The sequence below is a fragment of the Helianthus annuus genome, chromosome 7, assembly GCF_002127325.2.
Source record: "Helianthus annuus cultivar XRQ/B chromosome 7, HanXRQr2.0-SUNRISE, whole genome shotgun sequence".
NCBI lineage: Eukaryota > Viridiplantae > Streptophyta > Magnoliopsida > Asterales > Asteraceae > Helianthus > Helianthus annuus.
Genome location: NC_035439.2, coordinates 145,693,306 through 145,765,394, shown reverse-complemented (window position 1 = coordinate 145,765,394; position 72,089 = coordinate 145,693,306). Strand labels below are relative to the sequence as shown.

At 37.5% G+C, this 72,089-nt stretch overlaps 6 protein-coding genes across 6 annotated transcripts; 3 read left to right on the top strand and 3 right to left on the bottom strand.

Moving 5' to 3' along the window:
* The first annotated feature begins 4,914 nt into the window (after positions 1-4,914).
* Positions 4,915-8,103, top strand: LOC110867174 (receptor-like protein EIX2). The gene has a single exon (XM_022116305.1). The coding sequence runs from the start codon at positions 4,915-4,917 to the stop codon at positions 8,101-8,103; it is 3,189 nt and encodes a 1,062-aa protein (XP_021971997.1).
* A 4,303-nt stretch (positions 8,104-12,406) lies between these two features.
* On the bottom strand, positions 12,407-13,999 carry LOC110867173 (uncharacterized protein At1g28695-like). Its single transcript, XM_022116304.2, has 3 exons — positions 13,801-13,999; positions 13,202-13,579; positions 12,407-12,904 (listed from the first exon to the last, which is right to left on the bottom strand). The coding sequence occupies exons 1-3, from the start codon at positions 13,945-13,947 to the stop codon at positions 12,407-12,409; spliced, it is 1,023 nt and encodes a 340-aa protein (XP_021971996.2). The 5' UTR covers positions 13,948-13,999.
* A 25,064-nt stretch (positions 14,000-39,063) lies between these two features.
* On the top strand, positions 39,064-55,210 carry LOC110869142. The gene is made up of 6 exons (XM_022118432.2): positions 39,064-39,434; positions 39,543-39,611; positions 40,885-41,011; positions 41,102-41,168; positions 54,715-54,806; positions 54,881-55,210. The coding sequence occupies exons 1-4, from the start codon at positions 39,343-39,345 to the stop codon at positions 41,129-41,131; spliced, it is 318 nt and encodes a 105-aa protein (XP_021974124.1). The 5' UTR covers positions 39,064-39,342; the 3' UTR covers positions 41,132-41,168; positions 54,715-54,806; positions 54,881-55,210.
* LOC110867172 (protein FAR1-RELATED SEQUENCE 5-like) lies at positions 43,074-45,178 on the top strand. Its single transcript, XM_022116303.1, has 4 exons — positions 43,074-43,369; positions 43,485-43,743; positions 43,856-44,428; positions 44,522-45,178. The coding sequence occupies exons 1-4, from the start codon at positions 43,074-43,076 to the stop codon at positions 45,176-45,178; spliced, it is 1,785 nt and encodes a 594-aa protein (XP_021971995.1).
* LOC118480504 lies at positions 46,853-47,747 on the bottom strand. The gene is made up of 2 exons (XM_035975407.1): positions 47,475-47,747; positions 46,853-47,380 (listed from the first exon to the last, which is right to left on the bottom strand). The coding sequence occupies exons 1-2, from the start codon at positions 47,742-47,744 to the stop codon at positions 47,069-47,071; spliced, it is 582 nt and encodes a 193-aa protein (XP_035831300.1). The 5' UTR covers positions 47,745-47,747; the 3' UTR covers positions 46,853-47,068.
* Positions 55,211-57,188: 1,978 nt separating the features above from the next.
* LOC110867171 (uncharacterized protein At1g28695) lies at positions 57,189-67,590 on the bottom strand. The gene is made up of 4 exons (XM_035975087.1): positions 67,377-67,590; positions 66,151-66,530; positions 58,020-58,388; positions 57,189-57,695 (listed from the first exon to the last, which is right to left on the bottom strand). Exons 1-4 carry the CDS (start codon positions 67,588-67,590, stop codon positions 57,198-57,200), a joined length of 1,461 nt encoding a protein of 486 aa, XP_035830980.1. The 3' UTR covers positions 57,189-57,197.
* Between the last annotated feature and the right edge of the window lie 4,499 nt (positions 67,591-72,089).

Below are 72,089 nucleotides of genomic sequence, written 5' to 3'. Positions count from 1 at the left end.
GGTAACTTTATAGCCACTTTCTTTAAGCCTTCAGTGCTCCATAGCATAGCTGACTTCTGATAGTTTCAAATTAAGTTACCTGAAATGCGTTTTAAAAATATTTTATCAAGAAATATTGGCGAGTACATTCCAATTTATAAAACAGCATCGGTTGTTATAACTTTACAGTATTAAGAGCGATTACAATATTTATATCTACCCAATTACTCGTTCAGTACTTGTCACTTGACAGGTCTGTGACTATGGTCATATCACACATTGGCTACCCATGTCCAATTGTGATGATTATCAAGTATTGTATACAACCCCCATAATACTGACAGCAATTGTAAAATACAAAGACTTAATCACTGTAATTATAACTGACAAACATTTAGAGTTTTGTAAACATTTTAGATAATGGCTCACAAATGGTGGGAAAAAAGAGAATAACTCACATTGTAAACTTATGTTATTCTAGGGGCTTCCTAGTGATATTTATGGATTATTTTCTTGAGTTTCTATTAAAAACACACAATGCACGCGTGTAAGTAAAATAACCCAAATCAAATTAGCCATACAACACGAGACAGAATGTAGGTCCCTTTTCTCGGAGGATCGAGAACAACCTAAACCTTGTTCTACTAACCCACTAGCGAGTGCGGAATCCAAGCTAGTAGGCAAACCGGGATGAAGCAAGAACAAACACAAGAACACACAAAGTTCACCGATTAACACCACTGTATTAATACGTATGAAGGTTACGGTTACAAGCACAATGTTTACAAAACCAAAGATGTAAACTCTCAAGTGTGTGTGTGTGTGTTTCCAGCAGAATGCTCTCAAGCTCTCTATCTCTTGTCTGTGTGCTTCTACTGAACTCAACACATTGCATGGGTATATATACCCATACACAGATTGTCTATCCCGAAGGATTCGATAGATGGTCCGAAGGATCATCTATCGAGGACAAGCCATTCGAAGGATGAGCAGGGACCTCGAAGGATGATCCTTCGAGGTCTAACAGTCGAACCATATCTATCGACCATCTCGAAGGATAAATAGTATCCTTCGAGTCTATCCTTCGAGACTATCCTTCGAGACTGACTAACATATCAAACATATGTTAACTGTTGGCCAAGTCAATCCGGAGGATGGTTGACTTGGTCAACTTACAGACTACCGAGGACATCGTTTATATACAGACCGAATACAGACAAAGTACAGACACAAGTGCACCAACACAGAACCCCAATGGACTTAGTCAGGCAGAGCCTTGACATGCGTTGTTGGGTCCTAGATCAATCGGGTAGGGTAACAAATTAGTGATCGGGGGTCAAAATACTTACAACGGGGCAAAGCTTCGTGTTTTAGGGGTATAATTTTCGATCTATTATAGAGACAGAGGGAGAAAAGAAGTTGAACGAGTTGAGAATGCGGACTAAGGCTCCTTTTATAGTTGAATTCGGAGCTTCTCGCGCCCCGCGACCCGCCTTACATCTCTCTCTCGCGGCGCACGAGAGTACCCCTAGCTACGGCTAGGGTGGCCGGGTGGCCCCTAGGTCTGCCACATGGCACGACACGTGGCACTTAGACGTCTTCGGCATATAATACTCCGTCACGCCCGGGAGACACATGGGAGTGTCCGTCGCGACCCGCGACCGAGTGAAAATGATGATTTTGTTTGTTTTTTATAAATTAAGGTTAAACGTGTTTGATTTCTCGTGTTTACGGAGCATTTTAGGGTGTTTTCGAGGGTTTGGCAACCCATCTATCCAACCAAATTCTGGCCAAACCCTATAACTATTCTAGTGATTAATCATGTCTACTTAAAATGATATAGTAGAGTTTAAAACATATCTACTTAATAAAATTACATAAAGAATGTGTGTGTGTGTATATATATATACATACTCTAAGGGTGCCTCCGCGATGCGACGAAAAACACATATACTTCAAGGGTGTGCATTCTTCGGTTGGTTTAGTTATTATCTTCAACCGAAACCGAAATTATCCGTTAGTCTGTATCGTTAACCAATAGGTTTTCGGTTAATCGGTTCGGTTTACTCAGTTAAATTGACGGTTTTGGGCTTGATTCATTTAATTTTAGTTAATAGTCGAAACCAAACTCGTGCTAAAACTTTTGCTTAGAAATATTTGAAGTTGAGGTATAATACATGAAATTGAAGTATAAATACATAAAACGGAGGTATAAAATATGAAATATATGAACTGAAGATATAAACGCTAGATATATATGAAAAATAAATGGCTCTGTTCGGTTCGGTTAATTTTGGTTAAACGAGGGTACAAAAAAATCAATAACCGAATTTGGTTAATTTGGGTTTCTTGCAATCGGTTTTTAGTTAATTCAGTTTTTTGTTGATTCCGGTTGGGTTTCGTTTGTTTTCTTTTCAGTTTTGGTTAACGATTCAGTTATTTCTCACCATTAGACATTGTTAATCACGTAACATATCAATGTTTCTAATTAAAAAAATATAGCAATACCATACTTAAATTAATGACCGTTACCCGTTTGAAGATAGGAAAAAATAATAATAAAATATTTGAGATTATTAACCCGTTTAATCAATTTACTACAGGTGTCTACAACCCATCAAGCCATTTAATGAGTTTACAACTTGATTACAACCAACATCCCTTTAATAACTGTTTGACTCGCTTAGATAAATGGATTAAATGAGTAGTCTTGAGCGGTAGATGATTTAGAGTGTATACGGGCTAGGTATGATGTTTGACACGTATAAATATCGGTCGTGTTCGGGTCATTGATTCAACCAACCAACCCAATACGATTGACCGCCATGATTTAACAAATACAAGTTTTACTAAGGTATGAAATATACAAAAAAAAAAAAAAAAAAAAATCAATGTTGTTTTACAAAGAAGTAAATGACAGAAACCTCACATAACATCTAGAAATAAGATCTTTCCATTCGTTTGTATATCAAGTTATGGGCTGCATTAAGTTTTATTCTTTTTACTGTCAAAAATCTTTAAAAACCAATATGAGAGATAAAGATAACATAATACCATACAAGATCTTGTTTTTACCAAACACAACAAATATGGCTTCTCTTTGCATCAATGTTGCGATGTACAGAGCTTGCACTTCTCCTCACTTAATGTTGGATTAATCGGTTGTTTACGGTTCACGGGTCACACGGTTAGCACATTATCGGTTCACGGGTCTAATGTTAAGCACGTTATCGGTTCACAAAGTTGTTAGAAAATTCACATTCACAGTTGTGAGTTTGTGCTTCCTTTCTCTGAATTATGGTCTCACTAAAAGTCAAAGTTTGACTCTTTTCGGTTTGGGAGAAGCCAGGAGGAGAAAGTTTCTTGAATTATTTCTAGAGGCAGTATGAGTCGCTAAAGGATCTTTTCGGTTTGTTCATGGCAGTAATCGGTGTAGTTGTTTTTAGGCAAACTGAGTCACTAAAGGATCTCAGGAATCTAGCCGACGAGGCTACGTTTTATGATAAACAATGGCAAGCATCATGTGGAGATCAATGAAACAAATGTATAAACTAGTGAAACTTCTTGATCCGCAACTAGAATAACAACAACCATACCCAGTATAATCCCACCTATAGCGCAGCTATTGATAGGGTCTGGGGAGGGTAGGATGTAGGCAAGCCTTACCTCTATCCCAGGGGATAGAGAGGCTACTTCCAGTGAGACCCCCGGCTCCAAAAAACCCATAACCCAGACATAAGGATCCACAGCTAGAATCCTTGATTTTAAAGTAAAATCAACTTTCAGACTCTTTAAATCAAAATTCCTAACTCAAAATTCTTAATCTAGCAACAATTAGAAGTCAAATGTGAATTTTCTAACAACTTTGTGACAGAGAAAGGAAGCAAAAACTCACAACTGAAATGCACCAAGCCCTCGCGGTCGCGGATCAAAATTTGGCACATAAGTCTGCAAGATCTTAAGAATAGAAAATTAAAACAAATTTACTAGAATAGTAATCAATGAGATCGATGATTCACACGAAATCAAATAAAATAGGGAAAATCAAGGAAAATCTTCGATGTCAATTTTGGAGAAGTGTGGAATTTACTAAAGTATACAACTCACTAATGCTTAAATTTATTGATAAAAACTCTCAATTCATAGATAGGCCTTTTCTCCTCGCCAAGACAACAGGGAATACAACAAAAATAAAAACACCAGCAGTTGACTGTCACTTTCACAACCTTTTCACTTTCACTGTTAATATTTTTTCGAATAAAACAAATATTTATACCAGCTGGATCTAAAATCGACTTTTGGCAACAATTGTCTAATATAGATTAAGTTCAAAAAATGGTCCCACCTATCTCCATATAAATTTATATTCAACTTGTTGTACAGGTTGAGATGGGGCCTTTTTAATTTTCATATGCTAACTGGCTATTTCCTTGATGCGTTAGTTTTTTTTAACATAATACTGAAAGCCCTCAAAATTAGAAATCATTATGATATGTTTTTAAGTCTAATATAGATTAAATTCAAAATGGTCCCACCTATCTCCAAATAAAAAAATTTTCAACTAGTTGTGCAGTTTGAGATGGAGACTTTTCATCTGCTAACTGGCTACTTCCTTGATGACTTAGTTTTTTTTTTCCAAAATAATTATAATAAAAGCCCTCAAAATTAGAAATCATTATGATATGTTTTTAAATTAAACTCAGCATCTCCTCTCAAACTTAGCCTCATTGATGAGGACTATAATTTAATCTCATTTCCAATCATATTCTGGAGAGATGTGAAACATATGACTTTTTGATCCATGATAGACTTTGACTTGTATGATGTTTTGATTAATTCGCTTAGAAAATGCATGATCATTGCTTTCATATTCACAAATTTATATTTAAACTCCGAGCACAAGTGGCTGTAATTTACAACATCATCAAAATCAATATGAGGGATGGTTATACCTTTTCATGTTCCTCGTCTTGCTACTTTCGCTTACTTCTGGTTGTGGCTTTACTTTGTTTATGCTTAAGTGATAATAGCAAAGGCGATGTACTATGCAAGGATGATGAGAGAGAAGCACTTCTTGAGTTCAAGCATGGGCTCATAGATAAAGCAGATCGACTTGCTTCTTGGGTTGGTGAGAAGAACGACTGTTGCAATTGGAATGGGATCGTTTGTGATAACTTTACCGGTCATGTTCACAAGATTCATCTTCCAGGTAATTGTAGTATGAATGATTACAACAAAATCGAAGAATACGAAGAATTCTTGAATCAAAAATTAAGAGGGGACATAAGTCCATCGCTTCTGAATCTAACGCAACTCAAGCATTTAGACTTGAGCTGCAATAACTTTGGTGAAATGGAAGTTCCTAGCTTTATAGGATCTCTTGGAAACTTGAGGTATCTTAATCTCTCGCGTTCCGTATTTGGTGGAACAATCCCTCCTCAACTAGGGAATCTGACAGAATTGCGCGTCCTATGTCTTGGAAATTTTTATGATATTGAAGATAGTGATGAATATGAATATACTACAATCACCAACATGAAGTGGCTGTCAAGTCTCCGTTTGTTACATCACCTGGATTTGAGTGGCATGGACCTTAGTAAGGCAACAGATTGGCTTGAGGCTATTAACACCCTTCCTTCTTTGGTTGAACTACATTTGTCCCATAGTCAACTTTTGTGTATACATCCTCATGTTGCTAATCTTACTGTCACATCTCTTTCCTTTCTTGATCTTTCTGGAAATGATTTTTATGACAACTGTGTGCTAGAGTGGATTTTCAGTAAAACTAGTCTAGGTTCACTAGATATACGTGGGTGTGGTCTTCATGGCCCTATTCCTAGAAGCATTGATAGCTTTCGCAACTTGACTTCTCACAAGTCGCTTCACGTTCACGGGAATGATTTCATGAGTTCTTCATTAGTGTTAAAAGGGTTGTCTAGTGTAGGTGGTAATCTCATTTCATTAGATATTAGTTCTTGCGGTATTTCAAGTTCACTTCTTGGTTCCCTTCACAACCTGACTTCCATACTTAGCCTTGACCTGTCATATAATGTACTCAACAAGACAATACCTACATCATTGGGGAATCTTTGCAATTTAAGACATATTGGTCTAGATGGTAACTCGTTTCCTGATATTAGCTTTACAAGCCTTTTTGAAAGCTTTTTTGAGTGCAAATCACCAAAATTGGAGTCCTTATCTCTTCGGTCTACAGGACTTTCAAGCCATCTTCCAAATCAACTTGGACAACTTGTATATCTGGAGAATCTCCAACTTGAAAATAACCATATTGATGGTACTATTCCTGAATCAATAGGAAGATTAACTCTTTTGAGGTCGCTATATCTTGCAAAGAATCTTATCTCGGGTCCAATACCATATTCAGTCGGAGAATTGTCCTCGGTTGAGGTGTTAGATCTTTCAAATAATCGACTCAATGGAAGCCTTCCTGATAGCCTCGGTCAACTTTCAAAGATAATTTATTTAGATTTTTCATACAACTTTTTAACCGGTCTTGTGACAGAAGCTCATTTTGACAAACTAGCTAAACTAAAGTACCTAAATGGAGTAGGCAACTACCTATCCCTAAGACCGCACCTTGTGAACTGGGTTCCCTCTTTCCGGTTGCAGTTCTTGTATTTAAGTTCGTGGAACTTAGGGCCTCAATTTCCATTGTGGCTGCAGTTGCAGAGTGATTTAGTAGAATTGGAAATTAGCAATACAAGGATTACATCAATGATTCACGAGGCATTTTGGAAATCATGGCCTAATCTACAATATCTAAATATGTCACGAAATCAAATTCAAGGAAGGTTGTTTCGTATCCCTGCATCGCTTCAAGTACTTGCCTTGAATTCTAACGAACTTAGCGGGCAACTCCCTGAACTCTCTAAAATTAATTCACAGACAAAGATTCTGGATTTGTCAAATAATTCCTTTGGGGGATCTTTGCGTCTTTTGGTGTGTCCTTACGGTGAGAAAAATCTAGAAATTCTTAATTTGGCTAACAATAATCTATCAGGTGACATTCCTGAGTGTTGGAAGAAGTGGCCGTATTTAGTATTTCTAAACTTGGAAAACAACAACTTGTTTGGTGGTATACCAAGAACTTGCGGATCATTATCTTCTCTGCAGTTATTAAATATCTACAACAACAAGCTCTCTGGAGGAGTACCTACTTCTCTAAAGAACTTAACAAATTTAATAATGCTTCAACTTGGAAGAAATGAACTTGTTGGACCAATTCCGGCCTGGTTTGGAACAAAACTCTTGAGTTTGAAAATTCTTAACCTCCGATCAAACAAATTTAATGGAAATCTGACTCATGAGCTTTGCTTTCTGACCGGTATTCAGATCTTGGATCTTTCTCATAATAATCTATCAGGACATATACCAAGATGTTTCAACAATTTCACTTTACTCTCTGGGAAAGAAACTACCTCAAGTGATAGATTTATCTTCTCTTATACTAGACAGATCATTGGCAGTGCTTCGTTGTTTATAAAGGGACGAGAGGATACATATAGCACTATTCTCGGACTTGTGTTGATGTTGGACCTTTCAAGTAACATTTTTTCTGGGAGCATCCCAAGGGAGCTAATGGACCTCCCAGCATTACAATCTTTGAATTTGTCAAGAAATCAGTTGATAGGGAGAATCCCTGAAAACATTGGAGATCTGAAATCACTTTTTTCATTTGATGTATCTCTTAATCGGCTTTCTGGGGAGCTTCCTAAGACCTTGTCAAGCTTGAATTTTTTGAGTAGCTTCAATGTGTCCTATAACAATTTCACAGGAAAAATCCCACTGGGCACCCAGCTTCATAGCTTCAACGAGTCATGCTTCTCAGGCAACAAGCTTTGTGGAGATCCACTCACTGAAAGTTGTTCAATTGATCAGGCACCTAACAGATACGAAGAAGAAGAAGACGATGCATCACATGGAGCAGATCGGGACTTGATTATTAGCATAATGTGTGGATTCCTTGCTGGTTTCTGGCTGGTGTTAGTTCCGTTGATAGTTAGCACCACATGGAGAACTGCACATTTCCGTTTCTTGAGTCATCTGAGATGTATATTTTGTAATGCTATTCAGAAGTACTGTGGTAATCTTCTTTCTAGGTGATTAAGAATACTGTAATATGTTCACTTATACTTTGAAAAACAGCTACTACTTTTTAATAAAGTTACATGTTAATGTTGGCCCTAGTCTATGAACATGATATGAAAATAACGATGAAATAAGAAACGAATTCAACAGAACTTACAAAACTTCAATTGTATTGCATAATTGTGATTTTACAGGTATTTACAAGTGAAATAAACAATCCTGTTTGAGGTGCGAATGAATGGATGTGACTCCTCTTGAATCGACATGATGCTTGAAGACCTGTGGTGTTGCCGCCTTGTGAAATGTCGTGTCTACAGGAGAGGTGTCGCTTCCCTTTAGATGTAGGTTGTAATCTTTCCTTTAGTCGCTTCCGGTCCTTGCACTTATTAACTAATCCAATTACAACATAAACTTACTATCTTCAAATTACATAAACAACCTACTACTTTTGACCCGCATGGATTAAGGAATTACACATCAATAGTTTAGACCTTCTTTTGCCATCCAGTTGTATTACTTTTTGTGCCTTCTAATTCAACAAATCTCCACCATGGCGAATACCAATGCTACCAATCTGACAGTTAACCATCATAGTGTCCTCAAACCAACGTTCAAGCTGTTTCAATCATGATCAGGTCCAAACAAGAATTGAACGTGATCACAACCAATACTGTTGGATGTTAACTCAGATATAGAGATACCAAACACTAAAGTGCTTCTTCCTTATGTGATAAACTTGGTTTTCCGCTAAGATTATTACACTTTGACTAACATTATCTGTTTTTGTAATCAACACAACGACATCTGACAAACATGGTAGACTTCCAACTTTTCGAAGCTTTTGTATGCGTAAAAGCATAACATGTGGTTGACCTTTTCTTGTCTAAAACCTGCACCGTCATAACAAACCATCGACTGTATTCAGTGGCGGAGCTTGACCAAAAGTTTCGAGGGGGCGTAAAGTGATGGGACCCAAAAAATATTTTCCTATCGTTATGTTTCGGGTCAGGTCGGGTTGGCTATTCGATTCAAGTCGGCTCAAATAATAATAGTTTCAAATAAAACAAAGTGTATATTTACCAAACTACCCATCATTTATATACAAAGTTTATAAATATTTAGGATATACAATTTAGGAAAAATAATCAGGGGGACGATCCTATATAATTTTAAAATTTTCGGACAAAAAATCAGAACTTATACACTTCTAACCGAAACATTGGGGTGGGCGGGTGCACCCCCGAGCACCCACTATACTTCGCCTCTGACTGTATTTACTGTTCGAATACCAATCCAACATACGTTGTACTACGGATGTACCGTATAGAATCCATTTAGCAGCTTGCCAATGTTTTTCTCTTGGATCATGCATATACCCACTCACCTCTATTGCTCACTAAATATCAGGTATTGTATACACCAGAGCATACATTAAGATACTGACAACAATTGCATATGATACATCCACATCATTCTTCAGTGGCATAGCCACACTCAAGGGCGTAGCTTTGTGGGGGCGGGAGAGGGCGGCCGGCCCCCGAACTTTTCGCTCAGTAGTGGAGAGTAGGTAGTTTTCGTGTAAAATTTTTGAGTATATACGTTTTTGACCCCCCGGTTTTATAGAAATTTTTGGTATATACATTTTCGACCCCCGGTCGGAAATCTCAAGCTTCACTTACAGTTAAAATTTTCCAAATCAAAGAAAACCAAAAACAGAAAACCCTAAAGGTAAAAATAAGCTAGTGAAATGCAAATTAGGGCTGAAATGCTGAATAGTAGTGAAAGCGGGAATGGGGATTCTCATTCAAATGAAACGGATTTGGGTATTCGACCAGTTAACATTGCAAACAAAAGGATGGGCCTTTTATTTTCCTTCAAATCAGTGGTGAAGCTTGAAACTTTTCACCGGGGTGTCGGAAGTCACCGAAACTAAAAATTCTATATAAGTAATTTTTTTTATAAAACCCGGGGGTCAAAAACGTATATACCTAAAAAATTCTATACGAAACGTACATACATAACACTACTAGCGAAAAGTTCGAGGGGTTGGGCGCCCCTCCCGGCCCCTTGAAAGCTACGCCCTTGCTTCAAATGGGCCAGTTATTTGTTAAACTATATGGGCCTAAACAGTTTATTTATATAATGTTGAAAACCTATTTCAACATTTAATAAGGTGTGAAAAAGAGAGGTTTAAAAACCCAGCCAACCCAGAACGAGATTCAATGGCCCATTCAAGTTTGGGCTGGGTCAATAAAAATTCACCCTTAACCAAAAAAAAAAAAAATTAAAAGAGTTTCACTTTAAACTTTAATAATCATAATACCGAACGGAAGCATAAAAGACTAACAGACTAAAAGACGTCCTTTTTTGTCAAGTGGTGTCAAATCTTGACAAATTTACAACCTAAATACGATATTAAATGAATAGATAGGGGAATGAGTTAATGACATTCACTATTTACGTAGTTTTCCAGTTAAAACTAAATAAATCAAATCTAATCATACTTATATGCATGTAACTTCTTGTGGCTGAAAAGTTATGTTCATTCTAAGTTGTACATTTTTTTCTAGCTCACTTGCTTCTCTTCACTTGTTTCAAATAGGAGTCCGCTAAATTTTGGACGAGCTCTTTATCAACAACCATCAAGATGAACTAAAAAACCTAGATGAACTCACGAATTTCTTCTTTTTTGTGAGAAAACTTGGTTGCAGCACAAATTTTGGTTACGGGTACCCGGATACAAAAATAACCGGTTTCAAGTTTTTTTTTCTCGGGTCTACTTCCGGATCGAATTTTTTATGCACTTGTCCTCATGACTTTCGTTTTGGGTTGCTTTTAGTATAATATTAAGGGTTTATAGTTTAAAGTGTTTGGGCTTTTAAACATCTCTTTTACATACCTTATTAAATGTTAAAACAAGTTTCCAAATTAAATGGATAATCTTTTAGGCCCATCCATATAGTTTAACATATAACTGGCCCATTTGAAGGACAATAGGTAACAGATTTAGACCAAAAGTCAAGGATTATCATCATCATCGGTAGTAAGATTTGTTCAATTAAGTTTTATCATCTATTGCTTTTGCTTGAAGGTATTACTATGTCATGTCATGTGTGTGTTTCCTTGTAGAGATGGGCATAATCGGGTATTATTAATACCCGGAACCGGGTACTACCCGTACCCGGGTACTAATACTAGTTAGGAGAACCGGGTTCTCTGAAGAATCGGGTCTGGGTTGAACCCGAGTAGTCGTCAATAAAACTAGAACCGAGGTAACCGGTTACGGGTACTGTGGACCCGGGTCCGGGTACTGTTTGGAACCGGGTTTGTCGAGTTTTTCAAATCAAAAAGCTGCCAGTTTACTGTTTGTAACCGGTTCCAACGGTCACATTTTGCATTTAATGCTTTTTGCAACCTCCAAGATTCGATCCTAATGGCTAGTAACCGGTTCTAACGGTTACTTATTACCGGGTACAGTGGGACCAGGTACTGGAAGAACCGGGTACGGGTTAGGAACCGGGTACGACCCGTTTATTATCAAGAAATATGGAACCGGGTAAGAACCGCTGGTATTTTGAACCTGGACCCAGTTCGTCTATACATCGGGTTGGAACTGGAACCGGGTACGGATCGGTTTTACGGGTTCGGGTTTGTGACCGATTATTATGTCCATCTCTAGTTTCCTGCCTCGATAAACAGAGTTTTATTTACAATTTTTTAAAAATCTTAATATGTCTATTCCAAGCACAATATAAAATATGTGTGACTTTGTAATTTTCATGGATTTTATGTTGAAAAAATTACAAGGGGGTTATGTGTTAATATAATTAGGCAAACATCAAGGCTTGGACACTGGTGCAAGGTGTGAAATGTAATTTGATTAGGTGAAAGCCCAGTGTTGTAAGAATCTGCAGCGCTAGTCGGTTGGTGAGGTACCGACTAGCAATTAGTCAGGATTAATAGGGATTAATCGGATTGGTATTTTGTATTTTTTATAGTTTTATATATACACACACCTTTTTACCGGTAAATGGCCAAAATACCAATACTGTACCAAAAAACGGAAAAATGGGTACCAGTGGCAGTACCGAGTATATAACCGGTGCGATACCGATTCGGCACCAATACCCGGTATCAAACGCTAGCGCATCCCAAGATAGGAGATAAGGAAACATAAATCTAAACATAGGAAAGATACATAAGAACTCTAATGTCTCTAAAATAATACAAAGTACCATCATGATCCAAAAAAAAAAAAAAAAGTTGGACCAATTTTCAATCTCACGGATCTACAACGTATTCATGGGGCTATAACTCACTAAGTCCATGAATTTTGGCATGCTAAGTGATTAGACCATATAAAATCCATTGTTTTATTGTCTGATGGATCTCTAAATCTCTTCCAATCATGAACAACGTTGATTAAATCATTGACTTTCGCTCTAATAGTCCGGCAACAATTTGCATGAACAGTTGAAACAACGTTAATATCTCTACTATCTTGACAAAATCCACTGAAATATATGGTGTCCAAAAATCTAACCCCAAGTCCCAACCTTTTAAAAACTCCTTTATGCATTAGCTCAACAAGAACATCTTGTTCTTTCATTCCAACTGAGGTGTTTCTTTGCATATACCACTCATCGAACAATGCAATTGTCTTGTTGTTGGATTTGATCATGTAGAAACCAGTGTTTAACGGATTCGTTTGTGACCATTGATCACCATCAAACCGATCGACACTTATTTGAAGATCAACAGTTTCGTTTAGGGTTAGCCTTGGAAATGGATTCCTGAGCCACATAACATCTGTATCCTGTACATTAATTGATTTCACATATATGTTATTAAGAATTACAAGATATCTTATGTGTTTTAGTAAATTATTTTAGCTACTAAGAAATTATTTAGAGTGTTTACATAACTACAATAATTTATATTTAATGTTCAATTAATGTAATATTTGAATTTTATCGTAACATGCCTAACTTTATAAGTTTATTTAATGTAACAACATATAATAAAATTGGAATGATTATGCAAAAACTAATTTGTTTGTGTATACTTATATAACATAATGAAAATTAAAATTCAAGTGGTACTTATAACTTACTGTGAAAATAAAGTTGTATCCACGCCGGAGAACATCCCCAAGAAAACGAGTTCTTAGCCACATCAACTTTATGAAATCTTCTGACATGTAAACCTTCTCATCCACAAAGTCATCGCCATCGGTTTTCAGCCTGTAACAATGTAATCTAAGAAACATGCAACGTTCAAACGCGGTTTGATCAACTGCCATGATTAAAAGATGGTTAGTCAATTGCCTTGTATCTTCTCCTAGCCAAAACCCATCTAAGAATATATCAAACATAGGTTTGTCCCCCTCGGTGTAAGCTCGGTTCACAACCGCGATGATCACTGTTTTGTTCGCCATGGAAGCTCCCTCCAAGGCTGCTTCCAACTCGTCTCTATACATCGAGGCCTCATGCTACAATCACACAAAACTCAAAGCTTTATCAGATCTTTTGGAAAACTAATAGAATGTAGCTCATTGCCATATATCAGATCTTTTAATACAACACTTATGTTAAGTGAAGTTGAATTATAATTGAATGCAACTCATGTTAAAGAGGTTACGTTGCTTTGCTTCTGAAAGGTCACATTAGCCTCATTATAGTGAGATTATTATCGAAGTATGATGAAGCTTACGATGGCTGATGGCGGTTTGGATCGATACAGCTTGTCGGTTATGGATGCCGATGGGTTTTTTTCTGATAAAAAATAAATAAGAAGTAAGGATATAAGCAGTAAAGTGCAAAGGGCAAGAGTGGCTCCAGGTTTGAGTGAACCATCCATTGTGGTGATGATGTGGTGACGACTAGTTTAAGGGTTCATGAATATATCAGGAGGGATTTGTGTTAAATTTGGAGTGGAATGGTTGGATGGGAGTTCATATATATATAGTGTTGGCGCCGTGATTGGTTTCTTTTATGGCTTTTACTTGACGTGTTAATGTGTTATGCCATGTGTGGTTGTGAATATCACATAATACACCCATCCATGGAATGAGGATCGTTTCCACATGAGTTAATTTGTTTTGGTTTTCCGAAATCTATCAACTTTTTTGGTGTTCGGATTTCCATTAACTCAATGTCTTAAATTTATTTCAAATTTGTTCAAAAGATCACGGCTCGCAGCTCGTTTTAATCGCTGAAAAACGTTCAAGAAAACAATCGGTTTTAAATGAGCCGAACAAGCTCAGCTAGGTTTGTAAATAAGGCGAGCCTAAGCCAAAACAGTTGGTTTTAAATGAGCCGAACAAGCTTGGCTAGGTTTGTAAATAAGGCGAGCCTAAGCCAAGATAGGTTCAGTTTGTGGCTCGCTCGTTTACAACCCCAGCTTAAATAGGCTTTTATTTATTTATTTATTTTTGTTTTATGTAAATCATTATCATAATGTGTAAAATAAATACAAAAATAGAAAACATTATCTAAGAAAATAATAAACGAACCGACTCAATGAGCCATGAGCTAGCTCGAGCTTTTTACAAGCCGAGCCTGAGCCAGGCAATTCAACTCGTTAAGATATACGAGTCAGCTCGACTTGACTTGCTTTTTAAACAAGCTGAGCCTGAGCCCACCCTGGCTTGGATTGGCTTGGCTCAGTTACAACCCTTTTTTTAATGTGGAGGCTTGATTGTTTTGGGCACGATTCTAGGGTACTATAGAGCAGACGATCAGAAGATGATTTTGTTTTAAATATGGTCCATATTAGTTTTCTTGGTGAATAAAGTAGTAAACCCTAATCTTGTATCCATTTATATTTAGTATGCAATTCCTCACGAGTAAAGGAGAATGCAATATGGTAATGTTTTGGTTGCAGCACGTGGCGTAGATTAGTTGACCGAACCACGTAATACTTGTGTGTTTATTAACTCCTAAAATTTAGTTTGGGTTTGTATGTGTTTACAATACCCAAATCCTTAACAAAGGTATCATAGCTTATATTTAGGCTCTACATATTCACACACCCAAGGGCCCATTTCCACACCTTCAAGACGCCTATTCATTTTTAAAATACGAACGTCATAAAATTCAAATAATGCATGCCATCAAACATGAAAATACACATGGATTAAACTTAAATTACGCATGGGTTGTGTTAACCCTAACTAGACATGTTATAATAGATAATTATGCATGTTATTTGCTTACTTTGCACCTACGTATGTTAAAACACATTTGTGTTTAAACTGTCACTAAATATAACACACACACACATACACACACACACATATATATATATATATATATATATATATATATATATATATATATAAGGTTCTAGAGTGAACACTACGTTGAGAATGAACTGTGTGAACTAATCTGGGCCATTGGATGACATCATCTAGAGATTTTTAAACAATGGCAAGATTGTAATTATAATTTTATAACTTCCCTTTAAAATAATTTACAGGAGGGTGTTTTCGTCATTTGTAAATTGCATTAATTAAACAATATAATCAAAATCCCTAAAATTTTGCTAGTTTCCGTTTATACAAGATACACAATTGTTAGTGTATACACATGTGTACAGTCTCGCTAGTATCAGTTTATACAAGTTACACAGATGTTATTTTATACACATGTGTACAAACTTTTATACATATGTGTATTATATTCAGAAATGGCTACATATGTGTATATTAACAACATATAATATATAATACATGCACACGAGTAGATTTTTATAAAAACTATGAAATTAATAAAAACAAAACAAGTCAATTCGTAATATCCATATGTGTATATACAAATCAATATACATATGTGTATATCCATAACAAAGAACATAATAGGTATGCACATATATGTAGATTTGTATGAAATTATAAAAGCAACAAGAACTAAACAAGTTACATGTATATATAAACGTAATATACATATATGTATATACATAATCATATAAGGATAAAGAAATGAGTGCTACGAATATTTGGAAATTAAATAATTTGTAAACAGAATATTTCCAAAAAAAAAACATTTGAAAAAAAATAATAGTTTTGTCTTTATCATCTTCTTGAGTGATAAAAATTTCTGCAACATTCATTAATCAACTTCAACATATGAGCTGAAGATGTAGAATGCTAATTTCGTAATCCATGATTGTCTACCAAAATTTAAAGCCCTTCAATCTCTTATAATTAAAATAATTAAGAAATAATTAAAAATGAGAGACAGAGAGAGTTAAGAGATGAAAAAATTAAGCGATTTTAATTAAAAAACACTTGGCTAATGTCAATCTTACCCTTTAATCTAAAAAATATCAAGGCCAAGATTACTTTACTAAGTTCACTATCCAAAAGTTGTTCAATCTAATCCTATATACATACTCATTTTAGTATATACACACAAAACCTAAGAAAATCACATGGTAATTGAGAAACCATGAGAACTAATGTGTACCACTCATTTTCTCTAAGCAATTTTTATATTTTGTTAAACATGCTATCTCTCGTTTTACTTTTTATTTTATTTTTATTGTACATTGTTAAGTTTTAATTATTTACATTATCAAACATATATGTACGATATGTACAGTATCTCTCAAAACTTGCAAATTTCTAAGGCCAGGGCGGTATGGGGACCGTCTCCGCCCCGTCGCCGCCCTGCACACCAATCCCCCCCCCTCCCCCCGTCGTCTCAATCGTCTAGCCAAAGACGTTGGGGACGCTCGCATAAGACAAAAAAATGTATCCATTTGGGGCATGGACCATTGTAAAAAAAAAAATAAAAAATAATAATAATAATAATAATAATAATAATAATAATAATAAATTCCCTTTTTAAACATCAACCGAGAAAGTTTAAAAACCCCAAAATTCATTAACTTTTTTATAAATACAACCCGAACACCCCATTTGTTACCCACTTTAACCCCATCTCTTTCTCAACTCTTCTTCAACTTTTTTTAAAACTCTTCTACTTTTTATAAACATGCTTCTACTTTTATTATGGATCCAAACAACCCAAACCCAAACCCAAACCCGAAGCAAAACGTTTTTACGGTGCCCGACTACTATCCTTCAATGGAACCGAGTTGGTCATCCTCTCAATTTTCTCACAACTCTTTTGTGGGTTTTCAACAATCACCGAACGCTTTCTCGCAAATGCAACAAGTGCAATCGTTACAACAAACGTTGATGCGAAACCCGTTCAACACACAACTTCAATCTCAACAACCACAACCTGTTGCATCTTCTCAACAACCACAACCCGTTGAAGACGTCATTGAAATTGTTCCGGAGACGCAACCGCAATCATGGAAACGTAAAAAAAAGGAAAGCAAGTGGCGGTTGACAAAGATCAATCTTCGAAAGCGAAGGCAAAAACGTGGACGAGGATCGAGGAGGAGGCTTTAGCGAAGGCGTGGATTAGCACATCCAAACACCCCATTATCGGTATGTAAAATTATATATATTTTACACTAAAAATATAGAAATTTTAAATTTTTAATATATACTTTTGTTACATTCTAAAAAAAATATAGGTACCAACCAAACAAACAATGGGTTTTGGAAAACGACATTAGCAAAGTTCCTTGCGATCATGGAACAAGCCCATTACCGCGATGTCGACTCGATCTCTTCAAAGTGACGAAAGATGCATCCGATCGTGAAGGTTTTTATCGATATATAATAATTTATATACAAGTAATCGTCGTAGTGGAATGAGCGACGAAGATGTTTTGAAAGCAGCATGGATAAATACGAAACTACGCATAAATCCATTTTCCCACACGTACGGGCTTGGGAAGTTTTACGAACCAATAACAAGTTGGCGCCGGTTCCAAATGAGGTTGCGATGGCTAAACAACAAAAAACCGATATAGACAATTATCCCAAAGAACGCGAGGTGGAAGAACGGGTTCGGTTGAAGCAAGAAAAGAACCAACTAAAAGAATGGGAGATAATGATTACCCCGAAGAAAAGCGAGCAGTTTAAAAAAAATGCAAGAAAAGATCATGAAAAAGTGGGGTAGTTCTTAGGATTTTTATTTTTTAGTTTATGTGTTTTCTTAACTTATGTAATGTTTGGTTTTTAATATTATGTAATGTTTGGTTTTTTAATATTAATGATTTTATTTTTATATCTTATTTAATAAATGTTAAAAAATTAGATGATATTAAAAAAATAAATAAATTAAGTTGGTGGGGTAGACTCATCCTCCATTTCTTTGGTTTCATCCTTGGAGGGGCATCCTTCAAGGACTATGATGTGACACTTACGTGACGGGTCATCCTCCAAGGATGAGTCTCAACCATACCGGGTAGCCTAAGACATTCATCTCCCAAAGCCTCTGAAGCACATTTGCAATGATCTTACTTCAATTAATTATTTGTGAAAAGTCCAGGAATTGGAAGGCCGAGCCAAAATTTATGTGGTCCATTCATTGCATAATTTGAAATATTAGATATGGTTATGGTTATTATTGCAGTTAAATGTATGTTTTAAATGAATGTAAAGGTTCGTTTACGTTGCATAATGTCATATATGAATTTAATTGTATTTTTTGAAATACTAGATATCGTTACTGTGGCAAATTAAAAATCAAAGAAAATAGTGCTGCAACCAAGTTAAAGCCGACTATTGATATTTATAATAGCTTTTAATTTCGACTATATTGATTGTTACCATAGCATGATATTAGATATTGGTTAATACACTAATGGGTGGTAGTTAAAGTCTTTAAGCACCTGCGTTTTGAAGGGAGAGATCTTGGGTTCAAGTCCTACAAACGACGTGTATGTATACATGATTACCATGACATGATATTAGATATGAATCTAATTGTTCGATTTGAAATAGTAAGTATGCTTATTAATGCAATTAAAAACATAACGAAAATGGTGTTACAACCAAGTCAAAGCATGTTATTGGTATATGAGTAAAGTGCAATTTGTCTTTCTAGGGTTTGGTTCAAATTGTCCAATATCACCCTCTTTCAGTTTTTGCCCACTGAAGCCCTGACATGGGTATTTTATTACCAATTGTCCTCGACCGTTAATCAACAATTATGTTGATCGTTAGATTTAGGGGCAATCTGGACTTTTCACCTATGAATATTCCTAGCCACTCTTTAAGTAGCCCTTATCTTTTTATTATAACCTTCTGACACCCAGTCTTCACCTACCCTTTTCCCCTTCTTCTTCACCGGCGAAATCAGTGCACCTCCTGCAAACGGCCACCGACTGTCACCTCAATCATTGATAATGGAATTCACTGTCAAGGTGCACAACGAACACGTCCATGGTACATATATCAAGCACATTTATTACACGAGTGTTGATTTCAGTCCACTGTAAGTTAGAGATTACTACCGTCGTTTTGATTGAAAACCCCTTCATCGATAATGTCGTCGTTTGTTTGTGTTTATTCGATTGTAGTTGGAGTAATGTCATGGAGACCAACAACCACCGCACAGTGGTTCTAGTTAGGGTGGTCCTACGGTGCTTGAACAACATTTATATTAACTTTGGAGTGGTGTTCCCTCAATCGCCCCAGCAGTCACGTCCACCGTCCCTATCACCACAAAATGCCATCATCCCAATGTTTGGTCCGACTTCACCACCATCACCAGATCAGAGCATCGTCCATCTTCACCAAGACTAGTGCAATACTAGTCTTGATTATGTTGATTAATGATCTTATTATTTAGTGATATGTAATTATGACATGGATACATATAACTATGGTTAGGATATGTTTATATTTTCTTAACTTAAAATTTTGTTATGTATAATTATGGTTAGGATGATGATGATGATTATCATTTGGATGTTTTAATATGAGAAAAATGCCTGGATAGTCCCTGTGGTTTCGCCTTTTTTCACCAATAGTCCCTAACTTTCTAAAACTACCTTAATAGTCCCCAAGTTTTCGTTTTTTGTTCCCGGATAGTCCCTGGGTCTAACTTCAGTTACTTTTCTCTGTTAAAATGATGTGAAATGACAAAAATACCCTTTCCTTAAAAGGCCAAACCATAGGGACTATCCGGGCATCTTCTTCATTTTTATTTATAAAACCCCACCACCACACTTCATCTTCAACCTCCACCCACCATCACCCTCCTCCACCCTCCACCATCACCGCCACACCTTCATTTTTATCTAATTTAACTGCATCAGACATCAAACATAACACATCAATTTAACTGCATCAGACATCAAATTTACCACAAACCCAATTCTTATTAACCCATAAACAATCAAATAAACACACATAATTCTACAGAAACTTGAAATTTAATATCTAATTTCTTCAATACTTGCACTTAGTGAGAGATCAAGAAGCTTGTAAGTTCACAAAAAGGAAATAATATACTTGCAGAAGATGATAATTGCACGAGACGGTTGGGATAACCGCTGGCAGTATACTTTGAGAGCCATCTTGATTTTTGAGAGACAAATTGGTCAATGTCAGGGTATGATCTTTGACTTTTGCTTCTTAATCATGAACCTTGGAACCATGACAAGTTAGATAACAACATAGGTTCCAGATATAGATCACAGGAAGGAACATGCTTCTGATACTCTGTTTTTTTTTCTGATGCTCTGTTTTCAGAATCATGATTCACAGTTAAATTTAACTAAAAATTAAACTGAAAAACATATGGCCTTTGAAGTCAAACTAACGACTGAACACGCCTTCGTGTGTCCTTATTGCAACAGAGAATTCATCGAATTTGTACATTCTCACATGCATTCTCACCGGAGAAACAGAGAGTCCAGATCTCCGTTCACTCTGTTCATCATTCTTTGCGGTGTACTACGATGACGGAACTGGCTCCGAACTGCAACCGTTAACGCCGACAATGACAGAGTTTCTGATCCGACCACAGTTCGCAGATCAATATGAACAACGGATTAGGTCAAACGGAACATTCACCCTATTACTCGGTGTCTAGTGGCGGCGATGGAAGAGATGGTGGTGTCGTGGTGGCGATGGTGGTCTTGGTGGAGTGTGGTGGCCGGAGGGTGAAGGTGTGGCCCGGATGGTGGAGGGTGGAGGAGGGTGATGGTGGGTGGAGGTTGAAGATGAAGTGTGGTGGTGGGGTTTTATAAATAAAAATGAAGAAGATGCCCGGATAGTCCCTATGGTTTGGCCTTTTAAGGAAAGGGTATTTTTGTCATTTCACATCATTTTAACAGAGAAAAGTAACTGAAGTTAGACCCAGGAACTATCCGGGAACAAAAAACGAAAACTTGGGGACTATTCAAGTAGTTTTAGAAAGTTGGGGACTATAGGTGAAAAAAGGCGAAACCACAGGGACTATCCGAGCATTTTTCTCTTTTAATATATAAATCTAATATGATTAACTGTATAATGATGATGTTTTATGATGAACTGCATGATGATGCTTTATGATGAACTTGATGATGATATATGATTAAGTGTGTGATAATGCTTTATAATGATGATGATATACAATTAAGTGTGTAATGATGGTTTATGATGATGATTTATGATTAAACTATATGATTAAGTTGTATTATGATGATGATGTATGATGTATGATGATCATGATCACACATATGGTCATAATCATGATATTTTAGTACCATCTGATCCATGAACGTCATGATCATGATCATAATCATACATATGTACATCATAATGTGCATAGTATGATGTATGTTGATGATGATCATATGTATGTCTTTCATTGGTCAACTGTATGATGATGATGATGATGATGATGATGATGATGATGATGAACATCATGATCATGATTATACTCATACATATAATCCTCATAATCCTGATAATGTGCATAGTGTGATGTATGATGATGGTGATCATATGTATGACTTCATTGGTCAATTGTATGATGATCATGATCTTGATAATGTGCATAGTGTGAGTCTGTGTGTGTACAATTGTTTTGTTTGTCTGTTAGTGAGTCTGTATGCGTACAATTGTTCTGATGATGTTAATGTTGTTACTTTGATGCTGTGCAGCTTGATGAACTAGATGCACGTTGGTTCACAGATTTATATAAGTTGTATTACAGAGTTTGAGAACTAGATGCAAGTCTTAATTTGCATAAATGCAATCACATTACCCAATTAAGTGCGGGTTGTTGGCCGATTAAGTGGACTAGTGAGAGTGATAAACTAGATACATGTTAGTTGACCAATTAAGTGTAGGTCATAAGTGTATTAGTGCATTTGGCCACTTCAGTGCAGGTCATTAGGTGCAGCTTTGCAACAGTTGACCCACTAAAGTCAGAGCTTGAATGCCATGTCCAAGATGCAGGTTTCGTGCAATTTCCCCAGGTAGATGGGTTTCAAATAAAGTTGAAACGACGAAATGGGTTTCAAAAATTCAGTCCCGAGCTTATAAAATCAAAACAAGTTGGTGATCTTCAATATTTTGACTTGGTAAAGTCAAACCTACGCCTACTGTGAGAATGGATGGAATTTTGAATATAGTATAAAGCGAGGGGCAATAAGGTCTTTTTACATCATCTAGTAAGGGCAAAAGGGTATTTTAACAACATGTACTAACAACCTTTAACGTTCCGGAGGCAAATGGTAATGAAATACCCATGTCAAGGTTTCAGAGGACAAAAACTAAAAAAGAGGGAGGCATTAAGCAATTTAGACCAAACCTCAGGGAAGCAAATTGCACTTTACTCTTGATATTTTTAATAGGGTATAGCTTTTGTCTTAGACGTTCAAACTTATGTTAATCAGTTAAGTGAAAGTGTGTATGTATTACCTTAACATGATATTAGTAATGATTTCACTTGTTTACGATATCAAAAGAAATACTAAGTAAAACCTTAAGTCCTTAACCCTATTTTAGTGTTGCCCCTTAATTGAGAGAAAAAAAACCTACTCATTTGTTGGCGATTTTTAGTATCATCAAACTATTTTGGTTAATTCAAGATTTACTTGAAAAACAGTGATGTTAAAAAAAAGCTTAGAAGTTAAGATTGAAAAGGGCAAAAAAAAAGTCTGTGTTGGATGGATAAATGGGGAAGCTTTAAATATATTAGATTATCTAATATTTATAAACTAGTTAGAAACAAAAAGAGTGGAGTGGCTGATTGCTAGCGTTGGTGAATAACACTTTGGGACTGGGGTTGGTTAAGATTGCCAAGTACTGAAGTTCAATGATTACAACATCAACAAATGGAAGAGGAAGACGATCGTATGGTTCTAGAAAAAAACGATTGTGAAGTAGAGTTATCGGTCAAACAAGTCAAATCAGAACGGGTCAGGCCGAAGAGGCAACACATCAAACATCTCCCTTCCAGCCGAATAATTGGGCAGCACCGAATGTAAACTTGTTTGGTTGGCGATCAATTGCAGGAAAGATACCTACAGTCGATGCATTGACTAGGCAAGGAATAATAATCATTAATGATCTATATCTGAATTGGTGTATTAGTCTCGTGTTTGACGGGGAAATCGGTGTGATGGCAGGTATGTGTGCTGTTATAAATACCGGAATAAAACGGCTTGCTACACATTCAGAAAAAAAAAAATTGTGAATAGTCTAGGAACTGAAAGGCGCCAAAGTTTACACTGATCCAAAATTTGTGCATGGTCCTTTCATTGTATAGTCTCAATTCTCAAATATTAGATATGGGTATTATTGAAATTCAAATTATGTTTATAAGTGTAGTATAAGGTGTGTATACTTGCATAATGTTAGATATGCATTTAGCTATGTGTATAATTTGAAGTCATTATTGTTGCAATTAAAAAATAAAAGAAAATAATGTCACAACTCACAATTCAGACCGTAGGGTATGGTGGGGCGGGGGTTTAGGGTATGGGTTGACACGTGGCTTAGGTGGGCTTCGCTGGGCTGACCCACATTGAAGACAGTATGGTGGGGCGGGGGTTTGAGGCATGGCCAGCCCAATCTGAATATTTATATTTTTAAAACAAATTTACATTTTTTAATAATGTTTTTTAAATAAAGAAAATTACATAAAAAAATTCTTAGTGCTTGTAATATTTTTTTTCTTTATCTATCCTCTCATCTCCAACATTAGTTCCAACTCTTCACCTGATAGGTGATCGATGGGTTGGGCTAGAAATTTCATATCATCTCGTCTTTGTTTCAGGGCATCCCTAGCTTCTTTGTTCTTCCGAATTTCTGCCCTTTGTTGTTGGAATACGTTGAATGTATCTGACTTGCATGCAATGTGTTCCAACTGATTGCTGTATACTCCCATACGCGAGCCCGAACTCCCAACTGAAGGCGATGCTGTACCCGATCTTGTATTCTGGTCGGTTTGGCGAATCATCCACATAGTCTTCCAAGTCTTGATCTCGTGCATCCGAGGGCTTGGGACGAGGGTGTCCTTGACCTTTTGGAAGACGTGTTAGTTTCGCTACCACTGGGGATATTCGCCCACTTGGGATGGAACTTACAAATGTCCCAACAATGCATGAAACGGAAGTCGCTCCCCACATTCGTTTTGTATGTAACCAATGCATTTGTCACAAAGTCGGCTTCGGTTTCACCACTTTTTAGGTTTTGCTTTGCCTTATGTAAATAACCACTAAATTTGGTGAGTTGCCCGCTTATCTCGGTCCACTTCGAAGATAAGCTATCATTTTCACGATAAAGCTCCATTTCCATTTCTTCATGGAATGCTTTACTGATCGCGTCCTAAAAATGGTTTCTATGTTGCGAATTTCCTATTTTAATAAAAACAAAATTTAATATATTATAAAGTTATATAAAAAACATAAATATTAAAATAAGGGCTACAAAATTTTTAAAAATACCTAAAGTTGGATTTAGAGATTTCTGAACCCAAGCCCTCGCCAATGCAAGTTCTTCTTTAAGGACCCATCTTTGTTGTTTTCGTTTGGCGCTTTCAAGTACTTTCTCGGGCTCAATTTTTTTCTTGTGACTTCTCTTCTTGATGGGTTTGGATGCGGAAGGACCATCGATGGGATGTTGAGTTTCTGGGACGGTTTCGGTTTGGGAAAGGTTGATTGACGTTTGTGAAAGGTTGGTGGGCGTTTGTGGAATCGGGTTAGGTACAGAATCGTCAGTGTGAGGGAAGTTAGTATACACACGATTCGAGAGAAACGATGCGTAACCCGCGATATCGGGCATAGAGGAGTATATTAAAAATGGAGCAGTTGGACGGTTGGGTGGTGGGCTAGGATTTTCTTGTAATGCCCACGGGTTGTTCAGGTCAAAACCACGATTATGAGGATTCATTTTTCGTATTGTTGTTGGATAAGAATTTTTTTTTTGTAAAATAAGATAGAGATGATTATAGAAGAGGGGGAGTAGTTGTGGTAAAAAAAATGAATATAAATGAGTTTTTATAGTGAAAAAATCAATTTTTTTTTACACATAGCTATTGGCCAACGGCTAGTTGTCTTGGCCAATCAGATCCCGTCATGTCACCTTGATAGACCCGTCCAACGCCCGGGCCGAATCCCCTACCCAAGGGGCCACGCCGAAACCCAAGCCCACCCAGGGTGATGACTTAAACGTTTATGCCAACCAACGCCCCAACCCCCGCCTCATACATTATTAATACTTATAATGGCTTTTAATTTCGCCTTTATTGATAGTGGATGCTCCAAAATAAAGATTATAATTAAGTAACTCTAAACAAAAGGTGGCGTTTGTTATTTGTATACATTACCATAACGTAAAATTTGCATATAATTTAATTGTGTGATTCGACTATAAAAGCTATTCTTCAAATCACTCATTTCAATGTCATGCCTCCTAGTCAATTCACTAACCTTCTTGTCTCATTCTTCTTCTTTCTCAGCAAATCCAGCTATCTCCTTCTTCATTGCAGCCATTGAAGACTTCATCTTATCTTTCTTCTTAGAAAATTCTTCATATTCTTGCATCCTCTTACGAAAACGAGCAAAACCCTGAGGAAGCATGGCAGCAAGGTTGCAAGTACTTAAAATCATGTGAGATAACATCATGTCATCATCCATCTCAGCAATGGTGTTATGAACTGAAGGAGGGGCAATGTGACTCAGAGCATCTTCATAAATGGCAACATCCTTGAAACTGTCATCAATTTTCACCGACCAACCAGGCACATAAGCTTCGTCCGGATCCAACCCTTCAACATCCCTGCTTGAAGAACCCTGAACAGGGGTAGCAATAACCTTCTTGGCTGAAGCCTTCTTGCCATGAATAACCAGTTTTTTCTCCTTTTCAACAACTGCTTCAACACCCTGATCCTCAGAAGCTTCAATAACATCACTCAACTCCACTGGCTCAGTAGAAGTGAATTGAGGAGCAGCCTTCAACAAATGGCGGGTAGATCGGCGGGTTGAAGCCTTGGGGGCAAGAGGCTTAGAAAAACCCTTCACATTGAAAACACTAACATATCCAGTACCCTCAAATCTTTGCTCAACACCTTTAACTACAACATTCTCATCAGGGATAACGGGAACATCTTCAAATGCAACATCAGAAGTATCGTCACTCTTAATAAAATCCAGGGCAGACATAACTGCAAACAACAAACAGAAAAAACATAAGACATAAATTAAGAAAAACACAAGGAAAGTGAAGAAGAAAAATGCATACCCGTGCCATTCCTCATCAGAACCGGATCCCGATTGGCCTTTTCCCACGATTTACTAACCCCTAACAAGACTAGCAAATGTTCAGGAAAGGGACAAACCCTTGAAGGGCACTCCCGGATGGCTTTCAGAAAAGCGTCATTCAAATCAGATTCAAGGGGTTCCGGTTCATTGAGAACAGCATACGGGTGCCTCTACACCATCTTGAAAGGGACAATAGAGTCAGAAACCCAGAAAAAACGGTCCTTCCAGGTACCAAGGGTGGTAACCATGGAAGAAATAAGACAAGCATCGACCTTGGACGTTTCAAAGGTGAACCAGTCGCCGTTTTTGGCCAGTCGGAAAAATCGACGAAAAAGCAAAAGCGAAGGATCATAACCAAGGGCACGGCACAAAACTTCGAAATGTAAAACCCTAGCCATACCCTTTGGATGAATCTGACCAAAGTAGACTCGGTAATACTCCAATAAATTCAAAACAAACAGGGAAAACGGATGACGAAGGTTCGAAAACTCAAAGTGACGGCAATAAAGAGCAATAAAACCAACAGGATATTTGTCAATCGAAACATCACACGCAGGAGCAGTCGATTTAAACTTAGTCCCAATACCATATTCCATACAAAACAACTCTACTTCTTCCTGGGTTAATCGAGAAAAGGATCTCGAAAAATCCTTACGAGCACCCATTTTTTGAAAAGATACGAAGTAAGTAAGGAAATAAAGAAGAAGCAGGAACTAACCTTGAAGAAAGGAAACGAATTGCAGAGGAAAACTTGAAAGGATAATGTGGAGAATGAATGATTATCTTCAGTAATAAAAACCAAAATAGAGGCTATAATGGCAAACAGTTACCCTCTGCAAAACCGCCGCCCTATGAACTGCCACACATCAATCAAATTAGTTGTCAGTTTTTTAAAATTCAAAAATAAATGACTCCAACCCTTTAAGCCTTTAAGCTTTGAACACCTTGAAGCCTTTAGTCAATAAAAACACATGTATAAAAGTCAGAAGTCTTTGAGCTCATTTCCCAAACACCTCTGACTTGGGGGGCTGATGACGGGGGTAGCCCAAGACTAAATAAGATGACTTAAATACATGAATGCTCAAAGGGTTAAACGATTCAAAGGTTGAAAAGCTGAGGAGATGAAGTAAAGCAATACAGGAACAGTAAATAGTCACATCTCCGGATTGCTTCACCAACTCACCAACCGCAAAAGCAGCACAGACACACAGAACACACTCTTTTACCCGCAGGTCAAAGCCTTCAACCCCCAAAAAGGGCAAAACCCCCACTGCAAGCATGGTCACTAGTCAAATACATTCCCCTTCGAGAAATGTCTTCTCCTATAAATTTGACACTTCATTAACTGATGAGGACATCCCTAGCCAGCCTTGATTTCCCAAAATCTCTGGTCATACATCACAAGTACTTGTTTCTCACAAGATACGTTCTCTCACAATCAACACACACATTCCTTTTGCTAATTCATCCGAATCTGAACATGGTTCAGAGGAGGACCTTCAGCAAATCACAAAATCAAACTAGTGAACCTCTCTCCACGTCTTGCAAACGTGGGGGGACCCCAGACCTGCGTTAGGCAAAGTTGAACCCTTCAACCCTTTTGCCTAACCAGCTAAGCTACTATCTTTGGTCTATTATTTGTTGCATCAACAGTGACTAACTAAGAGAGAAATTGGACCTTAGAGTAGTTAATTCATCTTCATTGACTTCGTTTTCTGGTGAAATGCAAATTAGGGCTGAAATAGTAGTGAAAGCGGGAATGGGGATTCTCATTCAAATGAAACGGATTTGGGTATACAAAAGGGTTGGCCTTTTATTGTCCTTCAAATGGGCCAGTTGTTTGTTAAACTATATGGACCTAAACACTTTATTCATTTAATGTTGAAAACCTATTTCAAGATTTAGGGGGTTGTTTGTTTATCTATTAATGAGACTCTTAATAGTTTAGACCTGTTACTAGTTCAACACTTAATGGTTCAGACTGTTTGTTTCACGAGCAGATGTCTGAATGGTTCAGACATTTGCGTCTAAATGGTTAAGCATTATACATAGTCTGAATGGTTAAGACCTCTAATATGAATTGGTCAGACATTTGCCTCTGAACGATTAAGTATTATACAGGCTCTTAATGGTTCAGACCTCTTACTGGTTCAGCACTTAATGGTTCAGATCTCTTACTGGTTCAACACTTAACCATTCAGATGTTGCCAAACAGCCCCTTAGAGGCTGTTTGTTTACCTCTTAATGAACATCTTACCGGTTCAGACATCTTACTGGTTCAACACTTAATGGTTCAGATTGTTTGTTTCGTAAGCAGATGTCTGAATGGTTCAGACATTTGCCTCTGAATTGTTAAGCATTATACAGAGCCTGAATGGTTAAAACATCTAATCTGAATGGTCAGACGTTTGCCTCTAAATGGTTAAGCATTATACTGGCTCTTAATGGTTCAGACATCTTACTAGTTCAGTACTTAATGGTTCAGACCTCTTACCGGTTCAGCACTTAACCATTCAGAAGTTGTCAAACAGCCCCTTAATATGGTGTGAAAAAGAGAGGTTTAGAAACCCGGCTAACCCAGAACAAGATTCAACGGCCCATTCAAGTTTGGGTTGGGTCAATAAAAATTCACCCTTAACCAAAAAAAAATTCGTAGAGTTTCACTTTAAACTTGCACGAAAAACATTAGTCTGTAATCGTCTCTCTTTTAAAGTGAAAATGAATTTATTAGGGCAGCATACAAATTTTGAATAAACATTGTTGAGTTTGTTTTATACGCTTTTGGTGTTTAAACATTAATAATTATAATGCCGAGCGGAAGCATAAAAGACTAAGAGACTAAAAGACGATTGCGCCAAGTTACTTTTTTTTGTCAAGGGGTGTCAAATCTTGACAAATTTACAACCCAAATACGATATTAAATGAATAGATAGGAGGATGAGTTAATGACATCGACTATTTACGTAGTTTTGCAGTTAAAACTAAATAAATCAAATCTAATCGTACTTATATGCATGTAACTTCTTGTGGCTCAAAAGTTGTGTTCATTGTAAGTTGTACATTTTTTCTAGCTCACTTGCTTCTCTTCACTTGGTTCAAATAGGAGTCCGCTAAATTTTGGATGAGCTCTTTATCAACAACCATCAAGATGAACTAAAAAACCTAGATGAACTCACGAATTTCTTCTTTTTTTTGAAAAAACTAAGTTGCAGCACAAATATTGGTTACGGGTACCCGGGTACAAAAATAACCGGTTTCAGGTTTTTTTTCTCGGGTCTACTTCCGGATACGAATTTTTTATGCACTTGTCCTCATGACTTTCGTTTCGGGTTGCTTTTAGTATAATATTAAGGGTGTATAGTTTAAAGTGTTTGGGCTTTTAAACATCTCTTTTACATACCTTATTAAATGTTAAAACAAGTTTCCAAATTAAACGGATAATCTTTTAGGCCCATCCATATGGTTTAACATATAACTGGCCCATTTAAAGGACAATAGGTAACAGATTTAGACCAAAAGTCAAGGATCATCATCATCAGTAGTAAGATTTGTTCTATTAAGTTTTATCACTAGTAAAAAGATCCGCGCGCGTTGCGGCGCGGGTACATCGCAAACGTTGAACAGATTAGTCCAAGCATTATGTGATGTGTTAATCATATAATAATGTGCGTTTCGACATATACGACTGAACTCAATGTAACCTATAGATGTGTTGCAATTAGATTAAAATGTAAAGCAAATCGAGTTTATACTGTATAATCATAACGTATTATATGCGACTCAACTAACTCGAATTTATACCCTCAAGTCAAAACGTATTATATGTGACCCGATTCATATGTAGGAAACATACAAAATAAAGGCCGAAAGCGTATACCAAATTTACGTAAAAATGAAAAGTTTAAAAGTTATAGGGTCGGTATAAACCATATGTGCCAAAAACGTAAATTACCAAAATATAGGTAAAAAATGCAAGTTACAAAAGTAGAGAGTAAAAGAAAAGGAAAATTCTATATGCAAAAAATATGAATCACAAAACTATAAGCTAAAAGTGGAAATTTTGAAAGTCAAAGAGTGATGGTTTCACCTACTTTGTACTTTAAGTAATATACAAATTAGTAAAAAGCTATGGGCTAAAAATGCTAACTGTTAAAGTAGAAAAATAGTAAAGTTAGATAAGGGACTAAAATTAATTACTCTAAAAGTGGAGGGGTCGTAGCAAAGTTGAGGGGCTTCAAATGAAATATTGTAAAAGTTTAGAGGGTAGCAAAGCTGAGGGGCTTGAAATGCAAAATTGTAAAAGTTTAGGGGGGTAAGGCAAAGCCCGTGGAGGACTAAAATTGATTACTCTAAAAGTGAAGGGGCCGTAGCAAAACTAATAGGATTGAATTGAAATATTAGAAAAGTTTAGGGGTAGCAAAGCTGAGGGGCTAGAAACGTAAAATTTTAAAAGTTTAGGGGGTTTAAGACAAAGCCGGTGGGTCACCCCACCGACTTTGTCTTTTAAGATTTAGTAGAATAGAATATATTGCTTGAAGGTCAGTGGCGAAGGATAATGGGTGCCCGGGGGTGCACCCGCCCACCCCAATGTTTCGGTTAGAAGTGTATATGGTCTGATTTTTCATCCGAAAATTTTAAAAATTATATAGGATCGCCCCCCGATTATTTTTCCTAAATAATGGATAGTTTGGTAAATATATTTGAACTCTTATTTTATTTGTTTAACCCTTGATTACCGACCACACACTAAAATTAATATCTCACAAACAGCTTCATGATTTACATAGAAAAAGAAATTGCTGATAAGTTTGATTCGGGAGACATATTTAATGAATTCAAAAATCTTAAAGGTCGTCGGGCTGAGTTGTAATTTTTCGTCCAGGTTCCATTTATCTCGTATCATTATATATATATATATATATATATATATAGGTCTTTTGTTTGTTATACAATATTTAGTTTTTCTATGTGCAAGAACAGGTCCTTTGAATGAATGATTTTTTTTTAGTTTTATTTGAAACTATTATTATTTGAATCGAATAGCCGACCTGACCTGAATCGAATAGCCGACCCGACCCGACCCATAACATAACGATAGGAAATTTTTTTTGGGTCCCATCAGTTTACGTCCCCTCGAAACTTTTGGTCAAGCTCCGCCACTGTTGAAGGTATTTCTATGTCGTATGTCATGTGTGTGTTTCCTGTCTCGATAAACAGACTTTTCATTACAATTTTTTTTATAACTCTTAATATGTCTAATCCAAGCTCAATATAAAATATGTGTGACTTTGTATTTTTTTCATGGATTTTACGTTGAAAAAATTACAGGGGTGTTTCAATTTCAATGTTTAATGTATTAATATAACTAGGTTAGAACCCCGTGTATTACACGGGTTGAATAGATATAATTTTGAGTTAAATGCTTGGTTGGTCCCTGTGGTTTTCAAAAATTGCAGACTTGGTCCCAATGGTTTACTAATTACACGCGTGGTCCCTGTGGTTTTCAAAAATGCACTCGGTTGGTCCCCAGCCCTAACATCAGTTAAATATCTCAGTTAAGTCCATGTTAAATGACCAAAACACCCTCGCTTATTAACTTTATTTATAAACCCACCACAACCTGCATTATCTTCATCACCATCATCATCTTCATCCCCATTTCCCTCTGCTCTCTCTCGATCTCACATCAACCCAATAAAAACCAATTCACATCATTATCAGACACAATTTTGCATAAAACCCAATAAACACACTAGAACATTATCAGACATTGTTTGGTTTCAAAACAGAATCAAATTCCGGTGACCGGAGACTCCAATTCACATCAACAACTGTGAAGAACAGAGCAGATGTGCAATTACAGAGCATAACAATGAAAGCTTAATTGCTTAAAACCAAAGGAAAATGATAATCTTTATTAAATAACAAAACTAATTACATACAAATGAAACACACCGTCGGAACCTTAGAACTGCCGTTGACACAGCCGCAAACCACCACAGCCCTCGAGGCCCACCTGCACCGTCATTCAACGCTTCCAAATCTGTTGCTCGCAACCATTCACAGCCCCAAACGACATCACGGCCACTGTCACCACCAATTAAACCCACCCGATACCATCCGCCTTCCATTATGTCAGAAAACAACAAATCCGGTCAGACATGAGTTTGTTCTGTCGTGTATCTCACCGTCCGAGTAATCATCATCACCACTCGGTCGAGACCCACCGTTGCCGGCCACACTGTGCGATGATTCAGGTTAGGATTTGTGTAATTTAGGTTAGGGTTCGTGTGAAACAAGGGGAGATGGCAGGTGGTTGTTGGGGGTTTGTCGGAGGTAGGTGTGGTGCTACCGGAGAACGGAGACGAGGGAGATCGGAGAAGATGATGGTGATGAGATCGAGAGAGAGCAGAGGGAGGGAAATGGGTATGATGATGGTGATGAAGATGATGCTGCAGGGGGTAATATAGTTTTAGGTTTTTAATTATTCTAAGGGTAATATAGTCATTTCACACATAGTTAACTAAGAAATTTAACTGATGTTAGGGTTGGGGACCAACCGAGTGCATTTTTGAAAACCACAGGGACCACGCGTGTAATTAGTAAACCATTAGGACCAAGTCTGCAATTTTTGAAAACCAAAGGGACCAACCAAGCATTTAACTCTATAATTTTATATATTAAATAATTAAAAACTTCGTACATTTCACAAGTTGAATAAAACTAATTCTATACACCAAATAATAATTATAGAAAGTTTTATTTTTAAAACCCCCATATATTACATGGGTTGAATATATGTAATTTTGTATCATAAATAATAAAAGAAATTATATCTTTAAAAAAAAAAACCTTATGCATTACACGTGTTGAATAAATCTAATTTTATATACGAGATAAGATAATAAAAAAGTTTTATCTTTAAAATAACTAACGGATACACTCAATACACGATAGATAGAGTGATTGCGAGGATAGTTGTTGAATTTTTTTTATATTTATATGTCATTACACTCTCAAAACTAAATTAATAATAATGAGGATACACAATGTTTTTGTTAACATGGGACTATGGTATTAATTTTTTTTATAGTTTATGGTTCATATTCACATGTATGATGATAAAATTACACAATGATCTATGCTTGAATATTATATTTATATGTATATTATTTTAACAAAATATTTGATTAGATAATAATAATAATAATAATAATAATAATAATAATAATAATAATAATAATAATAATAATAATATTGAAGGATTACTAAACGGTGATTTGAAATTTATGATTATATTATGTTTATTACATAATATTAGATTTTAAGGATAAATAATTAAATCTAATGAAAATTTCAAAATGTTATATTATCTTCTATATGAATTGTTTTTATGAAGTTAAGATATGAGTGTAAAATTAATAATTAAATTTATATTAAATTCAATTGTATAATTATCTTTTAATTAAATTAATTATTGATAATTAGGTAGAATAGATAGGTGAGAAAACTAAAAAATAGATGGCTCCAATGACCTGTGTCCCATAAATGGTATCTTTTATTATATAGTATAGATTAGGCGTTATTTTTAGTTTCAGTCAGTAGGAGTAGGGTGGGGTTCGACTACAAAGTCTATTTTTCCTACAAAGTGTACAAAGTCATGAAACACCGCAATTTCAACCATAAAACACACTTAAAACCCACAAATAACAGAGTGAAGATCACTAAAACACAATATCTAACCCCTAACATTCCATAAAAACTTCAAACACACCATCACTATGAATATAAAACACAGCATGATAAACAATATAAAACACACTAATGTTAGTCATTCAATAATCAAAGCCTTATCATTCAAAACACAACACAAAACCCATAAATATGGCGTTTTAGTAATCTTCACTTTGTTATTTGTGGGTTTTGAGTGTGTTTTATGGTTGACATTATTGTGTTTTATGACTTTTTACACTTTGTAGGAAAAATGGACTTTGTAGCCAACTCCCACCCTCAGTCAGTAAACTATTTACGAAATTTATCTCTTAGTTGAAAATAATACATAACTTCCAAAAAAAAAATTAATATCTAGGTTTTACCCTAGTAATAATAAAGCAAAAAATAAAATAAAAAAACTTTATTTTTTATCGGTTTTCAGAACACAATTAAAAAAACGTTTTTACGTGATTTGAATATATTTTAGGTAAAATGTAGAAGGTAAAAGGGTAAAAAAAAAAATTTATATATACGCAAGTTTATCTCTTAGTTGAAAATAATACATAACTTCCAAAAATAAATTTAATATCTAGGTTTTACCCTAGTAATAATAAAGTAAAAAATAAAATAAAACTTGCATTTTTTTAATTGGTTTTCAGAACACAATTAAAAAACGTTGTTACGTGATTTGAATATATTTGAGATAAAATGTAGAAGGTAAAAGGGTAAAAAAAAATTATATATTGAAATCGTATTTATTAACACTAAAAAATATTTAAAGAAATCAAATTTGAATAGGGCTTGATTAAATACATTTATCTGCATATTTTTCTTCTTCACATATGAATTATTTTTATGAAGTTAAGATATTAGTGTAAAATTAATAATAAAATTTATATTAAATTCAATTGTATAATTATCTTTTAATTAAATTAATTATTGATAATTAGGTGAGAAAAAATAGATTGCTCCGATGAGTGACATGTGTCCCATAAATGGTTTCTTTTATTATATAGTATAGATTAGAAATCTGCAGGCGCTAGTCGGTTGGTGAGGTACCGACTAGCGATTAGTCAGGATGAATAGAGATTAATTGGATTGGTATTTTTGTATTTTTTATAGTTTTATATATACACACACCTTTTTACAGGTAAATGGCTAAAATACTGATACCGTACTGAAAAACAGAAAAAATGGTACCGGTGCCAGTACCGAATATAACCGGTGCGGTACCAATTCGGCACCAATACCCGGTATCAAACGCTAGCTCATCCCAAGATAGGAGATAAGAAAACATAAATCTAAACATTGGAAAGATAAATAAGAACTCTAATGTCTCTAAAATAATACAAAGTACCATCATAATCCAAAAAAAATAGAGTAAATTACAAGTTTTGTCCTTTATGTTTACATCAAATTGTAGGCGTTGTCCTTTTGGCCAAAAGTTTACAGGCGGTGTCCTTAATCTTTCAAAATTTTGCACGTTTTGTCCTTTAGGCCAAACCTAGTTAGAAATCTCAGTTAAAAACTGTCATGTGCAATGCACATGAGGGTAAAATGGTAATTTCCCTCACCCTTACACCTTCCCTTCTTCTCCAAAGATTTAAACCTGCAATTTAATTACAAGTATATGCTCTGCTAATTTCTTCTTGCGGGTATCTTCAAACATCCATCGCAACACCAAAAACTCATTTTATTCAACTTTATCTCATCAATCATCATCTCCCTGTAAACAAAATGTCTAACCAAAAACAACAATAACCTGCAATATCACTTATTTTTCAACGATACTGTTAAGGATGTAAACTGATTTTAAAAGCAGCCTATTCTGATTTGATTAGAGAAAAACAGTTTGTAAATCATTGAAACAGATCCGAAAACAATGTTACAAGTCTGAAATAATTGAAACTTCGATATAAAATGTCCGAAATGATCAAAATTTCAATCGAATCAAACCGATAATCAACATAAACAGTTCGAATTTATCAAAAGTTCAACTGAATTTCATCAAATCAGTCCGAAACTTATCAAAACTAATCGAAACTCGATCGAAACATATCGAAACAATCTGAATCTGTCCGATTTTAATGAACTATGATATTATGAACAATATACTATGATTTCAACAAGTTTTAATCTCTAAAAACAGTCCATAATCTATCTGAGATGTTCGTAAGATCCGGAACACAACAAAAATCAACCGTAAAACTTAAAATTTTCAAAAAAAACAATCGATTTCACTGAAATTTGTCGAAATTCGTCCGATTTGAATCACGATTACACGCAGAGCTATCCGAGCTCTTAGATGTCGTGAGTTCAGGAACGGATCAAAACGATCACAAGCTCTGCGGTGAATTCGGTTTATCGTTCGGAAATCGTGCGGAATCCGATAAACCGAGTTCTAATGGAATACGCGAACGTAAACAAACGTTGTTTTATTACGAACAAACGTAAACCAGACAGAGTTTCGACTCAATCTAACACTATACTCTCGAGATCAGATCAGAATGCTCTTGTACTAAGATGTCGTGCGGGTGTGATCTTCAAGGTCTGATGAACTCTCCTTTGAACGAGTGAGCTGCATTTTGTGATAAAAAACGGATCGGTCTGGGTGGATCGAGACAAGCGGTTGATTTGAACATGTCTGGATTATCCAGCATTTTGTTTACAGGGAGATGATGATCGATGAGATAAAGTTGAATAAAATGAGTTTTTGGTGTTGCGATGGATGTTTGAAGATACCCACAAGAAGAAATTAGCAAAGCATATACTTGTAATTAAATTGCAGGTTTAAATCATTGGAGAAGAAGGAAAGGTGTAAGGGTGATGGAAATTACCATTTTACCCTCATGTGCATTGCACATGACAGTTTTTAACTGAGATTTCTAACTAGGTTTGGCTTAAAGGACAAAACGTGCAAAATTTTGAAAGATTAAGGACACCGCCTGTAAACTTTTGGCCTGCAATTTGATGTAAACATAAAGGACAAAACTTGTAATTTACTCAAAAAAATATTTTTGAACCATTTTCCGTCTAGCGAATGTATAAAAATTGTCTACAAATAGAGTGTAATTGTCAATCTCACGGATCTACAACGTATTCTGTAACATCCGGAAAATTCACCAAGTAATATTTAAACGAATCAACTGCCCGGATTTATACCATGTGGATCGGTCAACAGGTTCTTCTAATGCGAAAATATTTATTTAATGGATTTAAAGGATCCCGTGAATAACTTTAAAATGTAGTTTTAAGACGGAACGTGTGATATGAAACTCTAGGGATCAGACTGTTGTTATGGGAATCGGATTTTAGTAGCTTTAGAAAGAATTGCATCCACTAAAGACTTGAGGGAGCGTAATGTAAATAATCCATTTAATCATTTCTTTAAAAATTCCACCTACGTGTTATATATGTTTTGTTTTCAAAACATTCTTTTTTTTTAGAATTAAAACCTATCATCTGCTAGGGCTTGCAAATGCCCTAAACTACTGCCGCCATACGAATGAGAAGAACTAACGGAATGCGACGGTTCAGGTTCGTTCTTGGGTTCTAGTCACAGTTAAGGTAATCTTCCAATCTGTTTGTTTGTTATGGTTGTTGCTTATTTGGGGTTTTTTTAGAGTCGAGTGGAGTTTGGTTTAGGTGGTCGTTTAAGTTGTGATGATGAAGGTGACGGAGGACGATGGTGGTGGCCGAGGGGGTAGCCTGTGATGAGGACGATGGAGGTGGTATAATGCACTGTAGAGAAGGAGATGGTGTAGTGTTTCCGCAGTGGTGACCGGGGTGGTTTAGCTCGGTCCTTCCGGTGATGTTGTCAGTGGTATACTATGACAGTGATATAGATGAGCGGCGTGGCGGGGACGATGAAAGTTGATGATGTTGAGGACGGTGAGTGTTGGTTGTGGTGTAGGGTCACGATGGAGTCGCGTGAAGATGTATCATGAGTTGGGTGGTTGACGATGGTGTGTGGGTGATCGGATAAGGTGGTAGCGATAACGGTGAAACGGTTGTAGGCGGCTTGGCCGTGATACAAAATCGCATGGATTGGGGTTGAAGATGGCATCTGATTAAGGGATGGAACATGTTACGAATTAGATGGGTTAGGATGAGGATCATACATCATGGTGAAGAAAGGCATGGAAGCTATGGTGTTGAGTGCGTCCTTAGATCTGTGTACTATGTGTGTGTACTTCAAAGAAGGTGCAAGGTATGAATGGATTATTATGAACATGGATATAAATTTCGAGATGATGATGTATAAAATTGTTAATGGTGCATGAGAATGATGGCAATGCATGGGAGCCGATCAATAGTTATGGTTTTCTGTTGGAATGATCATGGGGACTTGGTGTTTTCAGATGTATAAAATAAATTGAAATTGAAATGTGGGTGCTTGTGAACAGAATGTGACGTGAAGATTTTGTATACTAAAACCAAGCTAGCTAGCATCTTAATTATTTAAGCTTGCTAGCTAGCTCCTCTTTTCTCTCTCATGTATTTTCATGAATCTATATATGATAAAAAAACAAAGAGAATGAACAGTAATTGAGGTCATTTTTGTAATTTCCTTTTATAATCAGCTATGTCACGCATCCAAAAACCAGCTTGAAACCCACCGTCCCTTCCCCATTCTTCAAAAACCCACCGCACCAGGGAGAGAGAGATACAGAGCATACCGCACGGGATTAGAGAGAGAGAGAGAGCAGCGATAGAATGGGAGAGAGAGGAGCGGCGGTGATGGCGGAATGACCATTGTCTCCCGCCGACCATCCTCTTGGCCTTTGGTCAGACCACCGGTGGTGGGTTGTGGTGGTTTGGACGCGTGAAACGATGGTAGAAGGCGGTGGTGAACGAGGGTTAAGCGTCATAGTATGACGACAATAATGTTATCGGTGGTAGAAGCCGACAATGACGGCTGTGGGTTCTGGGGTCCCGTCGTCGATTCAGATCAACAGCCGAAACCCTAGGGTTACAGTGAACGCGAATGTAGCAACGACGAGGTAAAATTTTTCTAGGTCTTAAAGTTGTGATTAGCAAAACCTATGTTCAGATTAGAGTTTTTTATTTCATTTATGTTTTTTCCTCTTCACCGTCTCCTTTTTATTCAGGCAACGCCGGCTGATCCGACGACGACAAAGCTTGAGGCGAAAGTTGTCAAAATTTTGTCTTCTTTCGAGGTATGGTTCTGTTTCACTGATTTCATCTAGATTTGTTTGATATTTGTTCGAAGTTATGTATGTCTACACGAAGAGAAGGAGAAAACTGTACACCCCCTGTATTATTTACATCCAGCCTAAATGAATAACTATGCACATGTGGAGGACAAATATAATGTGTGTTAGAGACCCAACTTTTACATCTAAACAAAATTAAAATCCGCGTTATATCATGTGATTGGCTTCTATTCGATTATCAAAAAATTGAATTGTAGCCTTTAGTTATACAAATCTAACTTGGGATCTGTCATATGTTTGAGTATGATACTGGTTAACACTATCATTCCTATAACAGATGATCCTTGATCCGGATGTTTTATATTCCAAAGTAAAAGTTGTATGAAATGTTACAAAGTGTTTGATAAAACTTACATAAGATGACATGAAGAAGTGTGTAAGCTTATATTACATGATATACTATGATTGCATTTAGGATTTTTATATGGTGTTGATTACTTATAGTTTATTACACATTGTGAGCATCATCCTTGCTGCCACTGCATGGCTGGTGACGGTGGGGATTGTCGGCATCGGACGGGAGATTAGGTCGGCCGCGATGTTGTCGAAGAGTTCCACCAGGTGACGGATGCGGGCAAAAGCCCAGCGAAGATCCGCCGAAGGATGATTTCACGTATGCGAGATCCAAACCATTGTAGAAGAATTTACCTCCGGTGACGGTTATTATGGCGATCCCGGCAGTTGATTGAGATTTGGCTCATGATATCCCGGAGCATTGGTTAGCTAATTTTGTGGTGCTATGGCTTTACAAAGGTTCTTTTGTCATTTTACGTTTGCTACAGTGGGACCTGATTGTAATTTCTTTTTATCCAAAATGCTACAGGTTGATTTAATGAAGATGTAGGTTTCTAATATTAGCTTTGATGCAGTATATACAGTTGATGCTACTTGCTATGCCCCAAATTCGGTATATGTTTATGGATTTAAATGTTTTTGGCATTTGTTATCTAATATGCTTGGTATGTTTTGGTCTTATTTTAAGCGAGCTCACTTTTAATTGTCCGGCAACTGTCTGGCCAGGGCCGGCTCAACCGTTTTGGTGGCCCAAAGCGAAACAAAAATTCGGGCCCTCCAATTTTATTTTATTTTTTGGATTTATATTTATAGTTTTTACTTGGGGTGGAAATTAATAAAAATAAACCCATATAAGAGACTAAATTGCACTTATAAATTTATAAATTAAGTGGTTTTTTGTTATATATGATAATTGTTCTAGATTCAACACATTAGTGGATATGGTCAAATGGTTGATAATTGTTGCTGTCATGGAGCAGTCGTTGGATTTTGCTCTTTGTTGTTTGGAGAAGTCAGTTGCTAACTGTGATAGTTTAAGTTTTATTCAGGTTTGTAGTTGTTTTTTTATTTACATTGCTTTATATTTCGTAATTTGTTTCATTATTTATCTTATTGCTTTTATTTTTAATCATGTTTAGGTCCAACGGCCTTTTCTACTTCGTTGGTGATAGCTGCAAACCCTCAGATTTTTGGGTCGGGTAACAGGTATGAAATCAGTCAACTAAATTGCTTCTTTTGTTGCTCATGAGAAATGCATTACACTAAACCGACAAAGATCACACAGTCGAGTGCTCGGCCCTACGAATGGCTTGAACCGACTGTCTTACCAATAACGCCTCTAGAGAAAACTTACTGATGGAACGTTATATGTTTAAACTGAATACTGAGCTCCATATCATCTACACAAGCATAGGTCGACTAAAACTGAGTAAAAAAACTTACTAACATGGGCGTCGGTGTTCCAAGATGTGGCTTCATGCCGGTTAGTTGTAGACAATACAGTTGAGGGACCTTCTGTGTACGATTTTATGGTTAATATATATGAGGTTTTACAGTTGTATAAATATAAGATAGCAAAGGTGGACATGTTTTGCGTATTACAAACATCATGTTATGTTATGGCGTGTGTGTATATATATATATAGGATAATGCTTAGTAAAAAACCCCATTATTTTAGAAAACTTAGCAAACTATATATGTGGCTTACATTTTGCCACGTTGCACAGATCCCTTTCTTTTAAGTTTGACATCAAGGTTATATTAGTAAATTATATTAACCCCCAAGAACTATCCCCAATATGAGGTGACATGTTCATTAATTGCCCATCAAATCGTACCATTCACCCTCCTCCATATTTCTTTTTCATATTTTCCTTTATATCTTCTTCATCACTCATCAGAGAAACATCATTTCACCTTTACACCAAATTAGCAAGTAACTCCATTAATATCCATGGAGACAAATCCACCAACCTCAGAATTAATGTCGCCGGTCCGTAGTTTCCCAAACCGGTTCTTTTGCAGCGACTTCCAAAATGATGAGGAATTTAATGCTCCAGGTTTGTCCATATATGTCAATTAACTGTTCTAGAAGTTCTGTTTTTTTTTTTTTTTTGTCTTTTACAACTTTTTAATCTAATAATCCAAACTATACTGCATGGCCATGTTCACTTGTTCCATTCGAAGCTTCTGTATACACTTATATGCATGTTGATTGTTCTCGGTCATCTGAAGCCCCTGTTAGATCCCCGGATGTTGTGGTATCCAACAATTTCATGAACAACGCGTTTAATGATGACCAGGTTATGGATATTGAAGAAGGTTTGTTTTTTCTATACACTTGTCTTGTTTTATTTCTTCACCAGATATGGCATTGTTCAAACATATTCCATAATGTTCACATGTAGCATCCCAAGATTCCCAGATGCAGCCCATGACTGTTGCTGTTTCTGGATCATCTCATGGTCCTTCTATGTTTGCTAAATCATCACGCGGCCAGTTAGACGGTTGTACAATGGACAATGGGAGCCCACTTTATTCTCATATCACAGATTTATAACCTTTTTTGTCATGCCATTTATTGCAGATTCATAACTTTTTTCGTTTTATGGTACAGGGCCTTCGAATCCATACTTTGTTTTTGATACCCCTCAGGGAACCCGTTACTGGATTCCTAACGTCGCTGATAAGTTCATACCAGTGTGTGGGAAATCTTATCCAACCTTTGAGGATGTTCTTTCCATGTATGAACTTTATGCGTTTGAAGCAGGTTTTTCTGTAAAAAAGGGCAAACTAAAGTCTGGAATGGAATTCCCACACACAAGTATCTCCGATGCTCAAAATATGGAAAACCACAACCAAAGAGGACTTTTGACACCCTAGATGAATCTTCTGTTAAGCACCGGAGGACCACCTTCACATGGTGTGACTGTAAGGCAAGCATACTAGTCTCGATCTCGAACGATTCATACACAGTTCTGAGTTTCAATGATATTCATAATCATGAACTTGTTGAGAGTTACAACCGTGATCTTAGCAAGATATCACGGAAACTGTCATTCTCCACGAAACAATTCATTCACAACATGAGTCTAAACCGCATCGGACCAATGAGAGCTTATAGATGTCTTGTAGCTTTAAAAGGAGGGCATCACAATGTCAATGGGACGCCGGTCGATTTTAAAAACTTTAGCCACCAGCTGCGAATTTTTATTGGTGAACGCGACGCACAAGTTTTCCTTGAACGCTTGCGTGAGCGTTTTGACAACCTACCCAACTTCTTTTTTGATTACACTGTATCAAACGGAAAGTTGTCCTCTGTATTCTGGGCTGATGAGATTTCAAAGCTAAACTACAAAGCTTTTGGCGATGTCCTGGCGTTTGACGCAACTTACAGCATAAACAGGTTAGTCCCCCCCCCCCCCACTTTAACATATGTTAGGCCTGATCCCCAAGTATCCAATATTAACCCCAAAAAGTTGTTCATATTGTTAACATCAAATCAATTTTTTTGTTCATAGGTACAAGATGGTTTTTGTGCCATTCACGGGTGTGGATCATCATTTCCAATGTGTTACATTTGGAGCGGGTTTGATATCAACCGAGTCCATTGAATCTTACGTGTGGTTGCTTAAGGCTTTCTTAAAGGCACACGGTACTCAACCAACTCTCGTGCTGAGTGATCAAGACCCATCCATGCTACAAGCTGTTCCTATGGTCTTTACCGAATCACGACACCGTCTATGCATGTGGCATATAATGAAAAAACTACCCTCCAAGGTATACAGAAGTTTGTTAACCCTTAACATGTGTTATTCAACATAACACTATTTTTATATGTCTTCTCAAACTGTTTTAATCTAACTCGTGTTATAACTATTAAATTTTTCAGATCTCTGCCGACGTGCTCGATAACACTGATCTTCGGTCCTGCATTCACCGGTTGGTTTGGAATGTTTATATCAAACCTGAAACGTTTGAGTCCCGCTGGAATGACCTCCTACAAACATTTGGGCTTCAAGACCACAGCTGGTTGAACGACATGTACAACATCAAACATCTCTGGGTACCAGCCTACTTCAAGGAACTGCCCATGTGTTGCTTGATGAAGACCACCTCCCGCTGCGAAAGCTCTAACGCTGCCTTCAAGGTTAACTCAACAAGCGCAAACACCCTTGTACAATTTATGATGTGCTTTGAAAATAGGGTAGACAGCCAACGATATCGTCAACGTGTTTCGAAGTTCAAAACCTCATCCACAATGTTCACTGGCAATACTGATTTAGCGATAGAACAGCACACGTTCGCCATTTACACAAACGCTGTTTTCGCGCAAGTTCAAAAAGAGATAATTAAAAGGAAGTTTTTATGCTACATCATAAACCAAACCGAGACCAGCGATTCCAGTCTTCTGATAGACGTCACTCATTTGGATAAAAGGAACAACATCACAAACGTCTATCAGGTAACACATGTTAGGCAATTTCATTATTCCCCATCCTCTATCATATTTTACATCTAAAGGGCTTTTCTTTTTGGTTGTCTATGTTCAAAACAGGTTACGTATAACAATGTGGATCAATCGGCCAGTTGCTCATGCAGGAATTTCACACGTATCGGATATCTGTGTCGCCATGTCTTTTGCGTCTATCGCTTGAAAAATGTTGAAAGGATTCCACCACAATACATAAACGATAGGTGGCGTCGAGATGCCCTCCCCAAACATGTTTTTTCAATTTCCAGTCGATACGGAGTCAACCCACATGCACCGTCCGTTATGCGGAATGAAATCCTCGACCTCGTTACTGAATGCGTTGATGTTGCCAGAACCGACGAGGATGCGTTGGCAAAATTGGTTGACCAACTCAGGGATTTCAAGATCAATGTTCTTTCCAAGCAACCTTTGTCAACAACTGAAAATGAATCAAATGAGTGTCAAATGGAAGAAATAGTTGGACAGCCAATCAACATTCCAGTCGAAGTTGCTAATCCAGAAGTTGCACGCAATAAAGGATGTGGTACTCATACTCGCATTTCTGGGCCCGGTGAGAAGGCCAAAGCAAAACCACCAAAACGTCCAAAGCAGCTTCGTTTATGCAAGCGTTGTGGTCTGTATGTCGACGACCACGACTCACGCAACTGCCTTAAGGTGGCTGCAATGAAAGCAGCAAAGGCAGCTGCTGAACAACAAAGGCAGACCGCCACTGGCGACTGATCATCTGATTAAAATCTTTATGTAGTACTATGTAATGGGAGACTCTTCATTTTGGCCTTCTTACACACATGTAACAGTCTTTTGACATCATCCTGCTATTCTCTGCTACGTGTGTAAGAAGGTGGAACTATTTTCGTCCCAATAACCATAAATAGGATTGTAAGAAACTCTATGGCCTTTGGCCACTTTTGTGATTGTAGGACCGAAGATCTTCGGGGACCGCTGTGGTCTATTAACCGGTTTATCTTAATATTATCTGCATTTTGATATCTGTTTTTCTGTGTTTTAATTTTTTACGATGGCATAAAAACAGATGCTTAACACATGTTATTTCCCATAATGCTTTGGTCTTTTTAACTTCAAAGGATCAAAACAATCTTTGTTAACCACACAATCTGGCATAAAAACAGCTGCTTGGGTCTGTAAACTTGAAAGGATCAAAACAATCTTTGTTAACCACCCAATCTGGCATAAAAACAGCTGGTTAACACATGTTAGTCCACGTAATGCTTGGGTCTGTAAACTTGAAAGTTTCAAAACAATATGTGTTAACCACATAAAAACAGCATATATATTAAACCACGTCAGGTTATAGAAGTAGACTTTAAGCAACTTAAACAAACATTCTACTAGTAGGTTACATAAAAAGAAAAAAAAACATAATAAAATACCAACAAGACGACATTCGTATGTCGTTTTGTTACAACATAGGGTCATCAGGTTAACACATCTTCAACCATTTTCAACATACTAACTATCCATTGTTATCCTCCATTTGTAACAAGCTTTTCATCATGGTGTGGGAAATTCCTCATCATGAAAGTACAGAGGAGAGGGGCTGCGCTCACTCTCCCATGGGTCATGGTAACACCAGGACTGGATTATTTCGGGTGAGTATGGACACAACGGGCAACCACACATTTCATGGTCTGGATCCGTCAGCAACCTAACCAACTCATCTGGTAGCCCCTTCAACTTTTCATCATCTGGAACAACGTGCTCCCTTCGGCCTGACGGTTCTTGCGACACACCAGCTACATCAGTTACATTTTTGGTTCCTCTTTCTGAAGCATCTTCACCAGAAGCTACTCCAGTTTTCCCGTCTTCTCCATTCTGGTGAGACCCTTTTCTTTCGTTAACCTCCCCGTACCGGCCCTCACATGCTTCCTTCCCCTTTTGCTTCCGCTTCTCCATGCCTGGTTGGCTAGCCGTAACCTTACCTTCACACGGGTCCATCACATTAAAAGACTTTTGGGACATCTTCCAGTTTATGGTTAACTGAAGTGGTGAAGTATTACAGAATATGAATTTGGTTCTTCACTACAATACTTATAGAGGTGTTCCCTGGCTACATTTAATATAGGTCTTTGTGACTTGACTTGGATGTGACCAAAAGGTGATAAAAAGCAATTGTTCCTTTTCTCAATAAAGTTGTTTTATAGACACCAACCCCTATGCTTGTAGTATTCTGCCAACAACTTTCCCCAATTTCCCATATTCGTACTACCTTTTTAGAAAGACTGTTCCCCTTGGAAGCAGCATTTTCTCTTTTTCTATAATGTTACAAAACAATTTCTAATAAAATATTATAAACTACGTCAATAAACTAGATTAATAATATTCTACGCCATTTAACAACACATCAATAATCTTTAGAGTTTAGAATTACCTTAGAATTACCAAGTAACTAAACATCATATTGAATATAGATAGTCTATCCCCAAAAAGATATCGTGACGATGCCATACCCAACAAAACACCTACCCCGCAATAAGTTTAAAGCAACATCCCCAAATCCATCAAAGTACATTACATGTTTCCAAAAACATAGCTGGCGCAATTAATGCACAATGGTTCTACAGTAACATGTGTTAACCACCCTAACACGTGTTACTCTATTCGGCAATCCTCCTTGATTTTGGGCAGCAGCACATTCACCTCCGAATATAATATGTGCGCCGCATACCTCTTTCTCAACTTTCTCACCTCCGCCATCTTCCTCGCCCCACTCGTGCTGAACCCACAGTTAAAACTTTGGCTTTTCCCCATATAGCACTCCATGTGCCGCATCAAGAAGACCCCACAATCAGTTGTGTTTGCGGTGGTCGCCCAAGGAACCGGCATACGCTGGATGTTGCAGTACTCTATGTCATCGGCTCGTGGATTCCCAACCTCCCGCAGATATTGCACAAACATATCTTTCTGCATACGCATACACAAGCCATGGTAAAAAAAAAAGCAGATCCTCGATATTATCACACTTATTTGTGATACAATTGTCAGTTTTGTAACTTACGATCTTATACGCTGTGTCCTTGTGTAGGTAGTAGACACTATCTTCTATCAACTGACCTTGTCGAGCTTTGTCATTATCAACGACATAAATCCCGGGGTCGCGTAACTCAAACACTAGCAAGTAAAAGTGTTTGTGCTCCAATATAGGGAAGAAAACAATGTCTTGATTTCGAAAATCAGGAACGTAATCACCTCTGTTAACCGCACCTCTTATCCCAAGCCGAAACTTGTGCATCCGCGCCTCTACTCCGCCTTCCTCAGATGTGAGCATCCACGGAAACTTTAAGCACAACAGAGAAATTAATAAGGTCAAAAAGTCGCCACACTGTAATCTATATATACATGACACTCACCACAACTTTAGTACCAAAGAATTGCCTACTGTAAGCCTCCCGTGATTTTCTTTTCTCTTGGAAGTTTAGCACCTCCGCCCAACAGTCAATAATACCATCCGAGACCTCATTCCCAATGTTTAAACTCTTGAACATAGACCGAGACGCTTGTACATGGGTAGGGCTTCTAAACAGCAACTCCCTGGTGTCAGATGTACAAATTATAAATTAAATTGCATACGTTAACATATGTAATTTATTGTTTTACTAAAATTTCGTACGGTGACCCCCCTACTTACACAGCCATGTGTATCGCACTATCTACATCAGCCACCGACGACGAACCCTGTTCCCTCCTGCGGAAAAAAAAATAACCAATTATCTAGTGTGTAACTTGGTTGATGGTTTACCCTATTACTATAAAACAAGAATCCACGTTGCAATTCTACTTACACGTTTGCCTCCATTGCCTGCTTCCTACGAGAATACCCACTTAAAAGGTGCAATGGGCTTTCATTAGCGTATATGTACTCCCACAGGTTTGTCTCCTTCTTAGTTATTGGCTGGCCCATGTCAACAGTCCTTATATAGTAAGGTGATCTGTTTGGTTCCGCTGCCACCTTCTCTCTGAAAGGGAGTTTCCTTTTTTGTGCCCCCAACTCAGCCAACATACGCACACGGTTTGCTAGCGGAATATTGTCCTCCACCTCATACATATCACCCCCACAAGATTCCAGACCAGTTTGACCTTTGTGGATTGCAATGGCCGGGTCATAGGAGCTAACTGGGTCTACCATTATAACCATGCTCAAGTCTGTGGTAGCCTCCATATCGCCTAACACATATAAAATAAATAGCTGACGTAACGCATAAAAAATTACAACACAATTGATGCGATAAATGAATGTGTTTCAGCTCACCGGAACGTTCGGTTTCTGTCCGAGGAATGTCATCCATCTTCCCACTTGTGCAACATGCACGTTTAATGCAAATAAGTATATTATATATGACTCGAACTAACCCATCAATACTAAGTTTGCTTAATGCTATATCGTACCAATTTCCTGTGACACGTCGAATTGACCCCCAATTTGTGTCATCCCAAGACTCCAATTCGGGCCATCTAAATTCCGTTCATCAAAAACGGTATCGCCTTCGCACACTGTGTGTATGATTAACATATGTTAACTCACTAAATGATACATGTAGGAAACCAGTTAACACATGTTAGAACATGAAAGTCCTTACCATTCTTCTCCGCAGGAGGGACCTCTTCAGTCGCTTTCCCTTTTCCATCGACAACATGGGCCTTCTCAAAACCGTCGCCCGAAACTAAGTCTACCCCCGCGCTACTGCACCCTTGCATATTTACAATAGTAGCATGCATCCCATCATGCTCAATCTTACCTTCTGCAGCTGCATAAAACAATGCTGTTACATCTCATGCACAACTTAGTACCAGAAAAACCTTAAATAATTACCGTTAAAAACACGGTCACACTCATCAATAGCCCCCTTGCCTTCGCCATCCAGAACCCCATGTTCGTCCTTATCATTAACAGCACCTTCCGCAGATGAAAACACGACGCCACCACTCTCTTCTTTTCTTCCATCAGATGCAGCCCTAATTTCATTCTCAATCTTACGATCTGTACTTGCATAAACATTTTTCGAATAAATAAGGCATGGCTAAGCATGGCTAAACAAAAAAAAAACGGTTTCCGAAGATTACCTTCCTTCTCATTCCATTCATCCTGTTTGCTATCCTTGACCTCCATCTCGACCATTTTGGCCACCTCTTGATCACAACCAAACCTTGCTTCGTAAATCTCATCCTTTTTGGCGTCATTCGCTTCAAGATCGGTGTTCTGTTCATCATTGTCATTCGCACCCACTTTATTGTCTGTATCCACTCTATGTTCCTCTTTACTAACAAACTGCATGTCGGGACCACGGTAATCTGTCCAGACAAGATGCCCTATGTTAAAGAAAATAAAGTAACAAAGCACACTTTTAAAGTCAGGCATTATTAAAGGGGTACGGGAACTACCACGAGCACCATGCACTTCTGCTGCTTTAATACGCAGTATTGCACGCATTAAACCCAGCGGCTTATGCACTTCTTCAGCATCAGTTTTATCCACGCCTCCTGCTCCTTTATTTTCTTCGGCCCCACCAACACTACAGTCACCTCCACTTGAATTACCAGCATCATGAACACTCTTATCACCTTCCACGACTTCATTTGTTTTTTGCCCAAGTTCACTAAACCCCAGTTCTCTCTCTTCCAGTTGCTTCTTAGCCTTGTTTAACCCTATAACATCACATGAATATTAAATGGGTTTCAGACACGTACCCATATTAGAAGGTACTAAATTTTAACGAGCAACAAACTACGCGTTTAATTCAAAATCTAAATGTATGGTGAAACTGGTAACACATGTTACAGCTTACCTGATTCGTTGCCATCATCCGTTTTTCCCCGATCAATCTTTATTTTCGTCTTCTCGCAATTCGGGGTCACAAAGCTTGCTTTCGTTTCGGAAGCATCCTTCAACTTATTCAGACGGGGAGATCTCCTTACCCGCGACGACATACCTCCTTCTTCCAGCGCTCCGGTACACTCAGTTCCATCAGCAAATACGCATGATTCCCCCCCACCATCTGCTGCAACCACAAAGGAAGGTTATACTATACGATAATTATCACCTTGACGTGTGTTAGAGTAAACATTTCATTCCATAACATACAGTAAAGGTACATAAACTCTTTTTGCGGTGTAAACGTACTCTTAAAATGGGTAATACATGTAACAATTTACCTTTTTCTTTGCCACCATCCGTGTCTTGTCCACCAAACTTCATAGTTGTCTTTCTCCTTTTTGGGGTCACAAACCCTTCTTCTGTCTCCCTAACATGCTTTAACTTCTCAAGTCTTGCAGATCTCCGCACCTCACCCGACTTTCCACCATCTTCCATCTTTTCAGCATAGTCTTCTCCACCATCATCTACGAATGATTGGCCCGCAACATCAGCTGCACATCCAAAAAAAATGTCAATCAATACAGGTTGAAGCACCGTCAAAATGTGTTACAGTGACCAAATTAAGAATGATAACCAACACAAAAGGTATAACATTTAACACGTGGTTCCGTGTTCATTTCATAAACATCGTCAGCACACCTTCTTGGGCATCAAAGTCTATCGCTGAAGATCCTACTGCTTTCAACCTACTTTTACTGATTTTTTTGTTTTGCCGGATAAGCGACTTCCTGTACAAGCTCGCTATTGGTGACCCATCCGAAAAATCATCGTCCATGCCATCCCCTACGAAATCGTTTGCACAACGATCAATGGATTACAAAAAATTTAACTAAATAACACAAACAATAACAGTTACTAACCAGCGTTCTCTCCTTCGTCCATGTGAATCCTTTCATCATTTCTCAAATCTCCCAAGACCGAATTGATCTTGTGTGACGCTAAATCTACCGCGTCATCGTGATCCTCCCTTTCACTAACTTTCTTCTCAAACATACTTTCAAACGTTGCCTTCAACTCTTGTACTTCTTCGTCTTCATGGCTCTCCACCAATAGCGATTCTAACATACCCTCAATTTTGACTTTGTTCTTCTTTGTCACGTTTATTAACTGTCGTACTATCGTCAACCTCTCCTGTTGAGAATAGTTTTTCAACATTTTTCATACTATGAACATATACTAATTGCAAAAAACACATGTTAGAGCATCTAACTTTACCTCTTTAGTTGCCCAGTGTTCCACGTTATAGTTTCTGGGACGTGTTAATCCTTTAAACCGTCCTGTTCCAAACCCACCAGCAAGGATTTCAAGCCTTTCTCTCTCTCTCAATCTTTTCAAGTTCCAAAAAGCTAAAGGACACACCGCACTGTCTACCTCCATCCCCGTGCACTCAATGCTATCAACGTACAACAACTACAAGAAACAACGATCCGTTCAGCACGGGAATAATCAACTATTCTAACACATGTTAATTATCTAAAATAATTAAAGTTGTTTACCATCAGAATCGCTAGAGGACCGACGAAGAAACTTTGTGGGTCAAGCCGATTCCATGTATCCTTGCAAGTTCTCAGCTTTTCTACAACAAGGTCACACCAGTCTATTGTTGCAAAGTCCATTTCTTCATCCAGATACTCCAATATTTCTTCCCGTAAACAACTTTGTTTATGACAATCAACCAGCACTGCCACAAAACACATTACAAAATCCATCCTGAAATCAAAACTGTCTTCGCCATCGGACTCATCAATCATTTTCACCATCTTTGTTGGAGGCACCATTGCCCCCGGGTATCTCGCCCTCCAATCCGTAATGGCATCAGTCAGCATCGGCAGCTTACCAATCGAACTAAACTTTTGTCCACCAGTCGGAATCCCTAATAACTTATGTATCACTTTCCTGTTCACCTTGATATCACCGGCAGGCGTACATATCACCATTTTATCTGGATTAAAATTGTCCACAACAAAATAACCTAACTTAGCCGGCAAACCATCAACGCTGAAAGTTAGCAAACGTCCAAAGCCCATTTCCCTGACTGCGTCACGTTGTTGTTCTGTCAATGCCCGTACACACTTATAAAACTGCAATGGTGCAGATCTTGTCCTTATGCCTGGAAATTCATCCTTTTTTGCTCGCTTACGAGCTTTCTGAACCTTTTCCGGTTTGTTACCAACTACCTTTGGTTTCCCTGCTTTACCTTTCCCATTTTCATCAGAACCCTTATTCTTTTTGGTCCTTAACGCTCCGCCCTTCGATGTAGCCGTCACTTCTGCCCTACTTACTGAAATAACATTTTATACGAAACAACAACATTCCAAACAATTAGTCTACTTTACAACAACCGATGATAACATGTAAGAATTTTTCATTCGTAACATCCAAATTTTTGAAGGGCTTAAAAAATAACTAACCACGGTTTCTTCGCATTACATTGCCATAATTATCATCGGCGCTGTTTCTTTCACCTGCTGATTATCACATGTTAGTGCATTTTCAAGATCAAGCCCAATTAACACATGTTAAACAAAGCCAACAGTATTTAACTAACCACGTTTTCTTTTATTTCCACACCCGGAAATATCCCCGACAATGCTTTTCTTCCCTACAGTTTCAAACATGTTAATGAGATTTATCTGGATACGCAATTAGCCTCTATTGCAACAAAAGGAACTTACCACTGTGCTTTTTGTTATGTCCCCGTTTGCTTTCCACACAACCTTCATTTAGCACCGATACATTCGTAAGGAAAACGATTAGCCCAACAATACTTTATACAAATTATAAACAATATTACTGCTTAATCGTTACCTGTTTTCCGTCTATTCCCATGGCTTGCTAATACACTATCGGTATCATCATACACTGCAAGGCATCCGACAAAATTCAGTTATGCCCAATTTCTTATCCAACACACTATCAACATACAGATCACCTTGAACTATGTTAAGTGTTCAGAAACATAAAAATTCTAACCTAACTCCCGTTGGGTCGGACCAAAGTCAGATTGTTGTTTGGAAGGTCCGGGCTTGGGTTCGTCGGATAAAATCACAACGCTAGGGCTATCAGAACTTTTTTGCCCTAACTTGTGTTTCGAAGTCCTACATATATAAAAGAAAACTAACTCAGGTGCCATTTTCCAATAATCCGTTGAAGAAAACCACCTTTTACATGACGGATAACAACAAACTAACCTTTTACTTGAAGTCTGAATCTTCCTTAATCGTTTCAGCTTCAACGACGACGACAAGATTATGAACGACTTCCTCATTCTCCAAGCTGGACACTATCGGCTTCTGTGTTAGGGTTTGGGGGAGTAGCTTTTCAATGTTTCTTTTGAATGGTAAAGAAGAAAAACTTTTGAATTGTGTTAGGGTTAGGGACGAGAGAGAAACATGAACAGGAGTGGAGAAATGAGTATAATGGAAAAGAAGATCAATTTTTGAATTTTGTTACACTTCTTTGATTAGACTGCTACTGCATGGCAGTGGTTTCTGTCTTCCCAATGTGTATGTTAACTTCCGAAAATGCCCTTGGATGGTACAAATTGGCAGTCTTTTCTATTTCTTTTTATTTTTATTCATACTAAAATAATCATGGCCTTTGATCAAGTTTGATGTAAGCTAATCAATGGTTCAAAATGGGTTTGCTAAGTTTTCTTAAAAAGATAGGGTTTCTTATATATATATATAGAGTAAGGTTAACATACAAAAAGCCTTATCATACATCACGTAGGAGACAATGGTAACCGTTGGATCAGAGGTATAATCACGCATGGGACCACATAATTACACATGGGACCACATAATCACGCATGGGACCACATAATCACGCATGGGATTATAATCACGCACGTTCTATGATAATAACGCACGTTATATTTTTTGTCATGTATGTTAATGTAGGTTAAGCCTTGAAGTACATTATACTTTCTCTCTCTCTCTATATATATATACATATATATATATATATAGATAAAGTATAATGTACAAAACTGCTTAACCTACATTAACCTACGCGACAGAAAACATAACGTGCGTGATTATTTTTTTTACCATTATAACGTGCGTGATTATCACCTCCATGCGTGATATCACCTCCCATGCGTGATTATCACCAAATAACTGCTCTCATGCGTGATTAACTGATCCATGCGTGATTATGGCCTTGATCTGATGGTTCTGCTTGTCGCGTACGTGAAGTATGATAAGGCTTTTTGTATGTTAACCTCTCTCTCTCTCTCTCTATATATATATATATATATATATTAACCTGTCCTTAATTAGTATTACAAAACGATTGTGTGTGTATGTATATGAATTTAACTTGGCCTTAGTATTACTGATGCTCATGCAACAAGTTCATCCAGCCCCGCCCCCACAGTCAAGGCGCCCAACCCAACAACACCAGCCCAAAAAGGAAACATCGAAGCCTCAGCAAAGTGGCAGCTGCAGTTCTCTGGTAAGCAAAAAAAAAAACAAAAAACAAAATTGCACTATATGATAATTGACATCAGCACTGTTTTTTAACTGTAGATTCACAACCACCACCAAAAAGGCCGGGTAAAGGTGGAATGGACGACTAAAAGCTTAACCATAGACATACCTTTTGTCCACCTAAAGAAACAAGTCACGGTGAAATGGCAGCCTACATCCAAAAAGCACCAAACAAGTACATCACCTGCTGCGTATATAAGTAGCCACGACGGCTTTCCTTAGGAAAACTTGTAATTAACATTATACGTATGCTACTGACTTCAACATGTATCTCTAGATGTCCTAAATTTTGTTAGCCGCGTCTATACGCGACATTATAATCTCTATGCGCGACACTATAGTCGATGAATGATAATGTTATTAACATGATCAATGCTTGCAACCGTAACTTAATCAAGCTAACCTGAATCGTCGCGCAACACGATATATTGTCACCTTCTTCCGCACTGGTGTCGGGTACTGAAAAAGAATGCTGGAATGGAAGAAGGGTCGCAGAAGAATACTTTTCATTGGAAAACTAAATCTATCGGGATCAAATTACTTGAGTTGTGCGGCAGGTAAAATAACCTAGTTCTAATCATATTTGTAGTAAATATGTGCGCGGGTGTATGCGATGCATGAGCGATGAATACTAATTACTTGATAAGTTGGATCTAGGGTCGGGTAACACGATGGATATCTTTTTGGTTCGTAACCCTGACTTATTCGGTTAAAGGGTTGGTTTGAGGACGCAGTTTGAGACGGTTAGCATGTGGACCGGAAGCTTTGCAACCGGTGAGTTCTAATCCCCTTTCTCTTAAATATTTTTGGGGGCGAGCATACATGCTTTTTACATGTTTTCATACGTGTCATGAGTTTTATATATTAACGAGTTATGCGATAAAAATGTTTTATAAACATTTTTTTTTCACAAACAATATTTTTGTACGACGTAGTGATTAATCTGGCTTTATAGTCCTGCGTAGGCATATGTTGTTTACTTAGTGATGTCGAGGTCGTATAGGTATGGGGCGTGGTAGATGTTGATATTTAAAGCACTATTTGTGTCATGATAAATTTTAATTGGTAACTCTATCGTAGGTTCCGAACCTTAGTGGTAGCGGGAACGTGAAGGTAGTAGTTGTTGGGTAGTTAACGTGTGTTTAACTTTATATGTGTATCTATGTGTTTTAAGTGAATTAGCATACTTGGGGTGCTTAATGCCGGTTACTAGTGATGGCGATGTTACCTTCGGGGTGGCGTCAGGTCACGAGATGTGGGTTATTGGTGATGGCGGCGTTACCTTCGGGGTGGCGTCAGGTCACGAATGTGGGTTACTAGTGATGGCGGCGTTACCTTCGGGGTGGCGTCAGATCACGAGATGTAGGTTACTAGTGATGGCGACGTTACGTTCGGGGTGTCGTCAGGTCACGAGAAACATCACTGAGATGTTTAATGATTAGCCCTTGTGGCAACAATGAACCCTTCGGGGTATTATGTGGGTGACGGACTCTTCGGGGTCAAATTGGATGAGACGAAACCCTAACGAGGGTGCCCTGACGAGGGCAAATGATGATAGCCTAAGGGCAACAACCGATGTGTTAGGTTCCCACCTTATGTGCTTATATGTTTCACGTTAGTTAAATGGTGGGTAAATGATGATTATTTGTGTAGTTGACGAATGATGTTAAATGATGTGGGTGACGAATGATGTTCTATTATGCGGTTGTCGAGTGGTGTTAAATTGTGTAGTTGTCAGACGAGATTAAGTTACAATTGAGTTTTTAGGACATTAATTGTTATGTTCTAGTTACGAGTCGGTTTGGTTCATGGTCCTATGAATTAAGATGTATTGGGGGTTATCCTTTGGTGTCTAAGTAATCTGATCCATATCAAAAAGGATTAATGGTAGGATGATTAGACCGAGGATATAGGTGGAGTTTTGGGTTACGGGTTGGAGTCATAAACTTTAAAATGATGTTAATGTATTTTAATAAACGATGGTAGTTTTAAAATGATGGTGTTTTGGTTTTCAAATAAAGCATTTGGGATGTTTTAAATGCTTCAACTAAACTGTTAGAACTCATTCAGCGTAGCTGACTTTTGCATGTATGTTAGATTGTTTTGCAGGTGTGTGATTCGAGTCGGTGTTGCTCTTGGCTAGCAGATGGGATTACTCGTGTATATGGTGGAATGCATTCGATTTGCTAGAAACTAAATAACATTTTAAGTTTTTATTTACTCATGTACTGTCTTAATTAAAATTTCCGCTACGTATTTTTTGAAAAAATACTTATTTTCAAACAGTACACTGTGATGTGACCCGACTATAGGGCGCCGGTTTGGAGGCCTTACATATTCATGGGGCAATAACTCACTAAGTCCATGAATTTTGGCATGCTAAGTGATTAGACCATATAAAATCCATTGTTTTATTGTCTGATGGATCTCTAAATCTCTTCCAATCATGAACAACGTTGATCAAATCATTGACTTTCGCTCTAATAGTCCGGCAACAATTTGCATGAACAGTTGAAACAACGTTAATATCTCTACTATCTTCACAAAATCCACTGAAATATATGGTGTCCAAAAATCTAACCCCAAGTCCCAACCTTTTAAAAACTCCTTTATGCATTAGCTCAACAAGAACATCTTGTTCTTTCATTCCAACTGAGGTGTTTCTTTGCATATACCACTCATCGAACAATGCAATTGTCTTGTTGTTGGATTTGATCATGTAGAAACCAGTGTTTAACGGATTCGTTTGTGACCATTGATCGCCATTAAACCGATCGACGCTTATTTGAAGATCAACAGTTTCGTTTAGGGTTAGCCTTGGAAATGGATTCCTGAGCCACAAAACATCTGTATCCTGTACATTAATTGATTTCACATATATGTTATTAAGAATTACAAGATATCTTATGTGTTTTAGTATATTAGTTTAGCTACCCTACTAAGAAATTTGTAACCTTCTTATTTCTTTTTATTTAGAGTGTTTACATAACTATAATAATTTATATTTAATGTTCAATTAATGTAATATTTGAATTTTATCGTAACATGCCTAACTTTATAAGTTTATTTAATGTAACAACATATAATAAAATTGAAATGATTATGCAAAAACTAATTTGTTTGTGTATCATTATATAACATTATGAAAATTAAAATTCAAGTGGTACTTATAACTTACTGTGAAAATAAAGTTGTATCCACGCCGGAGAACATCCCCAAGAAAACGGGTTCTTAGCCACATCATCTTTATGAAATCTTCTGACATGTAAACCTTCTCATCCACAAAGTCATCGCCATCGGTTTTCAGCCAGTAACAATGTAATCTAAGAAACATGCACCGTTCAAACGCGGTTTGATCAACTGCCACGATTAAAAGATGGTTAGTCAATTGCCTTGTATCTTCTCCTAGCCAAAACCCGTCTAAGAATATATCAAACATAGGTTTGTCCCCCTTGGTGTAAGCTCGGTTCACAACCGCGATGATCACTGTTTTGTTCGCCATGGAAGCTCCCTCCAAGGCTGCTTCCAACTCATCTCTAGACTCATGCTGCAATCACAGAAAACTCAAAACTTTATCACAATTTTATTCATATAAATTTGGAAAACTAATAGAATGTAACTCATTGCCATATATCAGATCTTTTAATGCAACATTTATGTTAAGCGAAGTTGAATTATAATTGAATGCAACTCATGTTAAAGAGGTTAAGTTGCTTTGCTTCTAAAAGGTCACATTAGCCTCATTTTCTAATAGTGAGATGATTATCGAAGTATGATGAAGCTTACGATGGCTGATGGCGGCTTGGAACAATACAACTTGTCAGTTATGTTGGTTATGGATGCCGATGGGTTTTGTTCTGGTAAAAAATAAATACTAGTAAGAAGAAAGGATATAAGCAGTAAAGTGCAAAGGGCAAGAGTGGCTCCAGGTTTGAGTGAACCATACATTGTGATGATGAATATATTAGGAAGGATTTGTGTTAAATTTGGAGAGGAATGGTGATTTGTAATGGTTGGATGGGAGTTCATATATATAGTGTTGGCGTCGTGATTGGTTTCTTTTATGGCTTTTACTTGACGTCTTATGCCATGTGTGGTTGTGATTTGTGAATATCACATAATACACCCATCCATGGAATGAGGATCGTTTCCACATGAGTTAATTTGTTTTGGTTTTCCGATATCTATTAACTTTTTTGGTTTGCGGATTTCCATTAACTCAATGTCTTAAATTTATTTCATGTTCAAAAAGATCACGGCTCGCAGCTCGTTTTAATCGCTGGAAAAATTTTCCGCTTAAAAAATCAGTTTTAAATGAGCCGAACAAGCTCGGCTAGGTTTGTTAATGAGGTAAGCCTAAGCCAAGATAGGTTCAGTTTGTGGCTCACTCATTTACAATCCAAAATTAGTGTTTCTTTAGCTTAAATACCCTTTTATTTATTTATTTTTGTTTTATGTAAATCATTATCAAAATGTGTAAAATAAATAAATAAAAAATAGAAAACATTTCCTACATATACATTTCTAAGTTAGGGGAATAGTGCCAGGCAGCTTGCCTGGCACTTCCCTATTGGACCAACTTATTTTTAATTTAATTTTATTTTTAGTTTAAAATTACGTTTTCGTTCTTTGTTTAAAATTACGTTTTTGCTCCCAGCTCAAAATAAAATTATAATCTTGCCCCTAGCTCAAAATTACGCTTTTGCCCTCGGTTCAAAAACTCACTTTTAATTTTGTTCCCCGCTTCAAATTACGGTTTCGCCCTCCGTTTAAAATTATGTTTTTGCACCCAATTTAAAATAAAATGTTGTTTTTTCCTCTAGCTCAAAATTACGATTCTGCCTTCACCTCAAAATTACGTTTTTGCCCATAGTTCAAAATAAAATTATATTTTTCCCCCTAGCTCAAAATTATGATTTTGCTCTCAGTTTAAAATTACGATTTCGCCTCCAGTTCAAAATATAATTTACAATTTTGCCCTCTGTACAGACGTACATGTTATGAGAGAGAAATATTCGGCTTATTGCCCCGCAACGCGGGCGGGGAAAAAACTAGTTTTCTAACAAAATAATAAACGAGCCGGCTCGATGAGCCATGAGCTAGCCCGAGCTTTTTACAAGCCGAGCCTGAGCCGGGCAATTCAACTCGTTAAGATATATGAGCCAAGTCGACTTGACTTGGTTTTTAAACAAGCTAAGCCTGAACCCACCCTGCTTGGATTGACTTGGCTCAACTACAACCCTTGTTTTAATGTGGAGGCTCGATTGTTTTGGGCCCGGTTCTAGGAAACTATAGAGCATACAATCAGAAGATCAAATGGGTTGGCCCATTTTGTTTTAAATATGGTCCATATTAGTTTTCTTGGTGAATAAACTAGTGAAGGAAAAAGCAATATGATAATATCCTGGTTTCAGCAAGTGGGCGTAGATTAGTCGACCGAATCACGTAAAACTTGTGTGTTTCTTTGTTTGTTTATTAACTCCTACAATTTGGTTTGGGTTTGTGTCACACCCCAACCAATGGCGGAAACATCGGGATGAGACGAAGTGTGAAGATTGCTAGAGACATCATAACGCTATTTGTGACAATATTTAATAAACCGATTTCATTTCATAGATAGATTGTCAAACATATAAGGAAATTCAAATAACAACATGTTCAAAGGAAATACGTAACAACATAATCAAAATTGATACAACATATTAAACCTAAACGTCTATATGTGTATCTAGGCATCAACGCTACTTCTTTTCATAGCATCGTCATCATCAACCTGTAACATGTTTAAAATACAATTCAATGCAAAAGCAAAGGCGAGTATACAAGTTTAAGCATAAGTATAAGTATAAGTGTAAAGGTTTAAAAACGAATCCACATGGCAACTTAGTTTATACGAGATCAACCTAACATGGCATGCAATATTTCTAGCCAATCCTCTGTTTACGCAAGAAAGTTTATTTAATTCAACATGACCCAAGTTTAAAGGGGGCGGTGCGTTACTCCTATAGCGCTATACATGTCGAAGGGAGGCTCGTGAGAGCTAATGACTAAAACATATCACATAAGTATGGTCCACGTAAGCATCAAGTATCATAACATAGTATTCATGTATAAGGATTGTTTTGTGCATTGCATAAAGAATAAGTTTAAGTGTAGTTTGATAGTAAAACATGTTACACCCCAAAAAGTAGTAAACATAAAAAGGGGGTTGCGAGTATACTCACGGTTTTGCAAGTCTTCTACTTGATTCCGCGAGTGAGTTGGTTGATTAGGAAGTTGGAACACCAAGTCCTTCTACACAAGGAAACATAGGTGCGTGAGTTTGGGCATTCGGAGGATTTAGAGATTTTAGGAAGTTAAAACACAAGAATGTATATATTCGAAAGTAATCATCCTTCAACATTAAGTACTTGTTCTTGACACTATGAAACCTCAAGGGTTAATGTTTTCATGAGTAGTATACTCATTAGAATCGTAACAAGTCTTGTGTTTTAGATGATGTATTCTAATACCTTGACGAATGAACACAAGTCCATCATCAAGAGTTCGAATAGTAAATATATGTATAAGTATTATATGGATCATTTAGTCTAATATTCAAGCATGAGGTAGAAGATAAATCTTCATTTAGGTACCTCTATTGTGTCATAGAAATCATGTAGGAGGTAGGAAGAACAAGCTTCCATTTAGGCACCTCGTATATGTTCACCACTACACTTGTTGTAACAACAAGCAAGGAGGGTCATGAACTAAGATTAATACAATAATGTAAACAATCTATGCTATGAGAAATCATCAAATCATGTGGGGATTTTATGTTGGAAAAACCCAAGTTGTTCCATAATCACTCCTATATCAAGTTTGAAACTTGAACATGATTTGTGGGTTAAAAACCCTAAACAAAACATTAAGTATTTGAGGATTAACCTCTGATTTTGTATGTCTCAACCTTGTTTTTAAGCCTAACTAACCATAGAAGTGGTTATAAGCATAAGGACATAGGTTTGAGATGAGTTAGACTCAAGTTGAACAAGTTTAGTAAAGAATAGATGAAATCAGAAATGAACAGTGAACTTTCGAGCCTTTTTGCCGGAGTTCCAGGGACTTATTTACTGTGAAAAACCCATGGAATCGAAGGTAAGGTCGATCCAAGCACATAGGAAAAAGAATAGACTAAATCGGACAAGTATTGAGTGAGTTATGCTCACTTTAGTGAAGAGGTAGCAATCTGTCCGGACTTCAGAACTCAGCTGCGTTTTTGAGTGATTTGGAAGTGATTAGAGTGTTTAGAAAAATGAAAATAGCTTGAAGATGGCTTAGTATTTATAGGGGATGGATTAGGGTTGAGGTTAGGTTTATAATTAATAAGGTTGGTGGGAGTTGAACAATAATAAAATAAAAAAAAAAATGGAGCCAAAAGAAAGAGCAGCCAATGCGATGGGCTGGCTTCGGTTCATCTTCTGGCTGTAACTTGGCCACATTTAGTTGATTACATTTTTTTATTATAGACCACTAAGTCCTAATGTATTAATATGACATATTAGATTTAATGTTAAAATCATTAAATGTAATAAATAAATAAAAAAAATCTAAGTGGGCGGTAGACTTGTCTTCGGCTACACACCAGATCATCAAACACCCTTAAATTCTTTTGCCATTTTAAGTTGAATAACCTCATGTTTTATGTAATAGTAAAATATGAACAATTAATTTATTAAGTATTTATAAATATATATATATATATATATATATATATTATTTTTTATTGTTTAATAGTAAAACTATATCAACGTAAAGTTGATTAATTTTATTATTATTATTATTTTATTATTATTATTATTATTATTATTATTATTATTATTATTATTATCCACGTATTTAACAGTTAACAAGCATGAATAAATCATGGGTACCTGTATGACGAGTATCAGTCGGGCATATGCATTCGAGATTGGTAACATATAACCCAAGTATTGCGACACATATAAGCATGTAAAAAAAATATATATATATAATTTCATTACGATCGAAGTCTCGGGTTTACAACGGTTTGAAACGAAATACGAAATACAAAAGGAACAAGATTTCCAAAAATAGAAACACAAACAAGACTTGCTATAAATGGAAAGTACAAAGAGCAGGGCGTTACAGTCTCCCCTCCTTTAGGGAATTTCGTCCCGAAATTTAGGAAGAAGTAGGGAAAAGATGTGGATACTTCGTCTTCATTTCACTCTCGAGTTCCCAAGTAAATTCAGCGCCACGTTTTCCTTCCCATCGAACCTTGACAATAGGAATTCGACTGCGCCTTAGTTGCTTGGCTCCTCGGTCCATGATTTCGACCGGTTTTTCCACAAAGTGAAGCGTTTCGTTGACTTGCATGTCTTCGAGAGGAACGTGGAGTCCTTCGTCAGCTAGACATTTCTTTAAGTTGGACACGTGGAAGACAGGTTGTACATTGCTGAGTTCTTCGGGCAGGTCCAGTCTATACGCAACCTCGCCAATCCTCTCGAGAATTTTGAAAGGACCAACGTAGCGAGGTGCGAGTTTCCCTTTCTTGCCAAATCGAACCACGCCCTTCCAAGGGGATACCTTGAGAAGCACGAAGTCACCTGTCTCGAATTCCATAGGTTTGCGTCCTTTGTCAGCGTAACTCTTTTGTCGGCTCCTGGCTTTCAATAAGTTGTCTCGAACCTGTAAAATCTTGTCCGTCGTCTCTTGTATAAGCTCGGGACCGGTGATTTGGGCTTGACCAATCTCGTGCCAACAAATAGGCGAACGGCACTTGCGACCATACAATGCTTCGAAAGGTGCCATTTGAATACTCGCGTGATAACTGTTATTGTACGAGAATTCGACCAAGGGCAAGTGTGAATCCCAGTTGCCACCAAAATCTATTACGCATGAACGAAGCATATCCTCTAGGGTTTGGATAGTACGCTCGGTTTGACCGTCAGTCTGAGGATGGAAGGCAGTGCTAAGGTTGAGTTTAGTACCCATAGCAGATTGAAAAGTTTGCCAGAGACGAGACGTAAAGCGAGCATCACGATCAGAAATGATGTCGATGGGAATACCATGACGACAGATTATCTCCTTCATGTAGACCTTAGCCAATTTCTCGACTTTGAAATCTTCACGAATAGGGAGGAAGTGAGCTGACTTGGTCAATCGATCAACGATTACCCAAATGCTGTCATGACCAGCCGTAGTGCGAGGAAGCTTAGTGATAAAATCCATGGCAATGCTCTCCCATTTCCATATAGGAATTCTTGGTTGTTTGAGTAAGCCAGAGGGACGTTGATGTTCAGCTTTCACCTTGGAACATGTGAGACATTTTGAGACGAAAGTGGCTATATCCTTCTTCATTCCAGGCCACCAGTAGGATGTACGCATATCATGGTACATCTTGTCGGCACCAGGGTGAATAGAATACTTTGTGTTATGGGCCTCCTTCATCAGGAATTTGCGAAGATCATCACGGTCGGGAATCCAGATACGATTGAGATAGTATAAGATGCCATCAGATTTGGACACGAGACTATTTTCAGCACCACATTGCATCTCGTTGTAGAGGTTACCCTCATTAACGGATGTGTACTGAGCGTTACGTATGCGATTTTGAAGGTCGTGGACGAGTTGGTAACAACGGATACTCTTGACGTGAGTTTTACGACTAAGAGCGTCGGCTACTACATTCGCTTTACCTGGGTGGTATTTGATTTCGCAATCGTAGTCATTTAACAATTCCACCCAACGACGTTGACGCATATTCAGTTCTTTTTGGTTGAAGATGTGTTGAAGGCTCTTATGGTCGGTGAAGACCACACATTTAGTACCATAGAGGTAGTGTCGCCAAATCTTCAATGCAAAAACGACTGCACCAAGTTCAAGGTCGTGGGTAGTATAGTTTTTCTCATGAGTTTTGAGTTGTCTCGATGCGTAAGCGATAACCTTGTCACGTTGCATAAGGACGCAACCAAGGCCAAGGTTGGAAGCGTCGCAATACACGACAAAGTCATCGTTACCATCAGGAAGCGTTAGGATAGGAGCATTGCAAAGCATGTCCTTGAGCGTTTGAAAAGATTCCTCTTGTTCGGGACCCCAAACAAAAGGTCTCTCTTTCTGAGTCAAGGAGGTCAACGGAACAGCGATTTTAGAAAAGTTGGAGATGAAACGACGATAGTAACCAGCAAGACCAAGAAACGAGCGAATTTCAGACGGAGATTTAGGTGCGATCCAGTTTTTCACAGCCTCGATTTTTGCGGGGTCAACGTGAATTCCAAGTTCGTTGACAGTATGACCAAGGAATTGAACCTCTTTTAGCCAAAATTCACACTTGGAGAATTTGGCGTATAGACGTTCAGAACGAAGAAGTTCAAGGATAAGGTGCAGGTGTCGCTTATGCTCTTCTTGCGTCTTGGAATAGATGAGAATATCGTCGATGAAGACGATCACAAAACGGTCCAAGTATGCTTTGCACACGCGGTTCATTAAATCCATGAAGACAGCAGGTGCGTTGGTCAAACCAAAGGGCATGACCACGAACTCGTAATGACCATAACGTGTACGGAAAGCGGTTTTAGGTACATCTTCTTCGAGTACTCGAAGTTGATGATACCCAGAACGAAGATCGATCTTTGAAAAGCAGGTCGCGCCTTGCAATTGATCGAAGAGGTCATCAATGCGAGGAAGAGGGTATCGGTTTTTGATGGTAAGCTTGTTGAGCTCACGATAGTCAATACACATACGAAATGACCCATCTTTCTTTTTGACAAACAAAACGGGAGCGCTTTACTAGGGCGTATAAAGCCTTTGTCAAGAAGCTCTTGAAGTTGACTCGAGAGCTCTTGCATCTCAGAGGGTGCTAGACGATAGGGGGATTTAGCGACGGGCGTAGCGCCAGGCACTAAGTCGATGCGAAAATCGACAGAACGAGCAGGAGGCGGACCAGGAAGATCGTCGGGGAATACATCCGGAAAGTCGCGTACAACAGGAACGTCGCTTATGCTTGGGCCTTTGTCCTTCTTTTCCACAATGTGGGCGAGAAAGGCGAAGGTACCCTTGCGCAAGCACTTGTTTGCTTTGATACACGACATAAGCTTAAGGCCTTGAGAAGGCTTTTCACCATAGACGTGTAGGGAATCACCGTTTGGAAGAGGAAGGCGGATAAACTTTTCAGAACAAACAACTTCAGCACGAACTCGCCTAAGCCAGTCCATGCCTACTATGATGTCAAAGCTACCCATTTGCATAGGTATAAGGTTGATCGGAAACGTATGATCGTTGAGAATCAAGGAACAATTGGGAAGAACGGAATCAACAGTGACGGATTTACCATTAGCGACTTCGACAGCGAAAGATTTTGGCAACTTAGAGCGTTTACACTTAAGCAATTGCTCGAATTCTAGCGACACAAAACTCTTATCGGCGCCAGTATCAAATAGACAAGAAGCGTAAATATGGTTCACAAGAAACGTACCGGTAATGACGTCGTTTGCGTTTTGAGCCTGAGCAGCGGTGATGACAAAAGCTCGGCCTCTAGCAGGTTGCTGAGCTTGTTGTTGCTGAGGTGGTGGTTGTTGCGGTTGCTGTAGTTGCTGCTGTTGTTGAGGTTGATAGCGTTGGGGACAAACATTGGCGAGATGACTGAGGTCGCCGCACTTGTAGCATGCTCGCACAGGGGCATTTGAAGCTTGCGGGAAGTTTCGGCATCGGTTAGCAAAATGACCATACCTCTGACAGTTGGCGCATTTGCGACAGGGTACATTGGCAGGATGATGGTACAGACAGGTGGTGCATTTGGGATGAGTTCCAACATAACCTTGTTTTGGTGGTTCGGTGTTTGCGGGTGCAGCGACGGCTAAGGCTTGTAAGGGTTGAGGGTTTGGCGGAGTGACGACCGCACAATTTTGGCTCGAAGCCTTCCGCTTCTTGCCTTGGTTTTTCTTGGACGATTGGGAGGGTGAGGGCTCAACAGTGGTAGTTTCAGTTGTAGCTTGGCGTGCATTCTTCGTTGAAACTTTATCATAGGTTCCATGGATAACGCAGTTGTTGTTAAGTTCCGTGGCTATACGAAAAGCATCTTCAATGGTTTTGGGATTAGCAGAGGCAAGGTGGTTTGTCAGGGAAGGTGCAACACAACGGACGAATTTAGCTATGGTTTTGGGAACGGTCTCGACTTGTCCAGGACAAAGAACACTGAGTTGTTTGAAGCGCGTAATCAGGCCATCCATGTCACTCCCCTTCTGAGTAAGGTTCCAAAATTCATTCTCCAATTTTTGGAGTTCATGAGGAGGACAGAAGTGGTCTCTCATAAGCTGTTTGAGATCGTCCCAAGGCATAGCATGTGCGACCTCGTTTCCTCTTTTGTTACGTTCAGTCGTCCACCACTCGAGTGCCTTTTCACGAAACACCCCAGTTGCATTCAAGGTTCTTAGTTCGTCAGGGCAACCACTTTGCAAGAAGGTAAGCTCGATGGCATCAAACCAGTTCATCATGGCGGTAGCGCCATTCTTGCCAGTAAATTCTAAGGGTTTACAAGCCATGAATTGCTTAAACTGGAAGGTCGGTTTGGGTTTGTCTGCCTTTGAGTCAACAGAGCCATGCGGTGAATCGGTTTGAATCTTGCTAACGATGTCGGGTAGGACTTTAGCAAATTGCTTAGCCATAAATTTCATGCAATCTTTTTGAGACATGGCGGTGGAAGTCGAACCCTTCTTTGACTTGCGTCTCTTGGAGGAACTAGACGACATCTAAAAGATTGAAAGAGAAGGAAAGGATGAGACTTGATCATTAATTGAAAATAAGGTTTGTGTATGTAAAAGCAAGTAAGTGTTCATGTATCAAGTAAAGTTCACATAGAGCATAAGTTTCCAACATACATTCAACAAGTATAACACATAAGTTGCGTAAAGAGGTATAAATTTAGTTTGTTCACGAGAATTATTATTGTTTGTGATTGCGGTAACGTGCGAAATGATTAAAATGACATTTCGAAACGAATGAACGTTCAAGTATAAAATCACATATAAATTGAGTTACATAAAAGAGAGGCTCAATAAAACATAGGATTGTTTCGGGTAGAGAAACGTCGACAATTCCAAAGTGGGTCGAAAGTCCTTTCGATTTAGAGATATTGTGCTTTGGCCTATAAGTAAGATACTCTCGTCGAGAAGCGATTAACGGTATCTTACCCTTCCGGTTACTACACATCTCTAAATGATTGGAACATTCGGGACTTTGGCGAGAATAAAAATCAAGGAATGGGACTTAATCGACAAGATGCGGGTTTCACCACTAACTTGACGATTTCGTACCCTAAATGTGGTTGGTACTTGTCGGCCAAAATAAAATTTTGACACTTTGACAAGGGTCCACTAGAGTTGAAATGGAAATTACCATTAAGTTGTGGATGTCACTCCTAGCTTAATGGTGAAATTTCGTGCAAAAATAGATTAAAGGTAGAGTGAGAGTCGTTTACCAAATTGTGGGTTTCACGCCTATTTTGGTAAAGTTGTCTCGTTGATGTTACAAGAGTATAAAATAGCATAAGTGTATTCGTGTTAGCCTTAGGAAAGGCGCATAAATTTTAATAACAAGAAGTGTAGCTAGGAAGCATGCATGGTAGAGTACAAAAGTTTTAAACAACAAATAAGAGACAAAGTTCCTAAAACTATAGACTAGGGCAAAAGCATGGCAATTTTCCTAATTCCCTATAGTTATGGCTCTGATACCAATCTGTCACACCCCAACCAATGGCGGAAACATCGGGATGAGAAGAAGTGTGAAGATTGCTAGAGACATCATAACGCTATTTGTGACAATATTTAATAAACCGATTTCATTTCATAGATAGATTGTCAAACATATAAGGAAATTCAAATAACAACATGTTCAAAGGAAATACGTAACAACATAATCAAAATTGATACAACATATTAAACCTAAACGTCTATATGTGTATCTAGGCATCAACGCTACTTCTTTTCATAGCATCGTCATCATCAACCTGTAACATGTTTAAAATACAATTCAATGCAAAAGCAAAGGCGAGTATACAAGTTTAAGCATAAGTATAAGTATAAGTGTAAAGGTTTAAAAACGAATCCACATGGCAACTTAGTTTATACGAGATCAACCTAACATGGCATGCAATATTTCTAGCCAATCCTCTGTTTACGCAAGAAAGTTTAGTTAATTCAACATGACCCAAGTTTAAAGGGGGCGGTGCGTTACTCCTATAGCGCTATACATGTCGAAGGGAGGCTCGTGAGAGCTAATGACTAAAACATATCACATAAGTATGGTCCACGTAAGCATCAAGTATCATAACATAGTATTCATGTATAAGGATTGTTTTGTGCATTGCATAAAGAATAAGTTTAAGTGTAGTTTGATAGTAAAACATGTTACACCCCAAAAAGTAGTAAACATAAAAAGGGGGTTGCGAGTATACTCACGGTTTTGCAAGTCTTCTACTTGATTCCGCGAGTGAGTTGGTTGATTAGGAAGTTGGAACACCAAGTCCTTCTACACAAGGAAACATAGGTGCGTGAGTTTGGGCATTCGGAGGATTTAGAGATTTTAGGAAGTTAAAACACAAGAATGTATATATTCGAAAGTAATCATCCTTCAACATTAAGTACTTGTTCTTGACACTATGAAACCTCAAGGGTTAATGTTTTCATGAGTAGTATACTCATTAGAATCGTAACAAGTCTTGTGTTTTAGATGATGTATTCTAATACCTTGACGAATGAACACAAGTCCATCATCAAGAGTTCGAATAGTAAATATATGTATAAGTATTATATGGATCATTTAGTCTAATATTCAAGCATGAGGTAGAAGATAAATCTTCATTTAGGTACCTCTATTGTGTCATAGAAATCATGTAGGAGGTAGGAAGAACAAGCTTCCATTTAGGCACCTCGTATATGTTCACCACTACACTTGTTGTAACAACAAGCAAGGAGGGTCATGAACTAAGATTAATACAATAATGTAAACAATCTATGCTATGAGAAATCATCAAATCATGTGGGGATTTTATGTTGGAAAAACCCAAGTTGTTCCATAATCACTCCTATATCAAGTTTGAAACTTGAACATGATTTGTGGGTTAAAAACCCTAAACAAAACATTAAGTATTTGAGGATTAACCTCTGATTTTGTATGTCTCAACCTTGTTTTTAAGCCTAACTAACCATAGAAGTGGTTATAAGCATAAGGACATAGGTTTGAGATGAGTTAGACTCAAGTTGAACAAGTTTAGTAAAGAATAGATGAAATCAGAAATGAACAGTGAACTTTCGAGCCTTTTTGCCGGAGTTCCAGGGACTTATTTACTGTGAAAAACCCATGGAATCGAAGGTAAGGTCGATCCAAGCACATAGGAAAAAGAATGGACTAAATCGGACAAGTATTGAGTGAGTTATGCTCACTTTAGTGAAGAGGTAGCAATCTGTCCGGACTTCAGAACTCAGCTGCGTTTTTGAGTGATTTGGAAGTGATTAGAGTGTTTAGAAAAATGAAAATAGCTTGAAGATGGCTTAGTATTTATAGGGGATGGATTAGGGTTGAGGTTAGGTTTATAATTAATAAGGTTGGTGGGAGTTGAACAATAATAAAATAAAAAAAAAATGGAGCCAAAAGAAAGAGCAGCCAATGCGATGGGCTGGCTTCGGTTCATCTTCTGGCTGTAACTTGGCCACATTTAGTTGATTACATTTTTTTATTATAGACCACTAAGTCCTAATGTATTAATATGACATATTAGATTTAATGTTAAAATCATTAAGTGTAATAAATAAATAAAAAAAATCTAAGTGGGCGGTAGACTTGTCTTCGGCTACACACCAGATCATCAAACACCCTTAAATTCTTTTGCCATTTTAAGTTGAATAACTCATGTTTTATGTAATAGTAAAATATGAACAATTAATTTATTAAGTATTTATAAATATATATATATATATATATATATTATTTTTTATTGTTTAATAGTAAAACTATATCAACGTAAAGTTGATTAATTTTATTATTATTATTATTTTATTATTATTATTATTATTATTATTATCCACGTATTTAACAGTTAACAAGCATGAATAAATCATGGGTACCTGTATGACGAGTATCAGTCGGGCATATGCATTCGAGATTGGTAACATATAACCCAAGTATTGCGACACATATAAGCATGTAAAAAAAAATATATATATATAATTTCATTACGATCGAAGTCTCGGGTTTACAACGGTTTGAAACGAAATACGAAATACAAAAGGAACAAGATTTCCAAAAATAGAAACACAAACAAGACTTGCTATAAATGGAAAGTACAAAGAGCAGGGCGTTACAGTTTGTATGTGTTTGCAATACCCAAATCCTTAACAAATGGTATCGGAGCTTTATTTATTACAAGGAAGGTCGTGTTCTTTGTGCGCCATTCAAAGAAAGAAAAGTCTTGTTCTTTGTGCGCCATTCAAAGAAAGAAAAGGACAAATATATGTATCTTTGTTTTGTTGCAACGTCAAACAATTTAGTGGTCTTGCGTGGATTGGTACCCAAGAAATTTGTCCTAAAGTGGTAATGTGGTATGTGGCGCCACCTCAATACGCCAGTCTAAAAGTATAATTTATGGTATTTATGTTATCATATGAAACTTTGTCATCCTTAGAGGAGGAACCAGAGGGGGTCAAGAGGGTCCGCTGACCCCCCCCCCCCGGACATAGAAATTTGTAAAATTTTTATATGTACAATCTCAGATTTTTCTAGGAAAAAAAACATGTTTTTGACTCTCTAGTTGTAGCCAGTAAAAACTGAGTCTTATGATGACCCCCTGACAAAGAAGTTTTGATTCCACCACTGCCTTGACCCAAATCAGCAAGGAGACCCAAATCAGCAAGGAGATGGCTCCAGCCCCGTCACCCCGAATCCTCCTTTTGCATGTTTATTTTTATTTTTATTTTAGGGAGGGAAAGGACATTAAGGACCATAACACGTAACTATCGTCTACCTATGTTATTTGCTTAAAAAATACATTTTTATGCACATATTTGATAAACATCTTTAGTGTACAGTTTAATTCACATGTTGAATGTATAGGTTGAAAATGTTTAAATGCAAGGGTTATTAGATTTTAATAATCCTAAGTTTCACCAGTTGACCGATAATGATCCCAACTTTAAAAATTCCCTCCAATAATCCCAACTTGTAAAAGTTTGGCCGCCATTGATTCTTTTCTAAC

Excerpts from the sequence above, each read along its gene's own strand:
- LOC110867174 (XM_022116305.1), top strand. The coding sequence starts at position 4,915 with ATGAGGGATGGTTATACCTTTTCATGTTCCTCGTCTTGCTACTTTCGC.
- LOC110867173 (XM_022116304.2), bottom strand. The coding sequence starts at position 13,947 with ATGGATGGTTCACTCAAACCTGGAGCCACTCTTGCCCTTTGCACTTTA. Across the intron at positions 13,580-13,800 it reads CCAAACCGCCATCAGCCATC|CATGAGGCCTCGATGTATAG; the intron begins GTAAGCTTCATC and ends GTGTGATTGTAG. Across the intron at positions 12,905-13,201 it reads GATACAACTTTATTTTCACA|GATACAGATGTTATGTGGCT; the intron begins GTAAGTTATAAG and ends ATTAATGTACAG.
- LOC110869142 (XM_022118432.2), top strand. The coding sequence starts at position 39,343 with ATGACGGCTGTGGGTTCTGGGGTCCCGTCGTCGATTCAGATCAACAGC. Across the intron at positions 39,612-40,884 it reads AAATTTTGTCTTCTTTCGAG|ATTCAACACATTAGTGGATA; the intron begins GTATGGTTCTGT and ends TAATTGTTCTAG. Across the intron at positions 41,012-41,101 it reads ATAGTTTAAGTTTTATTCAG|GTCCAACGGCCTTTTCTACT; the intron begins GTTTGTAGTTGT and ends AATCATGTTTAG.
- LOC110867172 (XM_022116303.1), top strand. The coding sequence starts at position 43,074 with ATGAGAGCTTATAGATGTCTTGTAGCTTTAAAAGGAGGGCATCACAAT. Across the intron at positions 43,744-43,855 it reads TGAAAAAACTACCCTCCAAG|ATCTCTGCCGACGTGCTCGA; the intron begins GTATACAGAAGT and ends TAAATTTTTCAG. Across the intron at positions 44,429-44,521 it reads ACATCACAAACGTCTATCAG|GTTACGTATAACAATGTGGA; the intron begins GTAACACATGTT and ends TGTTCAAAACAG.
- LOC118480504 (XM_035975407.1), bottom strand. The coding sequence starts at position 47,744 with ATGCTCACATCTGAGGAAGGCGGAGTAGAGGCGCGGATGCACAAGTTT. Across the intron at positions 47,381-47,474 it reads AGGACACAGCGTATAAGATC|AAAGATATGTTTGTGCAATA; the intron begins GTAAGTTACAAA and ends ATGCGTATGCAG.
- LOC110867171 (XM_035975087.1), bottom strand. The coding sequence starts at position 67,590 with ATGTCGTCTAGTTCCTCCAAGAGACGCAAGTCAAAGAAGGGTTCGACT. Across the intron at positions 58,389-66,150 it reads AATCCGTCACTGTTGATTCC|CATGAGTCTAGAGATGAGTT; the intron begins GTTCTTCCCAAT and ends CTGTGATTGCAG. Across the intron at positions 57,696-58,019 it reads GATACAACTTTATTTTCACA|GATACAGATGTTTTGTGGCT; the intron begins GTAAGTTATAAG and ends ATTAATGTACAG.